Source organism: Rosa rugosa, chromosome 3, assembly GCF_958449725.1.
Source record: "Rosa rugosa chromosome 3, drRosRugo1.1, whole genome shotgun sequence".
NCBI classification, from domain to species: domain Eukaryota; kingdom Viridiplantae; phylum Streptophyta; class Magnoliopsida; order Rosales; family Rosaceae; genus Rosa; species Rosa rugosa.
Window position 1 is genome coordinate 1,158,537 of NC_084822.1, and position 69,724 is coordinate 1,228,260.

Consider the following 69,724-nt stretch of genomic DNA (forward strand, 5'->3'; position numbering starts at 1 on the left):
TCTCGGCTTTCCTACGAATTTGCTCCAAAATTGGGTATGTTCTCCAATTTTTCTCCCGACCCATTCCTCTCAGATCAGTAATAATTTCTTTTGCATCTGATTCCACCTGAACCATCTTTAGATTGTAGGATACAGCAAGAGAAACTCCAAGGAGGACTGCAGATGCTTCGGCCTCGGCTGCAGAACCACACGTGGCAGAGGAGGCAGAGCCACATTGGAAATCACCAGCTGAATTCTGGATTATAGCCCCCAATCGAGCTGAAGTAGGAGGATTCCATGCTGCATCGCAGTTTATCTTGGAATAGCCTGGCGGGGGAGCAACCCAATGTGGGCGAGGTTGTGGAACTTGCTGGTTGTTGGGGGAGTGAGGTGTATCCTCTAACTCAGGTCGTGGATTTGATGTGGCAGCTCGGAATTCCGAAAGCAAAATTGCAGCTGAGGAGATGGTGAAGTGGGGGGATACCATTCTATGCTGGTACACAAACTGGCATCGGGCTTTCCATATCGGCCAACATATGAAACTCCTAAACCCTAAACCCTAAATTTTTGCTCTAATATCCCCTTATCACGCTCTTCCTTGCTTCCACACCAAAATCTCAATCTCGTACACTTACATACACACAACCTTTCTATCTTTCTATTATGGTCACTTGTGAGACTCACTTTGTGATTCTATTTTCATAAGTTTATCTTTCTTGTAATGCAAAATGTGGATCAATTAAATATTTGGATAAACAAATAAATGAGGAAAATGATGATTATTTGAAGTTAATTGAGGTACTAACTCTTCTCAAAAAAAAAAAAAAAATTTGAGGTACTAACTACTTCATCTCATCCATAGAGCTGATGGACTCCATCCCGCCAACCCAATTTAGGTAATCAAGATTTTGCCGTGGGCATAGAGATTGATGCAAATTTAGTTGCGGTGGTGCTAAATTATGATAAGGTTCTCTTTGAGAGTGATTGTCTACAGCTTGTTGATGCTATTAATGAGACAGAGGAGGATGATTCTATGTTGAGTTTCTTGATGGAAGAGGCCAGGTTTACTTCTATCTCATTATCCAAAGGAAATGAAATTTACACTCCCAGATTTGTAATCCACACTCCATTCCTTTTCTAGTTAAAGTTCTCATAACAAAACAAAATTTAAGCTACTTGTATATACATGACATCTACCGACCATAATAAGCACTTATACTTAACCATGTCACTTTGTCTGAACGACTTCAACGGTGTGACCCCTGAAAACACAGCAAGACAACCTTCACCGGCAAGCCATCTCTAGGCAGAAATATGCCTCAACGCGCCGACATGCACCACCCAAAGTCGTCTCTGCAGAAAGGACCAAAACTCAGCAAAGTTTAATGAGTCATTTTTTTGTTCCAACCCGATCTTTATGTGCTTAAAAGGTAGACATATTTACGCCAGTTAACGTAAGTGCCATATAGTATCAAATTCTTTTTTCATATTATCAAATGTGTTAAAATCATCGACCAGCACCACCACAAGTCCACAACCGCCACCAAAAATAGACAAACCTGACACAACTCATTTATCTTGACACGACACAAACGCAACACGATATATTTAACTGATCAACTTGATTGATTGGATTGTTAAATAAGTTTATATTTGACACAATAAATTTAAAAATATATATATGCCAAGACCTATTTGAGCCACACAATTTTTTTCTTTTTTGTTAGTAAATAAAAATAAGAGGTTTGGGAAGCTAAGGCAGCTAATAACCTATTTTCCAAGCTTCATTATTGTGCCGTGAGGTTACAGGATTGGAACAAGACGGTGGTAGGACACGTCCCAAGAAAGATTGAAGAATTAAAGTCTGCCTTGCTACAGTTCCCTATTGACATAACTACGGAAGCTGATTAATGTCAACGTGCAGCGATTAAGAAGGAGATTGAGAAGTATGCTGATTATGAAGAGTCTATTTGGCACCAGCGGTCCCCGGTTCAATGGCTACAGGAAGGAGATAAAAATACAAAAAAATTTCATGTTGTTGCTAAGGGTCGTGGGCAGCAGAATAAAATACTTGGGGTCTTTGATGAGAATGGAGCTTGGTGTAAGGAGTTGGCTGCGGTGCAGGGCGCTTTTATGTCTTACTTTTCTACTCTGTATACGTCAGAAGGATGCAATAATATGGAGTTAGTACTTGACACCATTCCGAGGAAAGTTTCAGATGAAGTGAATGGCAAGCTGCTTCAAAAATTCAAGAGGTGGGAAGTGGAAGTAGCTCTGAAACATATGGGAGCTACAAAATTTACAGGAGTGGATGGAATGTCGGTTTTATTCTTTACAACCTACTGGTCAGTTGTTGGAGATGCAGTTTATGATTATTGCTTAGGTGTTTTAAATGATGGAAAATAGTTGGATGATTTTAACCATACCCTAATATCTCTTATCCCAAAAGTTACAAATCTGAAACATGTTACTGATTTCCGACCCATCAGCTTGTGTACCATTGTGTATAAACTGATCTCAAAGACTATGGCCAACAGGTTGAAGACGTTCCTGCCTGAGATTATTTCCAGCACTAAGAGTGCTTTTTTTCATGGTAGGAATATACAAGACAATGTCATCGCTACCTTTGAAACAGTGTATACAATTCAAGTTCAGAAATCTACTCCGGATCCGAAACTGGTACTCAAACTGGATATTAGCAAAGCCTATGATCGGGTGGAGTGGACTTTTTTGGAGGAAGTTATGAAGAAGCTGGGGTTTGTGGATGTGTGGATTAACTTGGTAATGAGATGTGTTAAGTCAGTGTCTTCCTCCATCTTTTGGAAAGGCCAACCAGTTGGGATGTTTCGGCCAACTAGAGGAATTCACCAAGGTGACCCATTATCTTCATATCTTTTCCTTCTTGTGTCTGAAGGTGTATCTGGTTTACTCCACAGGGCTGATGAGGTTGGTATGGTTCACGGAGTACAAGTAGCTTCTTCTGCTCCATTTATTTCCCATCTCTTATTTGCAGATGACAGCCTTCTATTTGTGCATGCTACGATTCCGGATTGCCTCCATTTAAAGCAATGTCTTTTATTATATGAGTGCAACAGGGCAGCGGATTAATTTCCAGAAATCGGTGTTGTCTTTTGGCCCCAACGTTTCTAATAAGAGGAAGGCTGAGATACAGGAGATCTTTAATTTGCCAATGGTGGATTTCCATGAAAAATATTTGGGGCTCCCAACAACTATTGGCAAGAATAAGAAGGATGTGTCTAGGAAGATGAATGAGAGATTGGATTTTCATTTACAAGGTAGCAAGGGAAGTTCCTCTCAAAAGCGGGTCAGCTTGTTTTGATAAAGGTCGTGGCTCAAGCTATTCCCACTTATTCTATGAGTGTGTTCCAATTGTCAATCGGGGTGTGCAAAAAATTCCAGTCCAAGGTTAGTCAATTTTGGTGGGGAAAGGGTGGTGGCGCTAGGGGTATTCATTGGTGTAGTTGGGAGATGCTTTGTGGACGTAAGGAAGATGGAGGTTTAGGATTTCGGGACTTGAGACCTTTCAACCGAGCCATGCTTGCAAAAACAGTATGGAGAATTTTTTGGAGCAAAGGATCGTTAGTCAATGATATCTTGCAAGCCAAGTATTTTCCGAACACTTGTTTCTTGAATGCTTCTTTGGGAACCACTCCATCAACAATATGGAGAGGTTTGTTATGGGGAAAACAAGTAATTGACAGTGGTAGTAGGTGGCGAATTGGTGATGGCCAGAGAGTTAGCATTAAAGAAGATCGATGGTTACCATGTCCAACCACCTTTAAGGTGGTATCGCCTATTCCCATATCGACGGAGTGGAAGGTGGAGAGCCTGCTTACTGAGATCGAAGTGTGGAACGTACCCCTGATTCACTCTCTTTTTCTTACTCATGAGGCTGAGATGATTTTAAGTCTTCCAATGGGTCTGCGTACAATCCCAGACAGACTTATTTAGCACTATACAAGGAATGGTAGTTTCACTGTGAAGACCGGGTATTGGGTAGCCCGAGAGTTGTCAGCCAAAAAGGGAGGAGTTGTGGCTGGGAGTAGTTCATCCAATGTCTCAACTATCTGGAAGAAGGTCTGGGGCCTTAAGGTACCACACAAGATAAAGCTTCTCTTATGGAGGGCCATGCATAATTATCTTCCTTGTGGTCAAATATTCCAGAAAAGAAATATTGTGAATGAGGCAAGCTGTAGGCAATGTGGTGCACATGTAGAATCAGCCATTCATGTTTTCTGGGAGTGTCCTAAAGCTAAGAGAGTGTGGAAGCTGTCGTTCTTGAGTGAAGTTTGCAAGACATGGAAGGAGCCCTCCGTGATGGATCTATTCTCATATGTTTGCAGTATAGCAGTAGGGAGTGACCTAGAAAATTCCGGGTATGTTGTTTGGTGGCTTTGGAGAAACAGGAACTTACACCGACATGAGGAGAAATTCTTAAAGCCTGAAGAGTTGATAGCTGCGATTGGGGAGTGGCAGACACAATATGAGGCGACCAATGCCAAAATTATGCATTCGAATTTGACAGGCTCAGAAACGGTAAGATCTACAACCATTCCACATTTGAACTCCCTAGTCTGGTCTCCCCTAGCCCGGACTGCTTAAAGTTGAATTTTGATGGTGCTACTGACATTAAAAGAGGAGTATGCGGTGTGCGAGCAGTGTTGCGTGATCAGCCGGGTAGTTTGATGTAACGTCCCGAACCCAAATTTACCAGTTTACTAGTCTTTCGGACGGTAAACGAGAGTTATTTTTATTTTCGGCTCCGTTTCGACCTTTTAGGGGGCCCTAAAAGTTGACTTTTTGTTCGGATCAAAATTTGAGAAAATTTTCTTCATCAAAGTCGTAGAGGACGTTAAACCAAACGTGTGCATATGTTATACGTAAAAATCGGAGTTCGTATGCGAAAGTTATAAGCGAAAAGGTAAAGACTGTTCATAGTAAGTCAGTATATATTTGAAAAATGAGAAAAATTCAGTCACCGTCCCCAAACTATGCTGCCAAGGCCAATTTGATACCCGAACTCTCAAAAGTATCAATGTGATACCCAAAGACGTATTTTGATATCAACGTGATACTTCCGTCAAAAATCTCTTACGGCGCCGTCTGTTTGCTGACGTGGCAAGCATCTGGGTCCCATGTGATATTTTTATCAAGGGTAAAATTGTCTTTCTCTACTAATTAATTAAAATAAAAAAAATCAAAATCAAAATAAAAAAACAGATCGAGCTCTGTCTCTCTCTCTCTCCCTTTCCCAATCTGATCCTCTCTCCTTTCTATCACAAAATTGGGAATGGATTTGTGGATTGTGAGCTCTCTCTAAACCATGGCCACTTCCTCCTACCCGGAAACCCCCCAGACGTCAAGAAAGTCCAAGAACACGTACACGTGGAAGGGTTTCGACGCTGTCCCTAACGCCCTGAAGGAGCTCAGAGAAGAAGGCCTGGATCTGACTCCGATCCCGGCGGCCTGCAATAACAACAACAACAATCCCCTGGATGAGACCAAGAGGGAAAAGTCTCTAGCGCTTCTGGCGCAGAATTTCGTGAAGCTGTTCGTGTGTACCGGATCGGAATCGGAATCGATTTCTCTTGATGAAACTGCGAAATTACTGCTTGGGGTAGGGGATGCACAGAATGTATCGGTGATGAGGACGAAGTTGAGGAGGATCTATGACATTGCAAATGTGTTGTCGTCGGTGAATTTGATTGAGAAGACTCATACGGCGGATACAGGGAAGCCGGCGTATAGGTGGTTGGGGCTGAATGGGAGAAGAGATGGTTTGAATTTGAATTCGGAGCCGAATTTGCAGCAGGCTAAGAAGAGGAGCTTTGGGACAGATCTGACGAATGCGAGTAGTAAGAGGAGCAAGGTTATGGAGAAGAGAGTTCAAGATCAGGGTGAGGTTGAGAACTGCAATTCGGATGGCTGTGGGGCGAAGGAGAGTTCGAAGAGCTACCAGTTTGGTCCTTTCGCTCCGGTGGCAGTTCCAAGAGCTAGGAAGGGTGTTGACATCAACAAGGTTTGCTGGGAGAGTCTTGGGGCTTATTATCTGCCTCAGTATCAGAACCAAGCGATTTGGCTAGAACAAAATCCCAGAAGAACAAGAAGAAAAAAAGAAGAAAAAGAAATGAAAAGAAAAAAAAAATGAATTAACAAAAAAAAAGGGTAAATTGGTCATTTCACTTTTTTTTAGGGCCCACATGCTTGCCACGTCAGCAAACAGACGGCGCCGTAAGAGATTTTTGACGGAAGTATCACGTTGATATCAAAATACGTCTTTGGGTATCACATTGATACTTTTGAGAGTTCGGGTATCAAATTGGCCTTGGCAGCATAGTTTGGGGACGGTGACTGAATTTTTCTCTTGAAAAATTTACTGTGGTAGATCAGATTCTACCATTCTCTCTCTCTCTCCTCTCCGTTTCTCTCTCCCCGACCCCGTCAACTTTGGCCGGCAGTTTCTCCCTCGTCCGGCAACGGATTTGGACAAGGGCGGCTGCTATGGAACCATCTCTTCCTCCTCTTCACGTCTGTGGTATTTTGGTGGCGCGATTTGGGCCGTAAGAGGTGCAGCAAGGCGGTGACCGCGGTGGCATTTCGGGTCTCCGGCGATTTCGCGTTTTCCGGTAATTTCCGACCGTTCCACCACCCATAGCATGGAGTCCTCGTCTTCGTGGTTCGACCCATGACAGTGGGTAACCTCAATTTTGCAGGATTACGGCTAATCGACGACGAGAACCTCCATATGGATTTGAGGTAAATTAAAGTATCTAGACTTGAAATTGAGCTTGGCCACAGTTATGAAAGATGCTTAGAATGTTGAGTTGATGATGCTGGTAAAATTTGGTAGCCAGATATGGTGGTTGACCGGCGGCTCGTGGGGCCCAACCGCAGCCGCCTGTGGCGGCACGTGAAGGTGCGTCCGGCCGTTCCTGGTGAGTTGTTTTGGTCTGTTGGATAGTACTTGTTGTTACGAATATATAGATATGAGTTTTGTAACATCCCGTATCTTAATTCACCGGTTTACTAGTCATTTGGACAGTAAACGACAATTTGATTTACTTTTACTCTTTTTCGGTAACTTTAGTGGCCCTAAAAGTTGAGTTTTTGATCAGGTCAAAATTTGAGAAAACTTCCTTCGTGAAGGTTGTAGAGGACGTTAAACCGAGTTCGTAAACATGTGGCACGCTAAAATCGAAGTTACTACGAAGAAGTTATAAGGGTTTCAAGTCAGTGGCAGTTTTGTAATTTCGCTGAAAACGTATTCTATAAATAGCAAGTCTGACTTGCCATTTCGGGAAATACCCAGAAAATTCCAGATTTGCTTCTCCCGCCGACCTAACTTCCCGACGTCACTACCGCTTCGTCCGACCACCTATGGCCATAAAATTAGTACCTATCTCTTCGTCTTGAAACAAGCTTTCCATCAATATATCCCTTGCATCCTATCATGCACTATAGACGACGAATCGAAGCCAAGAAGTTTACTGTAGCAAATTGGGTTTTTTGGCTATTTCTTCAAATCCCGGCCAAATCTGGCCAAATCGGATGTTGAGGCTAACTGGGCTTTGTTCCTCTTGCGATGTTCTACCAACCTACCAAGTTTCATCATCAAATTTGAGCTGTGGAAGGAGAATCGGAGATTTGAGCAAAATTGAGGGTTTTGTTCCGATTTTCAGGTAAAAATCGACCCTGTACACTCAAAATTGATCAATATTGTAGTTATGAAAGATGCTTAGAATGTCGAGATGATGCTGTGGTGGTCGGAGGAGGAGTTGGCCGTCGCATGAACAGTGGCAGCGCGTGAACAGTGGCGGTGCTTGAACAGTAACTTAAATTCTATTTTTAGCTAATTAAATCACATAATTGATGTAGAGTTTGTATATGTGATTTTGATAAAGATTGGAGAAGTTCTGAATCGATTATGAAATTCTGAAATTTAGAATTTCGATTATCGATTTACGTGAATCCGACCGTCGGATTTCTTTCAAATTTGCTTTAGAAATTGTAAATCGATGAATATAAGTTATTGGTGAAGTTTGGATGAATATCAAGGAGAATTGAGGGAGTTAAGATTAAAGGAGATGTTTAGGAATTCGATTTAATTATCGTAAATTTTAATTTCCGTCCTGTATTTATTTATTTATGAGCGTTATATTATACAGGACGTGAGGAGGAACCACACAGGGAGAAACTTCGAATAAACAGCAAGCTTAGCTGTGTACTGTGAGTGGACTTTTATTTTTAAAGAATGATGCATGCATTTATTTTTTTCCCGAAATAATAATTCATTTATCATTTTATTATCGAGCATAATATTTTGCCTTGGATTATAATTTTGGCATTGTTTTTCCATGTGAATTTCAGATACGAATCTATTATGCTCAGATTTGGATTTTATGATTTGTTTTCGGAATATGATTAAATTTTCGGAGATTAATTATAATTTATTTTCAATTATGATTCGGGAATGGATTTTGAGCCTTTGATAAGTATCTCCGATATATGGCTTTTATTTGAAATCATGATTTAAGTGATTTTCGACGAATTACTTTCCGAGGTGATTTCCGGAATTTATTAATATATTTTATTCGTCGATATTAAGATTTTTTGGAATATTTTTCGAAAATGGGATTTTCGATTGAATTATTTTATTGATTATTTCTTGCCTAATGGTTTATGAATTCTAAATATTTTGGCGTGCGGGGCCACGTCATTGGAGTATATATTTTCTTGAGATTTTCCGAGTATGGATGGGATTCATACTCGTGTTTTGTTGCGAGGTTGGGGAAGCCTTACTGATTTACTGGTTTTCGATTGTTTTTCCTCACCATACTCGGGTCATTCGATTAGGTCTCCTCCTCACTTACTTTGTGTTTGTGAGTGGCAGTTGAGGTAGTTTATTCTCCTCCTCACGTGAGTGGTAGTCGAGGTTATTAGTTCTCCTCCTCACACAATCTATGTGTGGGTGGCAGTCGAGGGTAGGTAGAGCCTAAGGGGCTCTTTTACCCGTATGGTGATCTCTTCCCCATATCCTATTATTACTTGACTAGCGGGGCCTAGTTCGATTTCTCTTAACCAGCGGGGCTGGTATGTTTTCACGAGATTTTGAGTTTAAAGCAATATGTTTTATAAACGTTGCATGCATCGAGGTTTTATAAATTTAAATAAGTGGGAGAGTATTCAAGTTTGCTTCATTTAAATCTTCTTAATTATTTATTTTTGTCCACTCACACTAACGTGTTTTTTTTCAATACTTTCCCCTGGGCCATTCGGTTTCAAATGCCCAGTTGCAGGCGAAATTAGTTGAGGTCGGGCGTACATGGAATTGAGGCATAGTCAACAGCATGGCTTCCGCGTTTGCCTTTGAATTAGGTTTTCCTTGTTTACCTTTCTATTAGAATTGCTCTGATTACCTGTGGAATTAATGTTATTCAAGTTGCGTTTTGGTTTTATGTGAATTGGACAATGTTGTGATTTGGGGAGCAGATGGCTCCAGGAGAATAAGGATTGATGATTTAGAAGTGTAAATGTTTCCTACAGGTTTTGGGTAGCCTACTTTTAGGGGAAGTTCCGCCAAATTTTCGGTAGAATTTCTTCTAAAGTGGGCCCCGCAGGGCCACTTCGGATTTCGGGGTGAAATCCGGGGCAGGTCCTGTCAAGTTTGGTGGGAATCGGAAGAGATTTGGTATCGATCGGAATTTCCGAGGTTCAATAGTTTGGTTATTGATTTACGAGAATTCCACCGTCCGATTTCTCTCAATTCTGCCCTAGAAACTTTGAATTAAAGAATTGGTGTTAATGATGAAGTTTTGGTTTAATCGGAGAAGAAATAGAAATGTTAATTTATAAGGATTTGATGTGGGAATCGTATTTAATTTCCGGATTGTTATTCACGAATTATAATTGTGTACAGGGCGACGTGTTGAACTACTGCTCGACGTAGGAAACCGGTTGCGTGGTCGCCTAAATAGTACTATGAGTGGACATTTATTTTACATAAATTGTGCATGCAGTATTATTATTATTTTCCGATTGAGATTTAATTTATGATTTGAATTATTGAGTTTTATGGTTTATTGAGTTTTGATTTATTGAGATTTATTTATGAATTACGAGATTAGTACTGAAATTCCTTCCCGAGGGCTTTTAGTAGATTTTCGAGATAGTTATTTATGAGTTATTGAATTGGGAAATGATTTCCAGGAAGTGATTGATTAAGAAAATATTGTGAGAATTATTGATTTCGAATATCGATTTATATGGTGATATACGAGTACGAATGATTTAGCAAATATTTGAGCTTGATCGAATTATCGAGATTTCTTAAGTTTTGAGCTCCGCACTTATCAGCTTTGAAGTTATATTGAGATTTCTTTCCGAAAGCATTTATTGATTTACCGAGGATTTATGCTTTCGAGGATTTATTGAGATATTGAGCCTTGAGTTATCGAGATATTCTTAAGTTATGCTTTCGGTGAATTATTGGATTAATATCGGGTTTCTTTCCGAAAGCAATTATTTTTAAAGAGATCGATTCCAGTTCATTGAGGAGGTAAATAAGTCAGTGCATGCATGCATTACCTGGTCGGCAGTCCCCTCTAGGTAATAGTCTGGGCGGCAGTCCCCTCCAGAATATTCCGGTCGGCAGTCCCCTCCGATGAGTCATCTGGTCGGCAGTCCCCTCCAGATGACATGAGGTAGTTAGTCGGCAGTCCCCTCTAACTACCTATGGTTAGTCGGCAGTCCCCTCTAACCATCACCTCCTCGTCCGGTCGGCAGTCCCCTCCGATGTGTCACTGGTCGGCAGTCCCCTCCAGGTGGTATGAGATGATTAATCGGCAGTCCCCTTTAGTCATCGTCTATTTTGAGATATGATTCAAGATATGAGTAATTTAACGAGATATTTGAAATATCATTATGTATTTGAGGGATTTGAGATTTTAAAGAGATTTCGAGATGATCGACATTACATAATTGAGATTTCAATAGAGATGATGATTAAGAGTGTTTCTAAGACTGCATGCGAGGTTTTAGAGAATAACTTGGGAAAGCATTAAGTTTCACTTGTTCATTTGAAATTACTTATTTTTCGTCCACTCACTCTAACTATTTTCAAATGTTTTTCCCCTGGGCCCTTCAGTTTCAAATGCCCAGTTTGCAGGCCAGTTTAGCTTGAGGTCGAGCGTACATGGGGTTGAGGCATAGCTGTCATAGCTTCCGCATTATAAAAGTATCGGTCCTTTATCTTGTATTCTATCTTCTTGTACGCCTGTGCATTAGATTGCTCTGATAACCCATGAGATTAATATTCTTAAGTTCAGAATTGTTTTGTGAAATGGGAGATGTTATGATTTAGGTAGCAGGGTGGCTTCAGAAGATTAAGGGTGGGTTATTTTAGAAGTGTAAATGTCTTTCTACAGGTTTTGGGTAGTCCGCTTTTAGAGGGAGTTCCGCCAAATTTTTGGAAGAATTTCTTCTAAGGTGGGCCCCGCAGGGCCACTTTGGATTTCAAGGTGAAATCCGGGGCGGGTCCTGTCAGTTGAAGGGGGCGTTGGCTGTATCCCAAGTCAACAATCTATCCCCAAGAGCAATGGAATCTCTGGCATTATTGCATGGTCTCAGATTTGCACTTCACCTTGGTTTTACAAAGTTGGAAGTTGAAGGTGATGCTCTGACAATTTTAAATGCTTTGCATGATGAGAGTGAGGACCTAAGTTCGGAAGGCCATATCTTAGAGGAAGTCAAGCTTGTAGTTAAGTCTTTAGCTAGTTGTAGTTGGCGGTTTGTGAAGCGCGATTGCAACAAGGTTGCACATCGTTTTGCAAATGAAGCCTTGAGTTTAAGTCAACCTTTTTTGTGTTTGGAGTCAGGGCCTAGTTGGTTCCATCAGTGTGTTAGTATGGACTTCACTAGTGAAGTCTAAAGTATGCAGAGTTTCGGGTTGAAGCTCTTTGCTACTAATCTCATTGTAATCTTCATTCATTAATGAATTTCTTCTTTGATAAAAAAAATAAAAAATTATGACATCTTTCACCAAAACAAGAGAAATATCACAACTTTTCTACGTTACATTTGATTCGGAATTGCAACAAATATCTCAACTTTGTAAAACAATATTGACCAAAAAAAAAAACTTTGTAAAACAATAATGAATTGCCCAAAAATTCCAGACTTCTCATCTCTTTGCCATATACTAGTAGGGCCCACACCCTATGTGTGTGGGAGATATGAAATAGTGGGAAGTTTTTTTTCAATGGGAAAGTAGTGGGAAGTTTCTTTCACTATGCCAAAAACTGCATCACACTACACTTTTTAGACAACGAAAAAAAAATTTCTGTTGTGTGATCACTGAAACTGCTTCACACAACAGGTTTAATGAGATTGGCGTTGTATAAGGAGGTCGTACATCAATTTTTTTGGGTCCAAGATTATTGTACAACAGTTTTAAGGATTTGTCTGTTGTCTGAATGTAAAAAAAATTTCCCCCTCACCTTGCTCAAATTTGGGTCGAAATTTTGACTCACCTTGCACAACAGTACTGTTGTATATGTTGTATGAGAGTAAGTTGCAAAATAACATACAACGCATTTTTTTGTTTCCGTTGTGCAAGTTTGGAAGAAAATCACATGTACCCCAAAATGTGAGTGAGTAGCCCCAAAAAGGCCAATATTTGAGTGAAATGCTGGTACACGATAGTAAGCTCCTACAATGGAATGACTTATTTTTGTTGTGTGAATGTGCGATGGTAATCCTAGGTGGGAAAAATGAGTTTGTCCCTTTGCACTAGGCAGGAGATTTGCTAGTTGGATCTATAAGCTGAAGTTTCATTGTATATTATCAGACAACCAAAATTATTTTGTGTGTTGTCTGAATTGGTTATACAAATAAAAAACTAAACTTAAATGCACTTTGTCTACCACACTCTGACAAGAATTAATAGCTAGGGCATACATATTGTCTCCCATCTTCGACAAAACAGCAAAACTTAAATGTACTTGGCCGTTTTCAACACTGGGGTAGCTAGTCTTCGACAAAAACCTGAAAACTCATATCTCAAAGCAAAACCCCCGCCGTGTTCTTCTCTTTACGGATCGAACCCATCTTCATCTCCAAACCCATCTTCTTCTCATAACCTATCTTCTTAGAACACCATCTTCTGGTTGTAATTTAGATATTCTTGTTGTCTGTTGGTACTTAGTAAATCTTCTTGAGTGGAAACCTATGTATGTGTGTGCATTGAATGAAACAAGTTTAGATTTTTTTGTTGTTCTGAAGTTGGTTTTGGTTTTCGAGTTGCAGGGAGGAATCGAAGTTCTAAGAACAACAAATCTGGGTCGAAATTTGCTTCTGATTCTAAAAGTGGATCTCGAAAGAAAATCAAATGTCAATGCTGTAGGATACCATTCCCATTTTGTTGAACTTCAGGTGTGTTTTTTTGGCTTAAGGATTATTCATATTATGAGCTCAAATTGCAGTTCGTTTTGTAATGTATACTACACAGTGTTTGAGAGCAAAAGAACTTAACTTTTTTAGAGGTAGACTTATGAGAGTGAAACTGGTTTTCCTGTTTTTTTTTTTTTACATATAGTAATTAAGTTAAAAGTATAAATAAACCGCCTTGTGTTCTGTTCTTGTAATCAAGATACCTAATTGAAGTACATAGTAATGTGAACTGGTCAATGAGGGTGGCTTATATGTTGAGTTCTTTTCCCACTTTTGACAATGTGAATAACTTTGATAATGCATTGAGTTTTGGTGAAGTATTGATGTAGGGATTTCAGTTCTCTATTAATTTAGTCTGGATATGCTTTTGGTTTATACAAAACAGGAGTATTTAATTTTGAAGGTCCGCCTTAAATTCTCGGCTCCATGTTTTGGTTTTGGTTTTGCTTTTAACCACTGCTTTTGTTGTATAGGGTTTTATCCATTAGAGTTGGGAGATTGAAGCTAGCTAGAGTTAAGCAAGAGTATTGCTGGGAGCTTAACTAAAACTACCATCAGTATGTGTTACCTTTTCTTACTATTTCAACTCAAGTTGGCAAGTCTCAGGCCGCTGTGTTCCATGTCACTTTAATTTACTTATGCTCGCCTTCCTATCAAATTGAGGTCCATTTAGTTTCAAGTTATATGGGTAGTCAGTTTCTACATCAAACACAATGGCAGTGCTAACTTCAGCTCGTCCAATCCATTCAAATCCGAAAATTAGTCTAGTATTGTTCAGGCCAATGATGCCATGCAAATCTTCCTTTCAGGATATGAAATATGACCTGGGAGACAACAGGGTGGCTACCCTGTGGGATTCATTTTTCTATTTTTAATCTAACCCTTCAGTAAAATATTAAAAGAATCTATCTTTTGACTCTTGGATAGAGCCTTGCAATATCGACGTGTCATCTCCTTTGATGGCAGTGTGCTGTGCACATAGAAATTTGATAAAATAATGGAACATTTTGGTAGCAACCATCTTAGAGCAAGTGCACCTGTAGTCAAGAAAAGGCAAAGTCGAGAAGTCAAGAATTCGACCAGTCAAGTTACTATTCACTGCCACTGGACATGGGTTTACACCCGTTGTTTTTCTTGCCCGGTCAACACTGTTCATTATTATATAATTTTAGGGGGGTCTCGAAAATCGACTTTTTACACATACATAATTTGGGAAAACTTCCTTCATGAAAGTTATAGAGATCGTCGATACGATCTCGTGCATACATGGAACGCAATATTCGGAGTTCCTATGAATTTATTATGAATTTTTGAAATCTGAAAATTTTCTATAAATAGCAAAAAAAAAAAAAAATTTCTATTTTGTTTCAAAGGACGAAAATTTTTCTTTTTTGCATTTTTCCCCCCTCCGGTTCTCTCTCTCGCAGCTGCACCAGACCTGGCGGGTTTTGTCCGACCCGACCCGGATTTTTCTCCGTCCTCCGGCCAAGGACCCGCCCCCCCCCCCCCCCCCCCGAGGTCGCCTCACCTCGTCCGGCCGCTCCGTGGCGTCAGCCCGCCCAGACGCTGCCCCAGGCCGAGATCGAAGCAACCCAGGCGGGTCTGCTTGCTGTTACCGCTTCAGTTCCACGATGTTGCTGCCCCGAGGTCGCCTCACCTCTTCTCTCTCCGCAGACGTCACCCACGTTTGGGTGTGGGCCGAGCTGGCACAGGCCTTGGCTGGGCAAGGAAAATGTCATCCTCTTGCCTTTTTTCTTGACTGAAGTCAAGAAAGTTCTGACTTTGCCCGGTCAAGGTTCTGTTGGTGGAAGATGGTTTTTTTTCTTGCCCGGTCACCACCTCAGCAAATCCTGACTTTGCCTGGTTAAAGAGTAACCGGTGGACTTGCTCTTAGGGGTTGAGGGTTGTTTTCTCTAAAATAATGCTCTTTGTTCTTAATTTGCTGATTATATGCTTTCAAATAACAGAGTCAAGGCAGCCATTAATTACCAGACTCTCTCTCCAAAGGATTTAGCAAAGTCTGCTTTCAGAAGGGGGCTGGTCGAACTTGCTGGTATTTTTTTCTTCTGTTTGCAGAGGTAGTTTTTGCAGTTCTTGTGATGTCTTAGACTTTATAACGTCTCGTTTCAATATTTATAATTCCTCTTGTACTCTTAATTTTATCTTATATATATCTTTCTTCATTTCCGTAGTGCCCTAGCAATGAAGTTCATCAGCCTTTGGACCTTGCTCTTGTCTTCGTTGGTACAGAGGTAAGAACACTGGATATCCTCCTATTATCATGTAACTTTCTTTATGTGTTCCAAATTCCAAAGAAATCCTTTTTATATTTGCTACCTGTTACTATAGCTGGAGAAATATGCAAAACTAAGTCAATAGTTTCATATGATTCATGACTTCCTATGCTAACTTAAATTATTCTGGATTGTTTGTAAGCTCGAACTTAATTTGGCCATTCATGTTTGTTTATTTTTCAAAGTACTTTATGTTTTCATATTTGGCCAATTAATGCATAGATGATTTGCTAGAATCAGCAGTCTGCTTGTTTTGCATTAAGTATGAGACCTTAATCAGCAATCTACAATTTACAATGAGTATAACCATTACACTCTGTCACTGTCTAAGAACCATACAAGGCCTTAATGGTTATGATTGAGACAGCTTCACTTTTTGGATGTGGCTTTGTTATTGACATTGTGATACAGTGAAAACCTTTTTGCTGTTGTTTATTTTTGGGGATACTGAAATAATTCCTTTGTTTCTTAGTTGCAATCTTCGGATATTTCTGCAAGCAAACATGCTGATCTAGCTCTTGTGGACTTACTCAAAGTAAGTAGAATTTGCTAAATTGCATTTAGTCTTTGGTTGGAGTTTATGATTCAGGAGTCAGATCACAAACTACTTTATTTTTCAAAATTTCTGCTTTATTAGCTAAAATTCTATGGTCTCGAACAGGTCTCTTTTACACAATCAAATTTCTCCATGGCATTTCCCGATATTGCTGCATCAGAGAAGGATGCTATGGAAAGTTCTTTAGTGTCAAGGATGTCAGAGATCTGTGGGCAGAATTTTGGATTCAATAATGTTCGTTTCTCGGAGTCATGCTCTATGGACAGTGATAATGTTCAAAAGCTTTCAGACATGCATTCGGTCCATGTAAGTCCACTTGATAATTGTGTATTACATTATAACTTTTCAGAAACATCACAAAGATTTGGTATATTTTTTTTCCTCAAAAAATTGGACAGTATTATCTTCTTTTGAGGATGGAGAAAAGATCAAGTGGGGAAGCAGATTTGGTGGTGTTCTGCCACAAAGGATCTGATTCTTCAAAGGAACTAGAACACCCACATTCAGAGAGTAGGTTAACTTGAACTCTACTAGTTGTTTATGTGATTAATTTACTCAAATCACAGTGGTCTAGGATATTTATTATAAGATTGGTCTAGGACAAAGCCATAACACATATTAAAGAACAATGTTGTAGTTATGTGTTGCATTTGCCTTATGTGATTAATGCTCGCCCTTGAGATAAAACATAAAAAGCAAAGCTTTGCAACTTAATGGCCGTTCAAAGCAGTTAATAGTGAAGGTGTCAAGGTGGTCCTTTGGTTTTGAACACTTCGAAGCAATGATTATCTTGTTACATTTGTTCAACCTTATATATACTATATGTGTGTGTTTCAAAATCTGTTTATTAATAAGTTGATAGTCTGTTATATATGCAGTCTTCCCTTACAAAGATCATGTCTTTACCAGCTGATACAGAAGTATACTTTGGTCATGAATATACATTGGTTACTTGGGTTTGCAATACCAGATGTAAAAATAAGTCTTTGTATTTTGTCTTTCTCTGCAGCTTCTTACTTCTGTCATTTTGTCATGTTGCTCATGGGTAGTGTGGCTTTTGATGTGGGAGTATTGTATGCAGCTTCTTGAAACAAGTTGATGTGGTGGCAGAAGCAGAAGAAAAAAAGAGGAGCAGCAGGAGCAAGCATTAGTCGTGGCCGAAGTGGGCAAGCAATCATAAATAGTCCAATAAACAATGATCCATTTCTAGCACACTAATGTCTTTGTCCCGGATGCAATGTTAAACAATAAATTGTCACCAATTCATGATTTTGTGGAACAATGACTAATACGAATTGTATCTTGGTGGATCCAATGTACTTTGAAGTTTAAAATATGGGTTAGAGTAGTATTACTTCATTTGATTGTTTGCATAAAATTTTATTTCCATTTGATCACTACTGTTCATTAGGTAAAATGAATGTTTAAATGATCATACAACAGATTTCCCATTTATCAGACAATGGTTTTTTTTTTTAAAATAAGTCTTCTAATTTACTCTCACACAACAAAAAAACACTAGGACCCCGTTGTCTGACAAGGCTTAACAAACAACGGACTTAAACAAATTCTGTTGTCTGAAAGCAACGGCTCAATTGCTGCACCTGGCATCTGCCGAGCCATCTGTCGAGCTATCAGACAACAGATTTAACACATACCCGTCGTTTGTGTGTTTCTCAGACAACTGTGTTCCACCGTTGTCTGAATTTTCAACAGACAACGGCTCGCTCTACAACGGTGGCACTCCAAATCAGACAACAGTTTCTGGCTGTTGTCTGATACATTTTTTGGCATAGTGTTTCTACCATATTTATAGCTATGTGATTTCTTTTTATTTTATATTTTTATTTATCTACTATTTTATGTATTGACGCTATCATCCTTAATAATTAATTTAGAGTTAAAGTTTATTAATATTTCAGGGCTATAATAGTAAAAAAAATCTGTTATGGTGAGTAAGCTCTTTTCTCTTAATAATATTTTTTTTTGAAAGGGGTTTGGAACCCAGCCTAGCTGGGAGGCTCAGCCCCACGCCCGGTTCCATTTATTATATTAATAGTAGAATTTTGCAACGGGGGGACATAAAACCTGAACCCCGTGCTACAGAAGAACAATTACAATAATCCTCGTAGAGTACATCCTGAATAATAGCAGGAGTTTCATCTAACCAAACATCATCTAAGCCAGAAACACTAGCAAGGTGTGCAAGCCTATGTGCAACACCATTTGCTTCACGAAAAATATGTCGGATTCTAACTTATTGAAAAGCAGAAAAATAGTCTTTGCAATCATCTAAAACCCGACTTTAACACTAATAATTTTGAAACAAAGTTAAACACGGAAAACGCGCCTACACTCGCCTGAAAACCTTAATTCCCCCTTTCTTCCGTCCGGCGGCGCGTCCCTTGGATGTCGTCGTCGGACGGGCTGTCGTCGATTCGCTGCTCTCTTAGCCTGGTGTGGTGTTCGAGATCTGATTGATAGGTTCATGGATCTAAACTGGATGTTGTGGGTTTCTGGGGCGGCATGGCGTAGCTGTATCAGATCGGTTCGAGGTGGGCGTGCTTTGGTGGTTGCATCAGATCGGTTCGAGGTGGGGGGTGGAGTCTGGGATCAGACCTGGTGTCCTCGATGGGGTGTAGGCATGACGGCGGCAGGGCAGCGCGACCGCTTTGCACTCGCGTCAGTTTTGCTTAGGCAGCTGGAATCGGATCTGGTTTCCGACTTGATCTGGTATGGAGATTGTAATGTTGTGGCTATGGTTCTGGTTTCTGATTCGCCAGTGGCTATGTTTGGAGTGGGACGCTGCATATCTGATTGGGTGGGCGGTGCTGGTGCTGGTGTGCCGGAGATGGTTGTCCGACAACGGTGTGGGTGGTTTGCGGTGGTGACTGCAGCAATATGGGCTGGGCCAAAGGGATGTTCCCTCCTCACTCTTTCGGTTAGACTGTGGACCTGGACTCAGAGTTTGGGCCCAAATTGGGGGTGATTTTACTATTTTTTATGTATTCTGGTTTTTACTTTTTGTTGAAAGTGGCTTTATGCCGGCAATAAGTCCCTACCCTATTATGGTAGGGCGACTTGGGTTTTGTCCCGGACTTCGCACCTTGTGTGCCTTGTCTGCTCTGGTTAGGCGGCGAGTTCCTTGCTTTGTCAAATGGTCGCAGCCTCCCAGTGGCAGGATGAAACTTAGTGCTACCGAAATTGTTTTTCTGTGGCAACATAGTGGGAAAGCTGTTAGTAATAGTAAATTATGGCTCCGCGTGAGCAAAATCTTTCCGGTATGTCACCACCTTTGTAAAGCGAATAGAGTAGCCAATGATGCACTCTTCGCTACTTGGTGCTTGTTAGAATACATAGATTTTGTGGAGAATCCCAGTTTTAATCTAGGATGTTCTCCCCATGCTTCTTGTTATTTGGGGTTTCGGTATCATGTCCCCCCCCCCATGTATTCTGAGGTTTCATTAATGGTCAAGGCTTGAGGGCAGCCGTACTGGCCATTTTTCAAAAAAAAAAAAAAACCCGACTTACCTTCGAGAAATTATCCTCCTCAGAATTGAGTGCAGCAATCAGCAAGGCAGAATCGCTCTCAATGTCAATTTCCGTCCAACCTTAGTGAATACCAAGAAGAAGACCAGCTCTGCACGCCTCAGCTTCCATATTAATGGCTGAGTGTGCATGCAGAAAAAGCCTTGCAATGACTTAATAATATTAAAGTTAGTGAGGTTGTAAATCTCATATCTTATTTACAAGGTCTGAAAATGAATATGGAAATTATTTTACACTTTTAACTCTAATTTTTACCCCCCTCATCATTTTCTTCAACAAGAAGGCGCCACCTATTCATCTTCAAGACCTTAACTTGAGCCCACGTCCGTCCTCTCCGATAGAAAACCCACATTGGCATCTGTGTCCCACTCAATCCCCTCCGTGATTTCTCTGTCCCTTTAACTAAATGAAAATCACAGAACCAAATTAAAGTCTTCAACTCCCTCCTCTCTCACCCTCTTCACTCCCCCAATGAAGACCACCACCACCACAATCACCACCGCCAACTCCAACACCAAGCTCATCCTCCTCCACCCTTCCTCCAACTTCCACAAACCCACCACCAATGCCGCCGCTTCCGTCTCCCACCGCCTATGGCTCCTCTTCTTCTTCACCTTCTTCACTCTCGCTTTCGCCCTCGCCCTCATCAACACCACCCTCCCCAACCCCACCTCTCTCTCCCCCACCTCCACTATCCCCCTCCCGCCCTCCGTCGCCGACGCGCTTCTCCACTACGCCATTTCCTCCAACGCCTCATCCGCATCGTCCCACATGTCCCTCTCCGAAATCACAGCCATCTCCACGGCCCTGACTGCCAGCTGCTCGCACCGGTGTAATTTCCTCGTCTTCGGCCTCACCCACGAGTCCCTCCTCTGGCACGCGCTCAATCTCAACGGCCGTACCGTCTTCCTCGACGACAGCGAGTTCCTCATCTCCAAGTTCGAACAGTCACACCCCTACCACGGAATCGAAGCGTACGACGTGTCGTTCACCACCACGGTCAAGGACTTCTGGTCCCTACTCTCCGCCACCAAGTCTCAAGTCCAAAACGACTGTCGTCCGGTGCAGAACTTGCTGTTTTCCGACTGCAAGCTCGGGATCAACGACTTGCCGAATCACATATACCAAGTCCCTTGGGATGTGATTTTGGTCGACGGGCCAAGTGGGTATTCTCAGTCGTCGCCGGGTCGGATGGCGCCGATTTTCACCGCCGGAGTTTTGGCCCGGAGCAAGAAGGGCGGCGGGGACAAGACCCATGTTTTTGTTCACGATTTTTCTAGAGAGGTTGAGAAGATTAGTAGCGACGAGTTTCTTTGCCGGGAAAACCTGGTGCAGGCTGTGGATTTGTTGGGCCATTTTGTTTTGGAGAAAATGGAAGATAACAGATTTGAGTTTTGTAGAAACTCGACATCATCATCACCATCACGATCTTCGTCTAAATCATCAGGGAATGAAGACGGTGATGATGATGAAGATGAAGATGATTAATTTTTGATGGGGTTTTTTTAATCTTTTGGGTTTTGTAAATTATATACAGTACTTTGTAATAATATTACATAGTTCTTTTTTTTTCTTTCTTGTTTTTGTTTTTTAAAGTTTTGGTTCTGTAGGTGGGAGTTGTTATTATATGCAATTTACAAAGTAATGATGAACGATCATGCTTTTGCTTTAGGTATCTGGAAACAACAACCTTTGAAACAAGGTAGGAAAAGTGAAATTCAAATTTCAATTTGTGTTGCATTTCTCTTTGTTCTTTATATTTTATGGCTAATGTGTATAATTTCTCAAAAACAAAACAAAAAACCAATATGTGAAGAGAGGGAGAGAGTAAACATTTAAACTCACGAAAATGGTGTCGGTGACCACTATGACACGAGTGGTGGTTATAGCAGTTGACCACACGTGTATTTCAAGGTTGTTATTTCTTTTGGCTAGGGGTGGTGCGTATCTTAATATTATGGAATTGGAATTTTAACTAGCCCACACGCGCCGCGACCCCGCATGATAGGGAACACGTGCAATGATTGGGTTAGGTGAGCGATTGTAAATGGGAAGCTTCAGAGCAGTGAGTGGGAATTAGAAAAAGGCCAAGGGAAGTGGGCCCCAGATTAAACTGTGCATTTGTAATCTGTCACAAGACGATGGCGGACGTTAAGGCGGAAGAGACATGATTTTAGCGGGAGAGTGTCGGTGCAACCGCGCCAGCACAAAATTTGGAGATATCAGGAGGAAAATTTCTCTATGCATGGGCGATGTAAGTGAATAATTTGATCCAGCAAATCTTAATCGTTGATATTTATAAGTAATTTTTTAATAATAAAAATATATACTTAGAGTTATCCAGCCGTCTCTTTTAAAAAAAAAAAAAAGGGTTATCCAGCTGTCTAATCTTGTTGGTGCAAGTGCACGTCGATGCACTGAATACTCTCTCATACCCGAACGTGCCTCATAGAAGATAGAAGATTGATTTACCATTTAACCTTAAACTCATTGATTCTTATTGTTTTAATCGAACTGTATCTGAAAATTTAAATAAGGCTTTAGTGAGGACTTTCAAATTAATGATTGGATGAGTGGTCCAAATTTTAGTTGAAATATTAATTCTACAACTCACATGTCATCCAACCATTAATGTAAAAGTCCTCATTTTAAGGTTCGCATTAGAGCCTCACACATGTAAATAATATGATAAGGACAGAAAGAAAAGGAAACATAACAAAATTTTATAACATTCTCTTTGAAACTCATAAAGGACAAAAAAACACACATCCATTATCTTTTTAGTAGTGGGAGTAGTGGTGGAAGTAGTAGTAGTAGTAGTAGTAGCACCAATTCAAAGTCTTCATTACAATATGACCTAGGATTTGCGTTTGCCACCTAGGGCTTGCCTCTAGATTTCTAGATCGTTGGTTATAATATATCTGCCATGAATATGAATATTCTCAGTTGGAATTGTAGTGGAATATGCAATGATACAACCAAGAGGGCTTTGGTAGGATCTTATATCTCAGAATCATCCTCAAATTGTCTTTTTTTTTTTAGATAAAATTCAGCTGTATGTCAAACTTTCTTGACTTGCATACAGTGTTAGGGTTTCAACACTATAAGGAGGTCTGAGTGATGGGAGTTCGCTGCCGCGGGCCCCAGGGGGGGTGGGGGTTAAGGTATGTTTTGGAATGATGATATGGTGGTTCAGCCGCGCATCTCGTCTGCATATCACATCAACCTGGTTATTGAAGGCGATCCAGGAGATCCTAATTGGCGACTGATCAAATTTTATGGCTATGCAAGGACAGCAGATAGGGACCGATCGTGGACGTTGTTAAGGGAACTCAATGACTTTGATTCACTTCCTTGGGTTGTAATCGATGACTTCAATGAGATTCTGAATAGCAGTGAGACGATTAACATATGTTAAGCGCTGAACGACAGATGAGAGGCTTTCGTGAAGCCTTAGGGCATGGTGGCTTTCTTGATTTAGGGTATCTTTGCCCTATGTGCAGTTGGTGGAACTCAATGACATAGCTGTGTCTTGATAGGGCTGTTTGTACCCCTTTGTGGTGTGACATTTTTGGTCACTCATGGTTACGTCACTGACCCTCCAATGATTTAGAACATGCTCCAATCTTGTTGAGGCTAGTTCATGTTACACCCTGTACCTCAATTTACCTATTTACTAGTAATTCGGACGGTATACAACAATTATCTTCACTTTTTAACTCTGTTTTGACTTTTAGGCGCTCCCAAAAGTCAACCTTTCATAGATTAGTTATTTAGAAATTTTCTTCTTGAAAGTTATAGAGGACATTAAATCGAGTCCGTAGACATGTGGCACGCTCAAATCGGAATTCGTATGAGAAAGTTATGGTCTAAAAACCTCGAGTTACCATTTTCGAACGAGAGTACATGCAAATAGGAAATTTAACATTTCGGGTAAGTGGAAGTCAGAATTCACCCAAACCCTAGTCAACTTTTCTCTCTACGTTGACCCGGTCGCCAACTCGACCCTCGCCGCTACCTAAATGGTGACCCGACAATATCTTCGCCATCCGGCTACCAAAATGCATGCCACCAGTCCCATCTGGATTGCTTCTTCCTCGCCTTGAAGCTGTAGTGGTGGTTTAGATTGAATCACGCCTACGAAGCAATTTCAACATTATTTGTGCAGCGGACGACCCATTTTCAAGACCCGATTAGAAATCCATTTTTCGGCCACCATTTCCGATTATAGCAGTTCGTTTTTGAAGCTCTTTGCACGTACAACCATCCCTCCAAGCGCATATCACGAATTCCAACGAGGAAGGAGAATCAAGCTTGGGAAGATTTCGGCCCCTTTTCCTTTTCGAGGTAAATTCCTGCCAAACCCGTTGTTATTTTGATTTGTCGTAGTTGAAGAAGTTGTTGGGGCTGTTGAGAGGAAGGTTTTGATGTAGGCCTTGAGCCGAGATTGGGTGGTCTGAGGAGCGGCTGGCTGCCGTTACTAGTGGCGCGTGGTAGCGCGTGCCGCTGCTTCTATTGAGTTTCTTTAGCTTGTTAGATAGAGCTCGACAATACGAACATGTTGAACATGTTGATGTAATTTTGTGGATTTTTGTGAAGGTTTGATATCGATCAGAAAATTCCGGAGTTTGGAGTTTTGGGTGTAATTTACAGAAATATGACTGTTGAATTTTCTTTGTTTCCATTCTAGAACGCTAGAATTGATGAAACAACAATGTTTGTGAAGTTTAGTTTGATTCTAAGGAGTTTTGGAAATTTTAGATTTCGGAGGGTGACCGCCTAGTTTTGCAGCTGCTCAACTAGGAAATCCTTACCCGTGACGACCTAAGTTGTACTGTGAGTGGACATTTTGTTTTTACTATATATAAGCATATAATGATTTTCGTAATAATAGTTTTATTTATTTGAGCATATCATTTGGTTTCGGAAATGGATTGAGAATTGTTAACTAGACTCAATTTCCATTATGATTTTCGAAAATGGATTTGCTTCAAGTATGAAATGATATGGAGCTTTCTGAAGAATTTTTCGAAACATGTTTACTAATTGAATTATGAATTTCATTAATCTAGCATATTTGATTATCGATTTGAGAATCTCTAGGTTTATTAATCACATTGATTTACTATATGTTTTCTCGAGCATGAAATTGTTATGAGATTTTTTTTTGTGCGGTTAGAAACTGTACTCGTGCTTTAGATTGCGATAATTTATTTATTCGAGATTTTTGGGGGATTGAAATTGATTTTCATTGTTTTATGAACTTTCAGAAAATGAGATTTTCGGTTTATGATTTTCTTTATGAATAGCTAAATCGCATTGGTTAATTGTGATTATTTGATTTTGATATCTTTTGATAATTTTTAGAGTATGATTGGGAATCGTACTTGTGCTTATCCTTCTTTTGCGATTTTAGTTTCATGCGAGATTTCTAGGGAATGTTGATTATCGATTTCGGATTTTCTTATCACCATACTTGGGTTGTATTTTATTGCTAGCTAGCTCATTTCTCCCCTTCATAATATCTAATGGGTTGTAGTCGAGCTTTTAGCCTGGGAGGCTATTATAAGAGCTTGTGAAGCTCCAACCTGAGCGTGGGAGGCTCTTTATTGTATGGCGATCCTTCCTTCCCCATATTCTACCTTTCTATTTAACCAGCGGGGTTGATTTGATTATACGAGATTTTCTTTAATCAATAAAGCTCTTGATGATTACTCAAAAAAAAAAAAAATTATACGAGATTTTCTTGAAGAAAAGTTTTATAAATGTTTGCATGCATGGTTGATTTGAAAAGATTAAAAGGGGAAAATATTAAAGTTCCTTTTAATTTCAGTTAATGCGAATATTTCTTTTTGTCCACTCATGCTAACATGTTTTTCGAATACTTTCCCCTGGACCCTTCAGTTTCAAATGCCCAGTTTATAGATTAGAATAGTTGTGGTCGAGCGTACCTAGAGTCGAGGCATAGTTGTCACTGCTTTAGCATTGTAGAGTTTATCTATCCTACCCTTATATCTTGTATATCCTATGAAACTATTAGATTGCTCCGATTACCAACCATTTGTGTACTTGTAAATTTGAGAAGTTTCAGTGTTATATATTAATATTATCTAGTTGTGACGTTGGTTGTGAATTGTGGGGAGTATGTTGGCTCCAGGAGCTGAGGATGATTTGGAATAGTACGAAGTTTTCGAATGTCGTTATAGGTTTTGGGCAGTCCATATTTAAGAGTGACTCTGTCGAAATTTCAATAGAGTTTCTTCTAAGGTAAGCCCCGCTTGCCCACTTCAAATTTCAGGGTGAAATCTAGGGCTAGTCTTGTCAGTTCGGTGCCTTTGGTACATCATCCGCGTCATCATTGGTTCAAGTTTGAAGCTTATTGGTTGCAACATACTGAATGTGATGAGTGGTGAAGGAAGCATGGAACACTGATGTTATTGGGACGCCTACGTACTGTGTGATGAAAAAGATTTTGTATACATGTATGTGCTTAGATAAATGGAAAAGGTAGGCTTTTAGGGCGAGGCAGTTGAATATGCTTTGTATTAGAGCTTGTATGGAAGAGCTGGACGTTTCTATATCGGAGGCAGTGCAGTCTGAGAAGAAGAATTTGAAGAACCGTCTCCAAGTCCTTTTATCACAGGAAGAGACCTTCTGGCGCCAACGCACTAAGATTACATACTTGGCTTAAATATATATGTATATTTATATAATTATATGTTATCAAAATAAAAATCCGCCTAGGCCCCTAGGCGCTAGGCTCCTGGTTACCACCCGACTAGCGCCTAGCGTTTTTTAGAACCTTGGAAATAGTACTAGAGTGCATTTCTTGCATTCTTCTAGCTGCACCTTTACCAAATGGCCTAGCACTCCTTGAAGATATGACATTTTTCAATATGAACCAAAGAACTAGTCATAACCATCAACGAGACAGTAGGAAATCAATGCAAATTAGGCTTCCCGATAAGACATAAACTGTTAGCTTTTTATGAAGTTTTTTTTGGGAGAATTATTGATCATTCTTGAAGATATAATGTCATAGATCATGGATGGTCAAGAACCATCCAGAATCATGGCAATATCAAGACAATTCTTGTGCAAGAAGGAAGCTTCAGAGAAAGAAAACGTATCCTGGTCAAAACAGGGCAGTTGGCCGAAAATCTTCTTTGGGCGGATTTCTTGTGCATTTTTGGAAGGTCTATGATGCTGAAATTATCAAGGGAGAGTCCTAGAAGAATCCTACAAGATTATGGTAAGATTAATCCATCATATTATCTTTTGGATAATAGATTAGTAGGCATCTCTTGCACACTTTCTCTCCAATGCTTGTCACCTCAACTTTGGTGACCCAAAACCATTCCAACACTTTTCATTTTTATGCTTTCCATGCACAATAAAGAGAGCTAGTTGCTCCTCTCTTCTCGCTTAGCCATATTTTTCTACTCTATACTTTAATAGTTCAATATTACTTCCCTCTTTTTACTCCATCTGTTCCATACCATTTTTCCTTGTTTTTTAAGATCTATTACCACTCTCATATTCCACCTCCATGCTTCTTACAAGGCTATTGTTGTTTTCTTTGACTTCTAATCACCATTTCACACCTCTCTCTCCATCTATTTAAGGACCTCTTCTCACAAGGAAGAGGGCATCACCCATACCACCCCATTACATCTTCTTTCTATCTCCATCTCCACCTCCCAAAATCCAAACTCATAGTACCCATACTATCCATACTACTCTATCTCTTCCATTACCACCATCATTTCTTATACTCTACCTCTATTAACACCACCGCTACTACATCATTTCTCTACTCTCTTTTCTATCATCATTTTCTCTATCTACTCCACCTATTCACGCAATACATAATACAAGCTTCACTATCTTTTATCATCAAATCTTGAAGAGTAAGAATGAGAGGGAATCACCACCACCACCATCACCACCAAGACGTGAGCTTGGGGACCATCCAACACACCACTAACCAACTCTATCCCTTTTACTCTAGATTATATTTTGGTAATTTTTTTGATTATGAAGTTAGTATATATAATTATGAGTAAGTAGTACTTTGTTGGGGTTAGGGTTGAAAGCCCTAGCCAATCTTGTATGAATTGATGTTATAATATGATATGATGCAATTTTCTTTAATATGCTTACATGCTAGTTCAAGAGTTGAATGCCTATGCTTAGACTTTATCACTTTGAGTATCTGTGTTTGTTATGTCATGATATAATGTTTAGAGATTGGTAACCTTTGAATGTTAAAGCATGAAAGCACACTAGGTGTGCATGTAGGGGTTGTGAATTACAATCACTTAGAGATAAGGTTGGTTGGTTTGCATGATTTCTTTATCTCCAAACTTTATGCACTTTGGGTAATGCACTAGATACCTAACCTGATTGAAATGCATGACTTAAATAGTTAAGTACTATACCTGAGAGGGGTTGCTTGATATCACAAAAAGACAATGTCCCTTTTTATACCCGAAAGGGGTGCAAGGAGAGAAATTGGTTAATTAATTTAGCATCATTTATATTGAAATGCATCAGTACTTGCAAGGGAGGTTAGTGGTAGACAATCTAAATCCTAACTTTCATCCATTTGATCACTAGTTTATTTTAGAGTAATTTAGTTTACATTTGAGTATCTAGTTGCTTTCAATTCAAAACTATCTTAAAAAAAAATCAAAATCAAATCACTACTCCATGTTGCACGTACTCACCATGAGCCTAGATAATTTAGGTTTGTGATTGTACATTTGCATATTCTAACTCTCCTTAGGTTCACACCCTAGCTAGTTAAAGGAATCCAATCCTCGTGGGTTCGACAATCTTTCTTAAATCCCTATACTATTGCTAGTACCCCTTATACTTGAGGGTGGCTATTTAGCTAACATTTCCTCGTATGATTGTTCTTCCAAATAAGTAAACACATTACCTTATCCTATAAAAGGTAAGACAAATATAATCTTGAATAGTATCCGTTTATAATCAGCTGTCTTTTTAGAATGTCTTCTTTCTTCCATTTCTTTCTCTCATAAAAAATCAACAAATTCCTTTCAAAAATGAAAAATGAAATCAACGAATTAAGAAAAGAATATATATTCACATCGGTTTTGTAGTTGTTTTGGTAGAGAAGAATTTACATCCAACAATTACAAAACTGATGTGAATGCATATTATTTTCTTAACATGGTACAAAAACGATGTGAATGCCATAGAGTTATATTTCAAGGAATGGCAATGGAGTTGTATGTAGCTCGGAAACAAGGGCATTTCTCAGAGTTAGAGGTTAGGCCTCCTTATTAGCTCATGTATGTTATCGTTCACGATATGATTGTAACCATTATTCATTTCAGGAATATGAGTAGACCTCATTCATCTATGACTAGACCCCATATATGGAGAATCTCAGAATCATTCCAATGCTTGTAATCTCTTCTACCAAGGAATAAAAAACAAAAAATAAAAAATTCTCTAAAAAAAAAAAATAGAGAAGCATTTACATCCCACATCTAGTATGGGGAGAGCTCCATTCTGGTCCTTTCATTATAGAGTTATATATGTTCGCGATAGATCTCGTCCTAAACCATACGTACATAAGGTGGACTAAAACGTAAAACTTGGATTATTATTCAATTTCAAAGAACAACTAATTGTCATTTTAAACCGCCAATCTACTTCCAGACTTTTGAATATCAAATCACACTCTAACTTCTTTATATTAAGCAATCAAGAAATAAAAAAATCATAAAGTCCCCCCTTCGCTCTAGAAAACCCATCGAATCAGTTTTCTTCTTCCTCCTCTCCCTTCTCTTGCCAGATTTCGGTCAATTTTTGACATGGATCATCGGCTTGATAGTTGGGGGAGTCCCTACCCAACACTTTTTCTTTTGTTTGTGGCTTTTTGTATCTTTTTTGGTTTCCTCTTTTTCGTTTTCTCCATGAGAGTTGTCAAGGGCAGTTTTGCCCGGAGCTCATCTCCGTTCTGGCCATGTTTGATTCCCATTATTCCCGATTTCCATTTTTTCAGATCCATTTGTCTTCATCCTCTTCACCTCGTTATTCTTTCATTTTGCCATGGTCGGTATTTTTACTCCTCAAAGCTTTGTTCAAAATGGTGTCTACCCACTTGAAAACACCAGATGGAACAATAACTCAATGACTTGAATAAATAACAATACTTGATAATTAAACAACTCAAGTAAAAAGAACACAAGCTTTTGCTGACGCAGTGTAAACCTCTCCACTGAGGAAACTTCACTGCGTGGCTTTTAACGTAGCCAACACGAGAAATCAATCTAATATGAATCAAATGAGTTTACAGTATACAAGTAGTGTTGTTCATAACAAACACATTCACTTAGCAACAAATGCTAACTTGATTTATAACTGATCTAACTTTTTACTTAATCATCACTCTATCAACAAGAGCCAATCGACCAATCTTCCTTGATCTCAACGTCTCACTGATCTTGAGAGTGAATTATGAACGTGAGAGATTATGCAATAGAATACATGAAACAAGTAGAGAGTTTTCTGAAACTGATTTGAACAAAATACTAGTAGTTCAAGAGAGGACAATTTTATGCATGAAAACCCCTACATCGAATTTCAATTTCGAAACCTTTTATAAGGGAGGAAAACTCCCCCTCAATCAAATCTTTTCTTAATTAGCAAATAAGATAAATATGGAAAGATGTTAAAACTGAAATCTACACTTCCTATTTATCAGCCATGCATGTCAAAAATCTTTAATGCAAATGTGTATACCAAATCAATTTAATCGACATGCATATCAATTTAAATCATCTAGCATGATATGAAATGAATACCACTTATACTCAAGATCAGTGAGAGTGATCCTCCTTGATTTTCTCTTGATGATCCGATCTTGCAGACTTCTTTGATTTTCTTTAAGCCTTCGAACAAGTAGAAGAGATACTCTCCTAGGCTTTGCATTTTCTGATTTCCTTGTGGCTTTGGGAAAGTCATGTGTTGAATAGGGATAGTCCAATGTACTTACACCACTAGTGCACTCGGTGATGCAACAAGAGATTATGTACCTTTTTGGTGTCTGTCTCTTTGCTCCTTCCCAGGATCCCACTTGTTTTTTCATCTAGTTTTTCTGGCCGTTGTTCCTCTGGTTCTTTCTTGGTAGATATTGCTCATCCAGGTGTAGGTGATGTCTACACTGATTTTTGGACATTTAAAAGTTGGATACATTGAAATCGTCATGGATCTTGTCCTCAATCTTTCACTTTGGAAGGATTTTGTTGTTGCATGTTTTGCGGTGGAGCGGTGGCTCCGCTCTTCTCGATGATGTGGTTGCTCATTGCGGTGTGGATGCCCAAGTTTGGGCCAATCTATTTTTCTCTTTTGTTTGTTCGGGTCTCTTGAGCCTTTTATGTTTGTTGTAGCCCTTCTGGACATGTCTTATTGGGCCTCTATGCCGTTATTTTCCCTATCACCAATAACAGTCTTCAATAGTTGATGAAGGCTAAAGAGAAAAAGAAAATTAATCTCTGAAAATTGTACTCTATATTTGACTATTATGTCTTTAATGTAGCGCTATCACTTGGTTGGTTCGAATCGGTTATAAGTATTATCGATTTCAAATTCGGTTTCAAAATTGAGCTACCCATTACCAACCAAAATTTTTGGTTTTTACATATATACCAATGCAGTTTTTGGGTTTTCAGTATTACCAACTTTAGAACAACTAACTCTTTGTAATATAAATTAGAATGAATAACACTAGGTTTTTCAATTTTATAGTCGTAAACTTTATATTCATCTACTTATTATAGTTTTCTTTTGCTACATATGACATCAAGTTTTAGCCATTTTAAATAAAACTAGGTTATTTAACCATCTCTGACCTGCAAGTTACTTAAAATACATGTACTATTAATGTAGTATATGTAGTAATATTCATACTATTATGAAAATATTTATGTTTATTTCTTAATATACATGTATGTGTATTGAAAACTATAGTATATAAATCTAATATTTAGATAATCAGTAGATTCGGTATTTACCAAACCAAATCAACTTTTTCAGTAATTTTCGATTTCTATTTTATCGGTCTTGGTTACTAAAAGTCGGTTTACCAAACTTTAAACATCGGTCGGTATTCGGTTGGTTTGGTAATTACCAAACCAAGTGACAACCCTACTTTAATGTAATTGTAATAGTTCATTCCAATCGGACATGATAAAATTAGGGCTCGCACAGAGCCGATCTCGAACTAGAACCAAACCTATGGCCTCCAAAATTTAATGGGTCTTGCACTATTTGATTTTGTGTGTGTGTGTGTGTATGTGTACTACCCCTTAACATGTGCTTCGCACATGTCAATTGGTTTTTACTTACAAATTTTTTAATTTAAAAAAGTTACAGTAGTTTGTCTCCTTATTTTGGGAAAGCTTCTTCTCCTTTTTTCATGAGAGGTATTGCATTTTTTTTCAAATATGATATAATCTATTGACTAACTTATTCTCATATAAAAATAATTTTCTTATTAATATCTATGTTATGTGAGAGCGTATATGGTAGTTCAAAATTTTAATCATTTTCCCAAGAAATGGCTTAATTATATAAGTAAGATATATATATATATATATATATATATATCTTACTTATATCTAGAGCGGAGCTCCGCTTTGAAAATTAACGTGTGAAGTTCGAGTTTTGGGTCACTTTTCGGTCGCATATCCACATCTCGACCGTTCAGTTTTTAGGTACTAGTGTATAGATCGTCTCTGCAAATTTTCAGCCAAAATGATGATCGTTAAGGCATTGATAACTGCCTTAAAGCTAGTACGGTTCAGGTTGACAGATTCAGTCCGTCCATTGGTTTAAGCAAGTTAGATACCTTAACGATCATCAATTTGGCTGAAAATTTGCAGAGACGATCTATACAGTAGTATCTAAAAACTGAACGGTCGAGATGTGGATATGCGACCGAAAAGTGACCCAAAACTCGAACTTCACACGTTAATTTTCAAAGCGGAGCTCCGCTTTGGATAGAATCTGTATATATATATATATATATATATATATATATATATATATATATATATTGCGCTATTTACGTAACTCTTTCATAGTCCAGCGATACCGCTGCTATTGCGTTTCCACTTCAAACAAATTCGGACATCGTGACCCTCTCTTTATATCCTACTTTTTAACACTGAGCGTCAAAAAATATATATTTATCTTTAGTTATTTTTGTATTTTAGAAATTTCTGATTAAACAAAAATCTTATCTACTTTCTTTTGTTATTGATACAATAGTTACTTTTATTCAAAACACATAATTTGTAGTTACTTGAAAAAAATATATATATATAATTTTCTTGATATTTCCTAAAATATTCAAAATTTTTGCGAAATTTCAATATTATCGCCACCTCTCGCGATATGTGGCTCGTGAAAACTAGCTCTTGTCCTTATCCAATCTGACTAAACTGATAACATCTAAAGAGGAAAGCTTTAAAAATTTATAGGGTACGGTCATGTATTACTCTGTGTCTTTTCCCTCCATACTTATAAATCTTCTAATTATTTAATTTGCTAACTAGTAAACATTTGGCTCTATTAAAAAAAAAAAAAACTTTTCTATGTATTTCAATGGACCATTTTCTACTTCTTTTTCTGTTTATTTGAAGACCGATTTTTTTTAACATTGTATTTAACTGTGAAATATTATTATAATTAATAATTAACTCTCATAATCTTCTATTTAAATCATTTTTGAGAATTCTCATGTAGAATTTCATATCTTTGTCATGTTAATGTATCTTATTATACTCCAAATTACTACAATCATTATACAATTAAGTTCATCAAACACTTTTTTTGAAATATTATAGGTAACTGATCATGTAAACATTTCATAAAAATTCATTAATGATTTCCATGTTACTTTTTAAATTTCCATCATTTTTTTTTTCAAAAATTTACTTAGATCGAAATTTCCTCGATATTTCCATAAAAATTTCCATTTTTTGGACTATCGATATTTCCTCGATATTCGATATTTTAGTCCTTGCAGCAAACTGAAGCATATCAGTCCCACATCGAAAACAAGAGTGAGGCAACTCACTATTTCACCTATAAAAGGTCCACTCCTCTCTCTTCATTCATTACGCATTTAGTAGCTATCTACCGCTACGTTTGTCAATACAAGTACATCGTCTAATTTTAGCATCGGAGGAGCGAAGACCGCCAACCGCGGTCTCCCCTCTTAACACCGTTGTATTTCTCTTGACAGATTAGCGGGATTTCACGAACTCTCTACATATCGGAAGATTGGACTCTCGTCCTCGTTATCGGAAGCCGACATCATATAGCGGTATTCTGAACATTAACACTACTAAAGATAAAATTTAAGTTACCGAAAAAAAAAAAAATTTGAGTGTGGATTGTAAAATGGAGAATGAATTTCTTACTCTTAATTTCACTCTCCTTGTCCAAATTTTAGTGTTTTTCATGTAAACCGTAGAGCTAATAGCGTAGGCCCTAGTTTAGCACATGCTGCGGTGGACGATCATTTTAGCTATTTTTGGCATTTGTATATGCTCCCAAATTCGTAAGAGATGTCATGTCCTCTTGGACGATCTTAATGCTGGTTCCACCTTTGACCAATGCCAAAGCCGCCCGCCCTGTCTGACCAAACCCTGCAGCTGCCATTAATCCCAGCTCTCACTAGTCACTCCCATACACCGCACTGACACCACTTCATTCCAACTTGTCATTATTCAACTTTCCGGGATTTGCTACTTAATTTTTCGGTCAATTCATATGCTTAGCTGCTTCGACCCTCCTCTTCTTTCACTATATAAACCCCCTCTCACCTCTTCTCCTTCTTCACACTCCACAATCTCACAAAACCAAACACCATGAAGCACCACCACCTCTCCCTCCTCCTCCTCCTCTTCCTCACCCTCACCCTCCGCTCCCTCACCCCCACCTCCGCCGCCTGCCACGTCGACGACCAAACCGGCCTCCTCGCCTTCAAGTCAGGCATCACAGCCGACCCCTCCAACATGCTCACCTCATGGAAAAAGGGCACAGACTGCTGCACGTGGTCCGGCGTAAACTGCAACAGCAACAACCGGGTCACAATGCTGTCCCTCACGGGCCAACCCAACAAGCCCAACTCATTCTTATCCGGTACAATCTCTCCCTCCCTCTCAAAGCTCACATTCCTAGACGGCATCTATCTCCAGAACCTCAGAAACCTCACGGGTCCTTTCCCGGTTTTCCTCTTCCACCTCCCCAATCTCAAATACGTCTACATCGAAAACAGCAAGCTCTCGGGTCGGATACCCGATTCCGTCGGTAACTTGACCCAGCTCCAGGCCCTCAGTTTTTACTACAACCAGTTCACCGGTCCAATCCCGAGTTCAATATCCAGGTTGACTCAGTTGGGTCAGCTCAAACTCGGCGGCAACCTTCTAACCGGGTCCATACCCACCGGCATCAAAAACCTCAACAAGCTCACCTATCTGACTCTCGAGCGAAACGGGTTGTCGGGTTCCATACCCGGCATCTTCGCCTCTTTTCCAGAGCTCCGAATTCTCAATCTTACCCGCAATAAATTTACCGGGAAAATCCCAGCTTCAATCTCCGCTTTGGCGCCAAAATTGCTCTACCTTGAGCTTGGTCACAATGCCTTGACCGGTCAAATCCCAGCATTTCTAGGAAACTTCAAGGCCCTTGATACCCTTGATCTTGGTTACAATAAATTAACCGGCACTGTGCCTCAGACACTTGCCAATTTGACCAAGATCTTCAATCTTGATCTTTCTCATAATCAACTTGTGGATCCATTCCCACAATTGAATGTGAAGGGCATTGAGTCACTTGATCTATCTTACAACAAGTTCCATCTGAATGAGATTCCTAAATGGGTTACTTCTTCGCCGATCATTTACTCTCTGAAGCTTGCAAATTGCGGGATTAAGTTGAAGCTGGAGGACTGGAAGCCTGCGCAGACCTATTACTATGACTACATTGATTTGTCTGGGAATCAGATTACCGGTAGTCCGGTTGGGTTGTTGAACAAGACTGATTTCTTGGTCGGTTTTTGGGCTTCCGGAAACAAGTTGAAGTTTAATCTGGAGAGTTTGAAGATTGTGCAGACATTGAAGCACTTGGACGTGTCTAGGAATTTGGTTTTCGGGAAGGTGCCTAAGACAGTGTCTGGGCTTGATAGCTTGAACGTGAGCTATAATCATCTGTGTGGACAGCTTCCGGCCACCAAGTTTCCTGCTTCAGCATTTTTGGGGAACGATTGTCTCTGCGGTTTTCCACTTGCTGCATGTAAATAAGCCTAGCTAGCTAGCATGTCAGAACAGCGTCATTCGTCATGCGTTAGTAGTATTTGTAGCTTGCTGTTGGTGACTAAAAGCACTAGAAGCTTGAAGGAAATAAAAGAGCATGGAGTGATAAGTTGGGATCATTTTACTTGATCTTAGGAGAAGGAAAAAAGCAATGCATCTTTCTTTATCTTCTATGTTCTGTAGAGTTTATGTTTGTAGAAATGATAAAAGGCAATGAAAAACTTTCCTGTTATGGTAACATGATTATTTTCCGTGAGAGATCTATATTTGGCAATTAGCACATGACGTCTTCTAGGATAAGTGAAACAATGCATGAGTTACCAGCAAATGAAATCCATTCTTACCATTTGTCATTTCCCTGGTCAGCTGCCAGTCGAATATTGGCTTCGACGTGCCATGGGAAACTAATAACTGCACCACCATGCTATAAGAAAACAGAAGACCTGGTAAAGGAGCAGCACATCCAGCAAGTAGGCCGAGAGATCAAGAACAAGGCTTGTGCCAAACAACTGCTATCATGGTGCACAGGATTACCAATAATCTCCACAAGTACATATACCATTAGTAAAATGATGGAACCGCTTAGAATCTCGAATTATAATAGTTCGCTTCTCAATCAATGAAATGAACTTTGCAGCGCCGTGACAGTCACCACAAATTCGAAGGTTCTTGGTAATAATTATTGGCATGCCAGCATTAATCACCAAAAGCCCAAATGCAATGGCTAATTTCTCACTGTGCTTACTGATCAGATCTACTTTCACTGCCTCTTCAACATCATGTAGAATAAATTCAGTTTGAGACACAAATCCAGCCTTCCGGATCTTTTCAATCACTTCTTCCAACTTGGCATATATCCTCTCTGACTCAGGGTGAGACTGATCACCCACAACAAAGCGATGAATTTTATTTCCAAATTCAATAAAACTGCATCCGGGTGTTCTCGCAAGACCTTTCTCCTTCATCAAAGCCCTCTCACCTTTGAAGCATTCCTCCACAAACCAGCTGCGGAGTACATATTTGATAGCATGATATAGTTTCTGGAATCGGACGGCTCTAAAGCAAATAACATTTCTGCAACTTCCTTCCCAAGCTCAATGTTACCATACACCCTACAAGCACCAAAAAGAGCCCCCCATACGCCAGAGTTTGGCTCCATTGGCATTCGTTTAATCAGCTTGTAAGCATCATGCAGCAGCCCAGAGCGACCCAGAAGATCAACCATGCATGAATAGTGATCCAACCTAGGCTCAACTCCATAAACTTCTAATTTCTCCCTTCCTTGATAAGTCCAGAATGACTACAAGCACTTAACAAATAGGTGAACGTGACGTGATCAGGCTGCACACCTTTCCTAACCATGCTTTCAAAGATCTCCATAGCTTCTCGTCCATACCCATGCGTAGCATAACCTGCAAGCATTGCAGTCCAAGCTACTTTATCCGGATCGATTAACTCCTTGAAAACCGTAAGTGAATAATCTAATCGCCCCAACTTCGTATACAAATCTACAACTCCTGTTGCAACTCTGACGCTTGCACTAAGACCACAATTGATGATTACACCATGGACACCCTCTGCTAGTTTCCCTAAACCTAAATTCTCGCAAACTTGAAGCAAGGACACCACAGTGCCATCATCAGGATAAACTCCAGCCCTTCTCATGAGATTAAAACAATTCAACCCCTCCGCCGCAGATCCATTTTGAGCGTAAATTGCAATCATTAAATTCCATGACACTACATTCTGTATCGGCATAGTCTCAACTAATCGACAAACTGCATCCCAATAGCCTGACTTTCCATACAGATTAATCAGAGAATTAACAAGCTTTGGTTCCCACAGCACACCCAATTTCAGTGTAAGTCCATGAATGTACATGCCTTCACCAACAGCTCCACTGCTAGCACAAGCTGAAACTACAGATATAAGTGTAACCTCATTGGGTTCTATTCCCATTTCAAACTTCATCCCAAGAAACGCAGTCAAGCATTTATCCACATACCCTCTTCGCGAAAACCCGGAAATCAAAGAATTCCAGGAGACCAAGTCCTTGTTGGGCATTTCATCAAACAGCTTCAGTGCATCTTCAGCAAAACCCATCTTGGCATAACACGAAACCAGCTGATCGCCAATGAACCCATCACTGTAATCGTAAGACTTGATTACACATGCGTGAATGGCACGGCCATAGGAGACAGAAGGGCACGAGCTTATAGCAGAAATCAGAGCGGAAAGAAGAATGTCTGGGTTTGAATGTGTGCGAAATTGGAAAGATGAGTGAGGAAGAAGTGCATTGTGAAATGTTTTCTGGGTGAAGAGCTTGTAGATACATTGTGGGTTTTGAATTTGATGGGAGAAGAATAAACATCTGGTTCTGAAATTTAAGTGAAAGTAGAGCAGAGACGACGATGAACAAGAACGTAGTCTTATCATCTCCCATTGTTCAAATCTTTTCTCGCGTGCTTCAAATTTTGAGCCCAAGGCGGCAATGACAACAGTTAGTTATACTGCACGAAACGGTGTCGTTCGCTATATTTGCGTTCCGCTTTTATAAATTATAACAATACAAAAAAAAAATTCTTTTATGCACCGAGGAGGGTACGCAATGCAAGCTCACCACCAGAATTAGGAGCCGTTGATATATATAAACAATTATTTTTTTTAATAATAAAAAAATGTATTTGATATGATTCAATCATACATTCTTGTCGGTGTAAATACACGTCGGTGCACTAGTTTTCCTTATTGGATCATAAACTGTAACAAACAAATAGCTGAAGCTCAAATTAACAAGTTGGATCACTTCAAACCCTTTTCGTCAGGGTCTGTAGCATATGCTAAGAATACAGAAGCTGCAAATCCTTGTTAAATGAGACCAACGACTACGCCTAGTTATACAAAACAAGGGCGACATATAATGCACTCTAGTTCAATAGAAATAGGTTCTGAATTCACCCGGAGGAAGACTGCGAGCGTAATGTTCGGCATTGATGCCAACTGAAAATCCGGTAAAGCTGTGGGCGTCTGATCCAACATGAAGTTGGTGACGATGTATCAAATTCTGCAATAAACTGTGGTTTTGGCTCTCCGTGCGATCACGGGCCAGCTTGGCCAGCTTTGCAATTTCACATTTCATCTTCTTGGTTCCTCCTTCAGTCATAGATGCTGGGAAACATATATTTTTGATTTCTGAATCCAAGGATGCATACCTTACCATTTGCAAATTCCTGTCCGACAAATTATGCAAGTTCACTGGCTTCCCCACATCCATTGTCCATCGCTTCAGAACCAAGGAATCAGGTAACTTCAATATCAGCTCAGCTTTCATTACTGAAAATATATGGGCACAAGGGATTCCGTCTGACTGAAATAGTTTGCATGAGCACAAGAACCACACTTTGCTTATATTATGGTGGTAATTAACAGTCCAATGCCTGTGTGGCAAGTCATATTGGGTCAGGTGAAACACTTTACCGTCCCCTTGTGCATATGGCTCAGACTTGGTGATTATGTATTTTCTCTCCCAATCTATCTGGTGCATTATCAGCAAGTAGATGTCATGAGTGAAGATCTCAGCTATCTGCTGCTCCAAAGACCGCATGTGAGTAATAATGACTGGCTTTGAGTTCTCGCATTTAAGGTCATCCACACTAATATTATTTCTCATTTTCCTCAGGGTCTTGTCCATTCGGGGAATATATTCACAAAACCTGTCATACTTACCTAGCGCGCTCTCCAGATTCCTATGGATCCCCTGGCAACGTTGCATGCTACTCATTCCACCAAAAAAATGACCTTTAAAAAATGCCTCTGCCCATCTCTTGCGCCTGTGGTACATCATATTAATCCATGGATTGTCTTGAAGCCCATAGGTCTCTACCATAGACTTCCAGCCCAGTTCCCACTCATCCGGTGGTATAGCATTGTATAAAAATTGAGTGAAAGCTTTCACCACGTCCGGGTCCTTAATGATTGTAGCCAAGTTCTTCTCGATGTGCCACGAACATAGACGATGTCTGGCCTTGGGAAAAACTTCAACAACGGCATTTTGTATTTTGTCATCCCCGTCAGTCAAAACAGAAATCGGTTTTTTGTCCTTCATCGCACCCAAAAATGTTAGCAAAGCCCACTTGTAGGTATCAATGGTATCATCAACCAGTATTGCAGATCCAAACAATACAGTGCCCCGATGGTTATTTGCACCAACAAACACAGCTAGGGGCCTCTGGTAAATGTTTGTCTTGAATGTACAGTCGAATATCAATACATCCCCGAACCTATCGTAGTCCAACAATGAACAAGAGTCTCTCCAAAACAAATTTCCAAGCCTGCCTCGCTCATCCACGCTGAACTTGCAAAAAAATTCAGGATCCTCTGCAGCCCTTGCATTCATGAAGGCAATTGCCGCTTGTGCGTCACCATTCAACAAAGCTTCTCGGCGTTCTATGTCCATGCTATTATACAACTCCCTCTTCATTAAATCCACAAACTCATATCCACCCGCAGGATGAACTATATACTCATATGCACTAGAGGTTGTGATTGACTCTTTGTGCATTGCCACTGTCTGCACCAAATCCGATCTATTAGTTAAACTCACGAACACATGTCCACCTGCTGGTTCAACCATATGCTGAGATGCGGCAGCAGAGTTGATTGAACCTTTGCGCATTGCAACTTCCTTCTCCAAATCCGATCTATTAGTTAAACTAACAAACGCATGTCCACCTGCTGGTTCAACCATGTGCTGAGATGCAGCAGCGGAGTTGATTGAACCTTTACGCATTGCAACTCCCTGCTCCAAATCCGATTCTTTAGTTAAACCCACAAACTCATTTCCACCTGACGGGTGATACACATATGCAGTAGAGGTGTTGATTGACTCTTTGGCTTTGCGTACTGCAACTGCGTGTGCCAAATCCAATTCTTTAGTAGAAGCAACACACTCATTTCCACCTGATGGGTGATGCTCATGTGCAGCAGAGGTTTTGATTGACTCTTTGGCTTTGGGCATTGCAACTGCCTCTGCCAAATCCACTTTCTTGCCAACACAATGAGAAAGAAGCGATTGCACCTTGTTAGGCTTTGGTAAGTCGTGGGTGTGCTCAGTAGTAAAACTTTTCACATAATAAGCATCAAGTTCCTTGGAATACCGCACAACAAATGCAGCCATACATTTCTCTCTCGTGCTGTGCCTGGGCGGACGACTATTGCTCGAAAGCCCCCTTACTTGATTATTTCTAGGTTTGTTCTTTTGACCTTGTTTGGAACACACCCACACTCTTCTTAAGACAGTGCCAGACAGGCCCCGATCACACTTTTGTCTCCTTAAACGGAACCCAAGTGCAGCAGAATAAATTTCATAGAACTTTTCAGCATCATCAATAGTTTTGAAATAAGTCCCATCAAAGTCCTTGACAGTCAGCTCACGAAAATTTTTCCCATTGTACTCAAAAGGGCCATCTGCTCCATATGTTTCTTCGGTGGTTTCAACCTCTTCTGTCTCCATGTTGCAATCTTGCGTTGAAGAATCATCTTCTTCCCCCGACTCAACATCAATGATATTCCCATCATTACTCATCGCTACACCAACCTATAACATACTAACAATATCAATACAACCAAATAAGTCATCACAAAACCATTCTACAATAACAACACTGTTCATCATCCTTTCAAAACAACAACACTGTTCATCATAGAAACAACATTCTTTATACCAAATTATAAACCTATCCACTTCTCCAATCAGACTATATACCTAAGAATTGCAAGTGAAAGATAAATCAAACACCAAGAACAAAATTACTATTCACCAAGATTAATTAAGCACAGTTAAAACTCAAAGCTCATCACTTTATGAACATGGTGATTGCAAAATGAAGTGAATTATAAGCTCATCATACTTATGGTCCCACTAATCATGAAAATTCAATAGCACCCAAATCAATCTAGAACCCTAAACCCCCAAATCTCAGTACCAATCAATGAAAATAGGAGACTCACCGATCAGTGATGAAGAATGCTTGCTCACATAACCGCCTATACGCCCAATGAGGAAAACCCAAGTGCCTCTCTCTCTCTCTCTATCAACTTCTAGCGAGCTTGATCTCCATTGAAGACTGGGACAAAGCTTCTCTCTTTGAGCATTTGGGTGCGAAATGCGTTCAGTAAAGTGAAGCGTGCCGAATATCTGGTGCTCCGTTAATCTTGACCGTTGCACTAATCCAACGGCGTTGTTTTAAAGACGAAACAGGATTAGTTCACCGGCGTTAAAAATCTGGTGCATTGATGCCCAGGGACACACGGTGCACTTAAGAATCCAATCTTAACCAAAAACCTCACAGCACCCAAGACTCTCTCTTTCCTCTCTCTGTAATCTCTGAAGCTTCTGGATTATTGAGGTGAAGGTAAAGCTTCTATTTTTTCTCCCCAAAAATGAGATATCTACTCTCTTATTTACGGATAAGTCCTCTCAGTTTCTTAGGACGTTGGCGCTTCTTTCTCTTTGTTTTCTTTCTTGACTTTCATTCTTCAAATGTGGTTTTGATAGATTTGACTTTGTACCGCCGTTGACTATATTGATCATATAGTGAGTGCTTTTGTTGTTGTGATACTTCATCAGTAGCGTAGATCATATGAATCATATGCAAAGAATTTTGATTCGTTGGAGTTTGACATGTATGATTTGCCAATAGCAAATTTATGAGTGTTGGTAAAGAAAATTTGAAGTCTTGTTTAAGTTTTTGGTGATTTGCAAACTCTGTTATGATAACGTTTTTGTATACTCGGCTCTATAGATGAGTTTCGATATATGTTGCTACTTGGCATGAGAATACAGTTTAGAGTATATACCAGCATCAGTTCAGAATAGGTTTAGGGAGGTTAGGCAAGCTGGAAATTAGTTCCCTCGGGATTCATGGTCTGATTTGGGGTTTGTGTAATGCACGAAAATTGCTAGAACAAGACTCTTTAAAAGGGAAAACGCATGATAGTGCCTCCTTTTTGTTGTAATTGGAAGTAAAAGATGAGCTTTATGATGTAGGAATCGTATAGAAGCTTGCTAGTTTGTAGTTCTTGCATAGTGGTATGGATTAGTTTGGAATTGTATGTATAGAAAATCCTGAGGTTATTTAACTAGGATGGTAACTTGCTGTTGAGTTTTTAGTTGTAGGAAAATTCTAACTACGTTTCTATTGATGTTTGATGCATATACATGACACATGCATAGTGATCTATCAAGCCTTCTCACCCATTGTCAGTTGTAGTCAGCATATAATTGGTTCATGATGGCATTTTCAACTATGCATTCTGGATGAAACAAGTTCAATTCAATGGAAAAAAAAAAAAAAAAGTACATGCTCATTGTGATATACATAAACATAGCTTGAGAGAGACCGATCCTTGCACGCTAGGGTTAGGGTTCGATCATCTGGAACTCTAGTTTAAATGTTTTAAAAGTAATAGGTTCTCCAAATGCTGGGCATGATTTTCTTGGTCCAGACTTCAAAAAAATCGTTATCTTGTTGATGACTTGAGTTCCAGAGGCTTAACATATTTATTAGATATAACCTCCAACTGCTTGACTTATTTGTTGGGTCAAATCTGAAAAGTTCAAAACTGGTATTGGCATTGGCTCATGGTTTAATTTACAATTGAAGTAAGTAATAAGCACTTGCCACTTATAAAACAAGTTGTGGTTTGCTTTGCTTTCCTATATTATTTCTCTAGGGAGAAATCTTATAATTGCAGATGTTATCATTGCAGGGTACATGTTTCAGAACTATTAATTCATGAGGCAGGGTGTTCTGCAATGGATTTCAAGCAAGAAGAGATTAAGTCTGTAACTATGGACCCTACAACTAAGGGGATCAAGGATTCATCTGTTAAGATGAAGGTGTTGTTCTTTGCCAGGGCTCGGGACCTCACTGGCCTCACAGAGATGCCATTGGAGGTATCATCTGGCAGTACAGCTAATGATTGTTTAAATAAGCTCATTTCCATTTTTCCGAGCTTGGAAGAGATCCGTGGGTGCATGGTTCTTGCTCTTAACGAAGAGTACACAACTGAGTCGGCACTTGTTAAAGACAAGGATGAGTTGGCCATTATACCTCCAATCAGTGGGGGCTAAATGCATCTGATGTAACCAGGCACACAATCCAAGGTTATTAGGACATTGTATGATCTTGTGCTTATTTGTACAAAACAATGAATAAAAAGGAATACCAAATAAATTATCCGCTGTTGGTTTTAATTCTGAGCAACGCGGAGAATATAGTGCCGATGCGTTTGCTAAAGCTGCAGTTGTGCAGAATCATTGTGCTATTTTCTGTTCACAACCATCTGTTTACTATTTCAAAGCTGCCCCTTGTAGCTACGTTTTCAGTTCCATCTATATAAGCTAATCCAGATTGTATCATATCAGAGATGATGATGGTATTGCTCCTATAGAAATAAATTAAGCTTTGATGATATGATAAATTGTTTAAAGAGAAGGCAGAACACATTGCAGGATATTGCAAATGCATTTTACTTGATATGTGGTCAGTATAGATACTTTTAACAGCACTATGATCAGGGACTTACTAAATGTCGATCAATGAGACGGTATAAACTTGTTTGTCTCTTTAAAAGGACTACAGTTAACAATCCTTTTCATGTTCTAACGCTTATGTTTTCTAGACTTATCACTAACCATCTTACTATCTCATAAAAGCCTATTTCTATGAAAGATTAAGAGCACCACCATTATGATTTTTAATGTGGGTCTCTGGATTAGGTTATAGCCTTCTGTAAAACTGAAACAGAAATAAGTTGTGAGGACCATTATTAGACTAAATAAATGTACCACACCTATACTTGGGAATTTATCCATTACTCCACTTGATATATATGCCGAATTAGATTCTCTCTATTTGGTGAAATGGTAATTCAATAGTCATGTAATCAAGATATTTATTTGCAAGATTGTAACCACAAAAGTTATTTGCTAGGAAACTGTTTCTATATATCTTCACATGCATATGCCCTGCAGTCTTTATATATATCTCCCTCCCCCCACCCCCAATACTAACCCGACTCCACAACATGGCAGAGAAGAATTGTGATTCCAGCAAAGAAATTGTGTTGAAAGTTTTAATGCATTGTGAAGGATGCAAAAGTAAGGTTTCCAGTTGCTTGAGATGTTTTGAAGGTAATAGTTCTTATAAACAACCAACTCTCTGATGTGATTATGTGAACTGCATGCATATATAACTTTTTTCTTTTCCATTTAATTGATTCATTAGGTGTTGAAGAGGTTGTGGTTGATTATCCAAACAACAGAGTGGTTGTGAAAGGAAAAAGGGCTGATCCATTGAAGGTTTTGGAGAGAGTTCAAAAGAAGTATAGCAGAAATGCTGAACTTATATCTCCCAAACTAAAACCAGAAAACAAAGAGAAAAGGCAGCCAGAAAAGAAAGAAGTGGTATCTAATTAGAATTAAACATTGACTAGAAACTCCTAGTTTTGTATATCTTTCTACTCTATTGTATCCCTTTTCTCATGTCTTGTCTTTCTTGATCTTACTACTGTGAATTTTAGGCTCTGCCTCCTGTGAAAGTTGTGGTGCTCAAAATATTGATGCATTGTCAAGGTTGTGAAACTGATATTAAGAACTGCTTGGAGGGATTGAAAGGTATATCTGTATTTTTGTTCTGTTTCTACAATTCACTTGGATCTGTAGTGCAATAAAATGAAGTAATGTTCTATTAAAGATTCAAGTTGAGGACTTAAGATACATGATTGATCTTGTAGTTTCACAATCCGAACTGTGTTTTTTCGAACTACTCAGTTCTCTGTTTGGTATTGATGATTAATTAAAAATCTTGGCACACTGTTAGGTGTTCTAAATGTAGAAGCAAACATGGAGACTTCAATGGTGACTGTGAGGGGCATAGTTGATCCACCAAAGCTCATAGAATACATCAAGAAACAATTGGGAAAACATGCTGAGTTTGTCAAGCAAGAAGAGGAAATAGGACGAGGCAAGGTCAAGGAAAAAGAGAAGGGCAAGGATGCTAATAGTAAAAGTAATGATAATAGTAAAAGTAATACCAATAATAAGATCTGCCCAGAAGTAGTGGAAATTAGGTTCCAATATCCTCCTCAATATTCAGTTGAACATATTTACCCCTGTCAAACTTTTAGTGACGAAAATCCTTTGGCATGTTCGTTAATGTAAACCATGTTAAAGCTTGTAATTTTGATGGTGGTAGTGCAGAACTCCGGACTATCACTGCTTCATCAACATTAAAAGGGAAGATTCTGTTTCCACCTCCAAGTTTCATACATACATTGTTTACAATGACGGAACTTCACCGAATCATGCAACAAATTCACTAGATTTTCTAAGTCAATCATAAGCAAAAATGGTATAATAACTCAATAGCTTTCCAAGAAAAGGGACAAAATTGGAAGTTCAAAACATATCATTTATTCTCAGATAGAAGTATATCAAACTCTTCCATTTGCAATTTGGCATTTGAATATGTTGTATGAAAAGTACATCACCCATTCAGATTGAGATAGATAGCATACATACAAGAAGAATCAAATTCTAGTTGAAACTTTTGTCTGTATTTTACACAAACAGATGCAAAAGGTTCTTAACTTAAAGTTCATACACAAAGCAGCCACATTTGTTATAATACAAAGCAACTAAGAACATAGTCTTTTAGCACAGATCATGGACAGAATCCTTTCTTTTTCTATATATTTCACAAGAAGAATTTTTTATCTGAAACTCATCACAGGCCATGGATTGACTCCAGTTGCCGGCAGTGAAGGTCGTATAATAGGAACCCGCCTCACAACTGAAAATGCTTCATTGAGACGCACAGCACGACTCATGAATTGAGATACCTTCTGCAAAACAATTTCAGTAAGACATGCCGCTACCTCAAGATAGTTACCATAAAAATAAAAATAAAAGCGAAATTTACATTATTATAAAGGCACTCATATAATAAAATATAAGCAAATGAAAATCCACCACCATAGAATCTGTTTGCTTCCAACAAAACATGAAACTACGTTCTATCATCTTTGCCCAGACCACCTACGGCTCATGGTGCAACCCAAAAGAAATTAAGTTTTTTTTAATTTTTTTTTTATTGAAGCTATCCCTATACTTATTCATATAAATTCAACAACTCCAGGGAATAAATTAATCTACCATTCCAAGGCCAAAAAGAGGAGAATCTCCAGTAGAGACTTTAAAAAATAAGGATGGACTACCTTAATCACCCAAAAGGAGTTTATTTCATCTTAAAGTTGACTAATATAACTAGCAAACTTGTGAATATTGCCGAAAAATTATGGATTGAAGAAGAATTCCAAGAACTCTGGCAAAAGCTATGCAAAAATGAGTATGCACTTTCTGCCAAAGATACATAGATCTGTCAATTAAGGTTTATGCCTATGACAACTATCTCTTGGATCCATGATTATTAAAACTCTGTAAACAAGAAGAAAAATAACCATATCGGTGCATCATGCTGCAAAAAAACAGTAATTCCTTCTTTTTGTGCTACGTAAAATAAAACTAAATTTCTATCATGCTGAATTAGGCAACTCCCTCTTCATGACTTCTTTGTTCATTGGCGAATCATTGTGCATTGGTGGGGAATCTGGAGATAAAAATAAAAGTCATAGGGATTTGCACTGTGATGGCAGTGTTTGGATAGTTCGGAACAAAGTCTGGAGTCCTTGTGGAAATCAGTTTCATTTGAAGAAAAAGGTAATCTGTATTTGTTTCTGTCAAGATACGGTGGCTGCTGTTTCTTGAGATTTGTGTTCCTTCAGTTGTTTGTAAATGTGTAAGCTAGGGTAACTTTGAATACTTGTTCATCTCTATTGTAAGGTCTATCTATTCTATATCTATCATGAAAGAAAATAGCATAGACATAAGCATTTAGAAAGCCAATAGAATAGCATAAGCAAAACCAAATTATGATAATACTGGAACTAGAATACAGTGAAATCAATGGAAGAAGCTGAATAGGATGGAGTCGATGCATTTCTTTGCATTAGGATATGTTAAAAACAACAACACAGGGTCAGTAAGAAGTACTCCCAAATAATTCTATCAAGATTGAAACTGCAAAAGAAAGATATGAAAAGATAGTATACAAAATTGCTTATCAGAAAGTGGGCAAACCATTCAACTGATTCAAGTCCCATAAATTGGCCAACAGAAAAATGGATTTTATAAATATTGTGCACTGTTTCATTTTACTTGAAGATGAAAACTAGATTAAACTAGCCATGAAAATAAGAGTAGTACAATTTACAATTGGCAAACAGAAGCCTAGACTAACAAAACCACCTGTGTTGCAACAAATTGGCAATGTTCCCTTTAGTGAATCTATACCAAATACCAACACATCCTACCAAAATATTACTAGGAATATGAAGAAACACATCCTGCCAAAGAATGGCTAGGAATGTGAAGAACTTGATATAAGTTGATTTCACAAAACTTCATAAACTTATAAGAACAGAAATGGAAACAATTGACTGAACAAATTCAAAATTTTCGCTCAACTATTCACACCCGCTGGAAAAAAATAGAAGCTTGGGATGGTAACTTCAGACATTTCAACAAGTAAGAAACACAATAAAATAAACAAATGCAAAAGATTAGTTCAATTGAGATTTGGAAACAAAAGTATATCCTACATAGAGTACTTGAATACTCTGAGTGCAGACATATTGTAGCCATCGAATAACATGAAGTAATAACAACTATAAACACATTAGCTAATAATGAATTGCAACAACTAACCTTATCATCCATAGCAACTCTGAAGTGCACGCTCTGGCTCTTTCGCTTCATCCTATACAATCTCCTTCCCAAGATAACTAAACCCATTATTGCTGCGGCCACAGAGAGAGACCAAACAGGGCTCACCTTGAAAACACAATACTTCAAGACCTCCAATGGAACCTTCCACCACAAGACCACCTTCTTCTCACCCGATTTCGCCACCGTTTTCACTTCTTCCACTGCAGTCTCAGCCGATTCTTCATCTGCTGATTCCTTGTTCGAGTCACTTGAACCACCCTCCTTGTCAAATTTCACAGAAACCAAGCCTTCTCCGCCAGAATCAGACCAGAACTTGTCCGCATCCTTATCAGCGCTTCCAACTTCCCCAATTTCTTGGAAACTCACTTTCCCTTCCGCCTCATCCGACCCGAATTTCCCCAAACTCTCCTCCACAGGCTCCGCAAGCACGCGACTTTGCTCATTTCCGGCGATACCCAACTCGCCTCTCACCTCAAAATCATGACTTTTCCGGTCATCGGACCGATCACTGGCGGAATCGGACCAGAACCCACCCGATTCCTTATACGTAGTCACCTGAACCGGGTCAATCCAGCTCGGGTTATCGGACTCAACCGAACCCTCTTCACTCTTAGCATAGGCATACCTCCCCTGATTCTCCAACGAGAAATAATCAGACCTGATCATCCCCTCGGCGTCAGCCTCAATCGACGAGAAGCTTCCATGGCTTTCTACCGGGGCGGCCGGGTCCTCCTCCGCGCTGTGGAGGACCTCCCAGTCCTGCAACTCCCCAATTTCTCCTCCTTCCATTGAAACGAGACAGAGAATGGCAAAAAGTACCAAATCAGAAAACCCTAAATTTCTAACTCTAACCCTACCTGCCAAAAGCAAAAAGAAATGAGCTTTCCTTTCCTCTCCTCTCTTTAAAGCAGACCCAAAATTTAAAGAGAGAAAAAAAAAAGAGAAAGAGACCGTTTTTATTGGTGAGCCACAAAAACAGAGGGAGGAGGTAGTTGTTTATGATCTGAAAAGACCACACTGGTCCTATCTAGTATCTATTCTTCTAAAATCCCCAAAATTCAAAACCCACTAAAAATTCTATGTACTTGTTATTATTCTCTTCTTCTCTTACTGCTGCAGGCAGGGTGTTCATCATCCCCCAAGGATGAGGACTAGAATGGAGATAACATCAGCAAGGTCAAGGTAGGATTTTGCATACCTTATTGGGATGCAGCCAGTGGAGATGCGACACGTAATTGGGGTAGAGTGAGGTGAGGAGTGGGGTATCTGTGCTCTTTGAGATATATCCTTTTCGTGACACGAAGAATTGGACTTGGAAAAAGCAGATAAACTAGTAATGGAGGTTTCATTAGAATCACACGGTAGGTTGAGAAGCTTCAGAAACACACCAATTATGATTTTTTTTTTTTTTTGTAGGAAGGTCTTTGCTATTTGGGGTAACTTCTGAGGTAGTCAGTCACTCATCACCTAATAAATATAAATATATATATATATATATATATATATATATATATTTTTTTTTTTTTTTTTTTTTTTTTTTTTTTTTTTTTGCAATCGTAATATGTCATTAATAAAATTATGCTTTGTGTGTGTTTTATTATGTCTATTAGTACGGCAACGCGGTGTGTGGGTTGAGAGGTTGGGACTTGGGAATTGGTCGGCAAGAAACTGGGGTAACCAACCCCACAGAAAGTTTTTCCTCTTGGGGCCACAGAAACAAATATCTCAATAGATTCACGGTCATACTTCAATTAACTCGCATGACTAACAACTTTTTCTGATAAATTACTGTTACATAATTATATGGAGAAATTTTAATAATATGTTTTTAAGCATGAGAAACAAAGTGTCAAAATAGTTATATCAGTTGTGATCGATGGATCAGACGCAGAGACAGAACAATGGCTTCCTATTTTGACTTCGATGAGTATGTAGGATTTAGGGTCTAGGGTTCGACTTTGATGAGTATGTATGTATGAGTTTAATGGCTTCCTACCGCATAAACAATTCCCTTGTCTTCTACATCTACTCCATACTCATGGCATCGGTGTCGATACCATCAAGATTTGTCTGAAATTTCAATTGGATTGATTTTTCGTTAGCAGTTAAGGCTTTAGTTTCCTTTGATTTTGTCTGTAATTGGGTTAGAGTCCTTCAAAATATACGTTCTGACATTTGAGAGGATACCTGAGTTTTGCTCATACCAATATGTTAATGTTTTTGCTCATACCAATATGCATTTACTCATACATAGTTGCTTCTGTCCTGCTTTTCTCTAATCTTCATTCTTTCTTTATGCATTTAATTGCTTATGTACGTCTTATATATATTTCAGATACTTTTTTCTTTAAAAAAAATGGGGGCTGCTCAGTGCTGCAGCATATCCTAGCAACCCCTTAGTTTCGTGCCACTCGGACGAGCCAGTAACTCCACCCACAAAGTATTCTCCTACATGAGTTTTTATTGCAACTCAATGTTGGATATTATGTTAGTAAAATACAGGATATGTATAATATAAGAAAAATATGTACATGTATTATTCGAATATTTTATGTAATAGTTTGTTGAAAAATTAGGTAAAATATATTTTAATTAATTGATTGGATTTTTTAATTTTTAAATATTAGTTTATATTGTTTTTTGTTTCATAATTTGTAAAATACAGAAAGAAAAAAAAAAAAAAAAAAAAGGCAAAAACTTTAAATAATATTTGTTTTTTATGTTTGATAGTATAGCGTATACCCACTATACAAATAACACAAAGTAGACAGTATTCCATTTTAACTATAGAATTATTATTCAATTTATTTTTCTCTTTTGAATCAAAACTTCTCAAATTATCATATTCTCTAGGAGAAATTCTTTGATTCTTTAACTTCAATGAAATCAGAACAGTTTCCTTCATTTTTATATTACTACATTTGAATGAAATCTAATCAGATTCAAATATTTTTATTGAATCCGATTAGATTTCACAAGTCTTTAATTTAATATTTTTTGTTCAAAAGTAGGACAAATTTAACAAGTCCTCTTGAATAGTATGAAGTACACAGATTTTTTTTTTTAATATGTAAATACATGTATTATTCGTGTTTTATACAAAAAACTACTAATAGAGATTATATATTCACATATCTTCCTAAAATCAGTAAAATGTATCTCTTTCAATGTTCTAAAAATCGGCCTAGGCGCTAGGCGGTAAGGAACCGATCGGATTTTGGCCTAGGCGTTGCCCTTAGGCGCTGGGCTACTAGGCGGGCTAGGCGGGGACTAGGCGGCCCTAAACCCTAATCTATTCTATAGTTTGACTATTTTTATATTTATAATTAATTTTTAGACTTTAAATATTTTTATTTATATTATTATAGGTCATAAAAATAATTTAAAAATTAAAAAAATAAAAACCGCCTAGGCGCCCGACTAGCGCCTAGCGTTTTTTAGAACCTTGATCTCTTTGAGGTTCCACTGCAACCTTGGCATTCGTAACCTCAGCATCCTCCACCCCCTCTGAACCTCTCTAGTTTCTATGCGCCTCTATCTTTCCTTTCATCTCTCGATTTGGATTCTCCTTTCGGCGAATCAGCTCTCTCTTCTCTTTCTTGATTTGGAATGCATCGGTTTCATAAAACGTCCAATGTGCAGCATTTGGAATATGGTCCATGTTTGGCAACTTTTTATTTGGCTATTGTAGTTGGTTAATTGAACCCTGCAAGTAAATTAGTATAACTATGCAACAAAATGTAAAATTAATTCTGTTTATTAATTTACAATTTTCATTTCCCAACAGTGTTTGGAAGCGCTCATCTTGGATCCAAGGATCCAATCAATTCATTTTTGGTTTTTTACATACGTTATGCTGTCATTTTCGGCACCTAGTCGTTCTCACTTTTCAATTTGCAATAACATGTTTGGCAGCTCAAGTCTGGGGGAGGATTCAGTGCACCGACTTGCACTTGCACCGACATAAATGAATGGTTAGATTATATTAAATACATTTTTAGATTATTAATAAAAATATTAATTATAAATATCAAGGGTTGAGATCATCTCATAAGTGTTGGATCATTTGCACCGTCGGTGCATAGAATAATTTCCACTCAAGTCTTATCAATGCCCCATTCATCACGTTACCTTCTGCACCTAACCTATCGACTTTAAAGACCATTGATCATGGGTGGGGTGGGGTGGCTATTGATGACTGGCAGTACCACTAACAATAGTGAAATCCATCTTTTGGGTTATGTACGTCCACTGCCGAGCAGATCTTAAGGGGGTCGGCTTCATGCCCTGCTCGGATTATCCGATCCGTTTGCCACCTCCAGGCATGACTTTGACCTGAACCTACGTCTCAATCTATTGAAAATGGTAGGCCTCCTGTTGTTAATTTTTTAGGCCTTTTAATTCTGGTGGGGGTTGATCCAACTCCAATCTCTTTCACAAGTTGGAACGAAAATATATTTCTCTTTAATTAACGTGAACTTAACACTCTTGGAAAAGTAATTCAGGCATCGATCATTAATTTGCATGTGAATGAAGCATTTTGGTTGAAGGGAGAGGGCAAAAAAAAAAATCTCATGAACAAAACATTAATGAAGTGCTTTAGGGTGCCTAGACAAGGAGGAAATCATTCACTCATTTGGCAAAAATGATAGGAATAGCAAATTCTTTCCCTCAACAAATTAAGCTAAAGTACTAACCTCTGACTAGTAACTATCTCATGTAACCACTGCAAGTGGCCTAGTGGTTCTTGTCTAGTTGGGTGTGCTCCCCAACTTAGGTTCGAACCCCGAAGTTGTCAAAGTGGCGAGGCACTGTGCTGCAATGCACAGTTGGAGCATTTCACATGCGTCGAAAGAGTTTATCTTGGGCCTAGGAAGCCTTTGGGTTCCCCTTGACAAAGTCAAAAAAAAAAAAAAAATCTCACGTACGTGTGCAAGCATATGATGCTCTCGAAGGTTCTGTTACTTCCACCTGTTGGCTTCACCCTATCGGCTCCTGCATGGCGTCGAAATTGGCTTCTGTTTAACGATCGACCAACGGATTTGGATTCTGTAGGAGCTGATCTATTCTTCCATTTCTCTTTTGATGGATCAATCCTTTTCAAAGAAAAAATATTTGAAAAGAAAAATAAATACACAACTGAAACGGGATTCGATCCTAAGCTAAGAGTAACATAAAGTAAGGAATGCAACTTGCCAACTAAACCAATCTTATTGTTTGGTGAAAAACATACATTTAATTAATTTACTTAATAATTTTTTTTAAATACTCTCAGCAAAAAAATTAGGCCCGACGAGACACTGGACCTGTGACGGCCGACTCACGATCCTCATGTCAGGTCCGACTCTTCTGTGGAGGTATACCCCTCTCTTATGCGCAACCTTAAAGAATAAATTCCAAGCTTTTAAAGAAATTATATCAGTATCTGCTACGGTTTGATTTCCTTGCCCTTTTCTTTATCTGGTTTCCTTCAAGGCATGAATTCTTACATGGCCTCTTTGATTATTTCCTGGGTTATTATAATTCATTCAGAAGTTCAAATGCCCTTAATCTTAGATTCGGATATTTATGGTTTGTTGTCTATTATGTTTCAGACTTTGAATGCCCGGTACATGATCGTGTTACTTATATATTCGTAATTGTTATTGTTTTTGGCCTTCTATTAGTTCACTCTACTCTTGTTATAATGAATCAGCCTTTGTCATCTAATGGTTAATTATAAGATATATTTGAAGAATGTCGAGTCTTTTCTCATGAACATGTTAATGAATCGGATTCTTCAACGAATACGTTCATCATGAAGATAGCCACATGGAACTGAAAGGGCTGCTCTAAGGATGGCCTCATCCTTAGTCAGGCTCTTCATTTTGTCAAGCTACTGTGTCTAGATGTCTTTTGTTTAATTGATACAAAACTCAATGAGGCTGCTGCTTCTAAATTTATATCTAATTTTTCTTTTGCTGAGTATGATATTATGCCTGCCTCTGGGCAATGTGGTGGTTTAATCTTATTTTGGAATTATAGTAGCTTTAATCTTAATGTGTTGTTCAAACATGATCGTTTCTTTCACTGTTCTTATTTTGATATTACAAAGCAGCTTACTGGGTTCATTACTTTTCTGTATCAGATTCATCAAAAAGAACATTAGTTGTATGTGGGTCATGAATTCGACTCACAATAGACTAGTTGTATGTGAGTTGTTTATTTGATAAAAAAATCAGTTATTTGTTTGTAATGACCTTTTTTTTTTTTTTGGCTGAAGTCAAAGGTTAAGAGAGGCAAGGAGCCACCTTAACCTTTGAGATTTTATTGAAGAAGAAAGAAAAAATACAAAGGGAGGGGGAACAAAAACCAAAACCTCCCATACCAAAAAGAAAACAGCTATATACAAAGGAATTTTTTTCTCTCTGACCTCGAAGCGCCGCTTGCGTTTGGTCGAGTGTTGGGAAGAGCGATGCCCTGTCCGACTGCTCGCCCCCGCGGCGTTGTCGTCGAACGGGCTAGAGGGGGCCGAGTGTCCTACGGTGCGCGGTCTAGTCGAAGTCTACGTTGTGGGGAGATGTTGTCGTTGTTCTGTTCGTCTGGAGGTTCTGTCGGGGTTGGGCAACGGTGGCTGGCGAGTAGGAGGGACGTCTTGCGTTCGCTTGGTAGGCAGGACTGGTGCAGTTATATCCTAGAGCGGTGCACGGCCAGCTTGATGGGTGGATTGAGTTGGTGTCGTCGGATCGGAATTCACTTGGTGGTGATGCCAGTCCGGTGGCTTTGCTGGGTTCTTCTTGGCTCGGATCGGAGTGGTTGGATTCGATCTTGGTTAGGTGGCTCCGACCCAATCTGGGGATGGGTGGATCTAGTTGCCGGCATGATGGGGAAGCGTCAGGTGGGTGGTGCCGTTGCTGCCGGTGATGGGACAGTGCAAGCAGGAGCACAACGTCGTGATCTCTGCAGTGATTAATCTGGGCTAGGGTTTGGCGATAGTTGGGCTTGGGCTTTAGCCCTTGACCCATGTTATTTTGTTATTTTAATTTATTGTTATTTATTCTTAGTTCAATATGGCTCTATGCCATTAATAAATCCCTACCATTATTTGGCAGGGCGAAGTGGGCTATATCCCGGTATGCACACTCAGTGTGCCTTGTCTGGCCTAGCGAGGCGGCGAGCTATTTGCTTGATCAAATGGACGCAACCTCCTAGTGGCAGAATGAGATTGAGTGTCGCCGGATTTATTTCCGTGCGGCAACATAGTGGGAAAGCTGTGTCTTTTGTAATGATGCTTCTTCATGATAGAGTTATCTTTCCAGTATGTCACCGTTATGTCAAAGCAAATGGAGTAGCCATTCGTGCACTCTTTGCTAATTGGTGCTTGTTAGAATACATAGATTTTATGGAGAATCTTGGTATTATTTCAGGATGTTCTCTTTATGCTTATTGTAATATGGGGTTCAGGCTCTATGTCCCCCCTTGTATTCTGCAATTTCATTAATCAAAGCTTGAGGGCAGCCGCATCAGCCCCCTTTCAAAAAAAAAAAAAAAACAGCTATAAGAAAAAAACAACTAACAAAAACGAAAATTCAGCATTCCCAAACGGTCACTCTGACAATGTCTGTCAATGAAAGGAGGAGCTAGGTCCCACCAAGTCAGATCACTAGAAGTCGCCCCGTAATTCGCTAATGCATCTGCAACGCGATTCCCTTCCCGAAAGATATGTGAAGATCGGAATTGCATTTGAGAAATACGATATAAGCAATTACCCCACTCAATACGAAGCTGCCAAGGCACTAAATCCGGGGACTGCAGAAAGTTTAGAACTAGGGAAGAGTCAACTTCTAGCCATACATGTTTCCAGTCCCTTACCCAAGCTAGCTCAATAGCCTTAATGATAGCCATTACCTCTGCCGCAATCCATTTGAGCAACTGAAATGGTTCTGTAGCTGATGGAGCTGTGGCCCAGCTACAATTTCTGATCAGAAGAGATAAGCAATCCGTCTCATGAAGGGAAGCATAATCGTTATGCTTTCTTTGAATGATGACTCGCATGCATTAGAAACTACGTTCAACATGACGATATTGAACTGAGTTCACACCCTTTGGCTTGCATAAGTAATGTTATGGTTTTATAGGACTACATTACTATATCTCAGGTTTTCGCTATGTTGCTTCAACTTAGTTCTGAGTTCTATTTCTTGTGTGACTTTATAATTGGTTTCAGTCTTATAAGATTATAGAATTATCTGGAAAATTGGTTTCACTATGTTAGGTACAGAGTTTTGGTTAGAAGTATAGAATTATCTGGAGATATATACATACAGGGGGCGGAGCCACATATAGGCCAGCTTGGGCACTTGCCTAGACTGAGTTTTTCTTGTCTACCTTGATTTATATATGTTGGCTAAATGAAGCTACCTAAAACATAGCAGAAAATGGCAAAACCAGATGAATCTTGCCTTACCTAGGTTGAATTTTTCTTGTTTGCCTTGAATCTTGCCTTACCTAAGAAACTTTTCTGGATCCGCCACTGTATACATATATTTTGTAATGAATTCATATCTTATGTTTCAGTTGTATTTTGAATCACATGGAATCCCACTGTATACATGTGTGAAGTTGCAGAGGGTAATCGGATATATTCATTTATTACCCTTCCAGGAATTAAAGAGTGCGCTATTTGGCGCAAGTGACTATACCTCATCTCCCATTGGTTACAAATGCATCAGACTTCCAACTACCCTACAGATTGAACAGGTCTCCATTCGAGAGGTGATCAATGTCATGTGCACAGACATTGATGATCATGGCGACAAGGCCTAATCAAAGAGATTGACAATGCACCTAAGTTTACTGTGAACAATGAGTCTTACTTAACCCCAGATACACCGCTAAAGTTGGTTGATCATAGGATGACTTTATCAGAGACAATCATACTCAATACCTTAGTAGCATTTTTTTTTGTTTTTTTAACGAAAGTAACGTTACAACAAAGAAAGAAAAGAAAAACTAAACTAGAAAGCAGAACTCATGGAGGAGCTGAAACAGCATCAGCTTGTAAGGTGTGGACTGGAGGGATGGAGGTGGATTTTGAAACCAGTTCAAAGAACTCTCCAACGATGGAGCAAGGTGAGCTACAGCATCAGCTGCCTCATTTGCTTTCCTACTGGTCCAACACCAGTTAACAGAAGAAAAAGAATCAGCCTCAAACTTAATCTGACGAACCGGCGGTGAGATTGTAGATCAAGAAACCGATCCTTTAGGAGTTTTCAAAGCTGATATTTGATGTACACAATCAGCTTCCAAAGAGAAAGAGAAATCATTATCCCATTTTGCCAATTTGAGCCCCAGAAGAATTGCTTGAGCTTCTGCAGAGGTAGCCTTTCCAACCATTGCAAGTCTGTTTCTGAGGAAACCTGTAGAGTCTCGGAAAATTGCTGCAAGACCAGAACTTAGAGACTCAGAATTCCATGTTGCATCTGTGTTTATTTTCAGCATTCCCACATCAGGAGGAGACCATGATTCCAAAAGAGGCTGATCATTAAGAGTAAAAGTGACCGAAATGATAGAGGTTAGCACTTGTCTTGGTCTCGGCTTTTTGTTTCTTGACGACGTGGTTGTTTGTTTTTGTGCCGCTATATTACCTGCCAATGCAATGCAGTGTTACTATCGACTTGCTGATTATGGCATTTGAATTTAGTGCAAATCAAGAATCTGTTTATTTACAAATCTGATTGACAAATTGTTATTCAGCAATTCGGGCGGCTGCTCAATGGTATCAAACTCATCTGGCTGGTTGTGTACCTATTTTTCTATTAACTAATAATAATGAGAATAAGAGGAAGGCTCTTGATGAGGGGATTTCTGCAGAGACAGGTGTGTAGGATTGGTTGCTTGGGAAAATTCTACAATGTGTTAACGTATGACATGCATATAATTGCCTTAAAAGTGGTAAAATGAGTCCTTAAAATAGTAATATTAGTCCTCAAAGTGGTAACATGAGTCCTTAAAGTGGTAAATTTTCTTAGTTACCACATGAGTCCTCAAAATAGTAATATTAGTCCTCAAAGTGGTAACATGAATCCTTAAAGTGGTAAATTTTTCTTAGTTTACCATATGAGTCCTCAAAATAGTAATATTAGTCCTCAAAGTGGTAACATGAGTCCTTAAAGTGGTAAAAATAGTTGATGTATGAGAAATGTTAACATACCATAGCTTTACCCTGGTTGCTTGATTGTGTGCGTCACTTCCACTATTTCATTTCTCATGATGGAGTTACTAACATTTCTCATGATGGAGTTACTAACATGGGAAAAATTTCAGTGGAGCGCTATGTGATATCATTGAGTCAACCAGATTTGCTTGATCTGCTTGTGCATCCTGCACCGTCAGATGATGTAAGCATGGAGAAAGTTGAAGATTTGAATGAAATCAATTATGCAGAGGTATTGCAATACTGAGTTTCATGTATTGATTTTATAAGTAACATGAAAAAACAAGGTGGCCGGTTCTAACCAGTTTCTTGCTTTATTTTTTTTTTCCAGAATAAAACCTTGTAGGAGATTAGTACTGGTATCCGGCCGGTGCGGCATCTACCATCGAGGAAAACTTAGGGTGAACCAATACAGTCCCCCTTTTGAAGCTTATGTTGAAGTATATATTGGAAGCTGGAACCTCGGTGATGAAATACGAATTTATGGACGTGCAAACCTGAATAGGGCCTTTGATGGTGATATAGTGGCAGTCCAGCTTCTGCCTGGGGAGCAATGGCATGCATGAGGATAAATCTATGGCTATAGCAGACGAAGGTAGTTAGTACATGAAATGTTCTGCATGCATTTAATTGATTTTATCGGGGGTGAGCTTGATGCCTAAAACCTCTGGGTGTGATGCCTAGAAACCCTACTGGTGTGATGCTAGTAGCTCCATCCCTTTTTTAATTTCCTTACTCTAAATCCCTTTTCTTTCTAACAATCGTGACTGCTGCAAATAAACCCTACTTCTAGAGTTCTGTTCATGATCTATTAGTCCTGCATCAATAAGTTTACTACTGGGTCTAATTTCTAGTTACTTTTCCGGGTTGAATAAAAAAGAAGAAGAAGACATATCTTCCCATAGTGGAAATGTCAAAGAAGAGGACTCGTAATAAGTTAACTACTGCTAGAGTTTTCGTATCTCAAGCCTACATGTGAATAAGTGCGTAGCTGACTTTCTGGAGTCTTTATAGGACTGTTTTGCATTTTGAAATATGTTTCTTTCTTTCTATTTTTTGTTTTCTTATTGAATTCTTCTAATGAGTATATTCTGTACACTGTACTCTCTTACAGAGGATGAAGAAGGTGTTCATCGATCTGGTTCCTGGCAGTGCTGATGATGTTCCTAGAAAAACAGTTCAACCACAAGATTCTGCTGGAGAAACATGTTCTATTTCAAGTTGTCCATTTGGCCGTATTGTTGGTATAATAAAGCAGAATCGGCAATTGTAAGTTGACTTAAAGTTGTTACCTGAACCCTTTTTGTCTTGCATACGGAAGTGGTATCTGTTTTAATTATCATTTTCAGCTGAAATACATGTTTCTTCTTTTACTTAGAGGGCAAAGCAATGTAAAAAAGACAGTGTTTTGGTGTAGTGATTTGTTGGCTGGTCAAAAAAGAGCATAGGGATTGATGTGCCATAGTTGGTGACAATATACAACTATTATGTGAAAATGAAAACTAGGGAAACTTGTCGACGTAAATTGGGCTTTTCATTGGCTTTTTCTCAAAAAAAAAAAAAAAAAAAAAAAAGCAGATTTTTCTGAATTTCTGGTACTATGAATGTTTGTTTCATGGGTGATTGAATAGTAGAAAAGAATACTTTGATTTAGAGTTTTCAATAATAATTCTATTCATCCCACAAAGGGGTATATATACAAGGACAAGAGGAGTAGTCTAACCCTAATAGGAAACAATCATTCCTATAATTACATGATAACCTAAATAAATAAGAATCATAATTACATAAGATTTACAGCTATTCTACACTCCCCCTCAAGTTGGTGCATAGATATCTATCATGCCCAACTTGTCAACTGAGCTGTCGAATATCTTCCTGGACACTCCTTTAGTAAGAACATCAGCTAACTGCTCTTCTGAGTTTACAAATGGAAAACGAATAACCTTTCTGTCAAGATTTTCTTTAATAAAATGACGGTCAACCTCCACATGCTTTGTCCTATCATGCTGAACTGGATTATGTGCAATCTCAATTGCAGCTTTATTATCACAATGCAAATCCATAGGTTGTTTAAGCTTGTAACCTAGATCTTTCAGGACATTACGAATCCATAACATTTCACAGACTCCATGTGCCATACCTCGAAATTCTGCTTCTGCACTTGATCTGGCCACAACTTTCTGTTTCTTGCTACGCCAAGTGACAAGGTTCCCTCCTACAAAAGTGAAGTACCCAGATGTAGAACGCCTGTCAGTTTTATCACCAGCCCAATCTGCATCTGTGTATCCCACAACTTCCAATTCATCCTTTTTCTCAAACAGTAATCCTTTACCTGGCGCCATCTTCAAATACCTCAAAATCCGAAAAACTGCATCCATATGCTCTTCACTAGGACAATGCATAAACTGACTGACAACACTCACAGCATAAGCAATATCAAGTCTAGTATGTGAAAGATAAATCAACCTTCCTACAAGACGTTGATACCTTCCTTTATCAGTTGGAACTTGATCAGGATAAATGGCAAGTCTGTGATTCATCTCAATGGGTGTCTCAATTGGACTGCAGTCCAGCATCCCCGTTTCAGCAAGTAAGTCAAGAACATACTTCCTCTGTGACAGTGAAATTCCCTTCTTAGACCTCGCAACTTCAATACCCAGAAAATACTTCAGTTGCCCCAGATCCTTCATTTCAAACTCCTTTGACAGATACTTTTGCAACTCATTCATCTCTTTTGGATCATCCCCTGTAACAATCATGTCATCAACATACACAATAAGAGCTGTAATCTTACCATTCTTGCGCTTGATAAACAAGGTATGGTCAGAATTGCTCTGTTTGTATCCAAAGGCTCTCATGGACTTTGAAAATCTCCCAAACCAGGCTCTTGGAGATTGCTTTAGGCCATACAACGATTTCCTCAACTTACACACCTTGCCAACTTCACTTGGGTAATTCTTAACACCAGGAGGCACATCCATGTACACTTCTTCCTCTAAATTCCCATTAAGGAACGCATTCTTCACATCAAACTGGTGTAAGGGCCAATCTTTGTTTGCTGCAAGTGAGATTAGAATCCGGACAGTATTAATCTTTGCCACAGGTGCAAAAGTCTCCTCATAATCAATCCCATAGCGTTGTGTATATCCTTTGGCAACCAACCTCGCCTTGTATCTATTAATAGTTCCATCTGCATTAAGCTTCACAGTAAATACCCAACGACATCCTACAGTCTTCTTTCCAGCCGGCATAGATACTAGCTCCCATGTTGCATTCTTTTGAAGAGCTTCCAATTCTTCATTCATCGCCTTTGTCCATTTTGGATCCATCAATGCATCCTGCACGTTACTAGGAATAGATACAGTAGATAATTGATCAACAACAAGTGCATGTGACCCAGAAATCCTATGGTTAGACATAAAATTAGCTATAGGGTATTTAGCTTTGGCTTTGATATCTGGTTCATATTGTTTCTTAGGAATTCCCTTGGTAACCCTTTGTGATTTCCTAGGTTCGACACTTTCTAACCCAGAAGACTCATTAAAGTTTAGGGGTACCTGAGGTGGATCATTCTGAGTGGAATCTTCGGTTGGTGATGTAGAAGGGGGAATATCTTGTGTGTGAGCTTCAGATACATCTTGATTTTGATTCAAACTATCCAGAAAAGTCGTCTCTTCTATCTCGGAATTCACAACGCTCTGTTCGGCAGTTGCATTCTCTGTTTCGGAAGTCACAACACTCTGTTCGGCAGTTGCATTCTCTATTCCAGAATTTCTACCTTCAAATTGTTCCTCCAAATTTTCCAAGTCTTCAAAGACATCAAAGTCAATAATAGAACAAGGATTCCCTTCACAACCTTTCTCCCCCTGAAGGGAAGACTGAGAAGCTCCCCCTGAGTAATATGGCTCAGATTCACGTAATGAGACATCAAGAGATATATGTATTGTATTAGTGAGTGGATCATAACATCTGTAGCCCTTCTGAAACTCGGCATAACCTACAAACATACACTTCGTTGCACGGGGATCAAGTTTGCTCCGGTGTGGCTTTGGTATATGAACATAAGCAGTGCACCCAAACACTCGGGGTTCCAAATTAGGCATAGAGGGGATGGTCAAGAGTGTATGAAGCTGTTGATGAGGATTCTGAAACTCAATTACCCGGGAAGGAGTACGATTGATGAGGTATGCGATTGACTTCACTGCTTCTCCCCAATAAGACCGAGGTACATTCATGCCAAACAATGAAGCCCGAACAACTTCCATCAACTGCCTGTTCTTCCGTTCTGCCAAACCATTCTGTTGAGGAGTATAAGAGTTGGAGGTTTGATGACGAATCCCCTGTGACCGGCAAAATTCAATCATATGGCCATTCACAAACTCTCCACCATTGTCAGATTGAAACACTCGGATGGATTGTTGATACTGAGTGGTCACCATTTTGTGAAATTCGGTAAACAACCCAAATACTTCACTCTTATTCTTCAGTAATGACACCCACGTCATGCGAGTACAATCATCAATAAATGTGACATAATATCGAGCTCCAGAAAGAGAAGGAATCTTTGCAGGACCCCAGACATCAGAGTGAATTTTCATAAAAGGAACAGGACTTTTATTAAGACTTGGTGAATATGAAATACGGTGGCTCTTGGCCAGTTCACAAATGTCACAATGGAAATCCAAATCACTGACAACTGAAAACAAATGAGGTTGCAGCTTCTTAAGATAACTAAAAGATAGATGACCTAAACGGCGATGCCATAACCATACTGCTTCCTTTGCATTCTCTACCCCATTAATCTGATTAGCTTGCCCCAAAAGATGCTTCTGGTTTTCTCCAGTCTCTGTCAGATCCAGGTAGTATAATTTTCCCCTTCTAACACCATAACCAAGAATCCGCCGAGTCAGAATGTCCTGAAACACACAGAAAGATGGATAGAAGGTCACAATACATGCAAGTGCTAAAATAATCTGACCAACAGATAGGAGATTATAAGCTAGTGAGGGAACAACAAGGACAGATTCAAGGGTTAAGGTATCAGATACAACAATAGAACCTTCTCCGGTGACCGGAGTTGGAGTACCATCAGCAGTAGAGACAATATTTTGAGAGGAACGTCTAAGGTTTTTCACAAGACTAGGGTCATTGGTCATATGATCAGATGCACCTGTATCAATTATCCATGTATTATTCAAAGTAGCCTTACCCTTCATACCTGACTGCGCTACATTAGCGGAGGCATTGTCGAGATGCTCTTCCTCTGTAGTAGCAATAGCCACCTTGCCCGTATTCTTTCGCGGTTTCCTGGTGAAGTCCCACCAATCAGGGTAGCCAATCACTTCATAACACCGCTCCTTGGTATGACCTACTTCCCCACAGACAACACATTTTTTGTTTGCGTATGGGTTTGGTTTGTCATGAGGACGACGTGGAGAAGGACCTAAGAAGCCTGGAGGAGGACCTAGTCGGCGTTGAACGGCCATAACAGAAGATTCGGTAGGTACCGAACGCCCCATAGCTTGTTTCTCTGATTGCACCTTGCGAATGTAAGCATAGCTCTGCTCCAAGGAGAATTTAGGCTCCTTGCGTAGGATTTCTCCATGCACCTGATCATACTCTGGGTCAAGTCCACTCAAAAACAAGTGAACACGCATCCGGGACATTGCTGAAGTTTCTTGAACGACAGCTGCAACATTATCATGTTGAGAGGCCACCCTTTGATCAATCTCCTGGAACATTGCCACTAACTCATTGTAGTAGGTCGGAATGGGCCTTCCATTCTGCTTTGCTTCAAAACACTTTTTATTCAACTCAAAGATTCGGGTTTCATCAGAATCATCATAAAATGTTTTCTCTACAGCTTCCCAAATATCTTTCGCAGTAGGAAGACGAATATACCGGTTCATGAGAGAGGATTCCATGGAGTCAATTAGCCAACTTTTCACCTTTTCATTGTCTGTGGCCCAAGCTTCATACTCTGCAGAATTCATGGCGGGTTCAGCCTTTACTCCGGTCAGATAACCAACCTTCCCTCGTGCTCCAATGCGCATTCGCATAAGAGGAGCCCATATGGTGTAGTTGGATTCATTCAAGACAACACTTGTGGGGAAAGCAGAATTGTCTTGTTGGGTGGTGTAGTGGTGATGGATGATTGGTGAGGCTGACACCATTGTCTTCTCGGGATTTGATTGTTCGCCTTCAATTGCAGGTCCGGCCATGGAGGAATTTGGGTTTTTTTTTTTTTTCAGGTTTGGTTTTTCTAGGGTTTCAAAAAATTCAGGGATGACTTGATTTTAATGGTGGTGGTACGCAGCGGTTTGTGGTGTGCTTTAGGATTCAGGATTCAAAGGATGTAGGCAAGTTCAAAGGATTGAACCTGCTCTGATACCAAGTAGAAAAGAATACTTTGATTTAGGGTTTTCAATAATAATTCTATTCATCCCACAAAGGGGTATATATACAAGGACAAGAGGAGTAGTCTAACCCTAATAGGAAACAATCATTCCTATAATTACATGATAACCTAAATAAATAAGAATCATAATTACATAAGATTTACAGCTATTCTACATGAATTTTCAATTCTTCATTTGTTAGTTGTTACATAAAAGCTCAATGAATGTGTTATCGTATTTTAAACATGTCAAGGTAACATGCTGGCGTTTCTGAACTTCAATTTGTGTTTTCTACTGCCCCTTGAATGCGTGGTTTATTTTCAATGAGGAAATTGCAATACATATTCATCTTACTTGTATGCTCATTTTGCGTGATGTTCACCTATTTTCTCATGCATATGCATGTGTACCTTGTGTCATATGCAAGTGAAAGTTAATGGTTAATTACTTCTGTTTTGCTTTGTTGCTAGAGTTGGTTATGATGAGCTTTACTGTTTATTGCTTGAGTTATCTGATATATATACTAATTAATCACCCATGCAGTTATCATGGATCTTTGAAGCTGATGGCTAAGCCGGCTGGCAGTGGTGGTCTTGCTCAATCACTAAAATATCGAATATCGAATAAATATCGATAGTCCAAAAAATGGAAATTTTGATGGAAATATCGAGGAAATTTCGATTTAAGTAAATTTTCAAAAAAAAAAATTATGGAAATTTAGAAAATAACATGGAAATCATTAATAAATTTTCATGAAATGTTTACATAATCAGTTACCTATAATATTTCAAAAAAAGTGTTTGATGAACTTAATTGTATAATGATTGTAGTAATTTGGAGTATAATAAGATACATTGACATGACAAAGATATGAAATTCTACATGAGAATTCTCAAAAATGATTTAAATAGGAGATTATGAGAGTTAATTAATTAAGGGGAAATGTTCATTTACCCAATTTTAGCTTAAAATTTGCCCACTTGCTCCACTAACAGTTTTTTAACCTCATTTACCCAAAACACTCTAAGGGATTATTTCCCCTTTACCCAATTAATTCTTTTTTTATTCTTTTTATTTATGTTTGGGACTTTTTTGCCCTCTCCTTCTTTCTCACTTAGAGGGAGAAGTCATCCTCCACCTTGCCCGACTTCGGTGTCCAGTGGCCGGTCGGCGACCGGTGACCGGAATCCGGCTACCGGACTGGTGTCGGGATTCCGGCGTATGAATTTATTGCCCCCCAATAATACTCAGTAACCATATTATTGCCCCCCAGTAATCATATTATTGCCCCCCAATAATCATATTATTGCCTCCTAAAAATTTTTCTGTTTATTAAATAGTAGTAGTGTGTGAATAGGGGTAAAATGGAGGGCTATTGGTTGGTATACTGGGGGGCAATAGACAGATTATTGGGGGGCAATAATCTGTTGACTCTATGTTATTATTTGTGGGAATTATGTTTTTGATAGCTGATACGTTTATTTGTGTTTATAGAGTGGAAATGTAGTGTACTATGTTGGTCTATTGGGGGGCAGTAGACATATTATTGCCCCCCAGTAATGTGATTTTTAGGAGTCAGTAATGGCGGCTTCATGACATCAGCCCAACACCAAGCCAATCAACAACTCCGGACGAGAGGGTCAACAACTCTGGTTCAACCAATCAACATCAGGCTCAAACGACGTGTCATCCACCCGTTCGCCCACATTGAGATTCCGGTTCATGCTTTCGGGTTCGGGCAGAATGCCGGCTACTGCCAGGAGCAGGCTGAGGACGCCATTTATTCCTGCAACGGACGACCCACGGTGGACGACCCACGGTGAACGGCTCGTCTTCGATTTGGCTCGGAGATTTGTACGCCGAGGAAGAGAGGGAGTTGCTCGTTGAGCTTCGTATTCCTACCTCGGTTGCTGGGAACCACCATGTTGGTCGTTGGACGGACCCATGGTTCTGCGTTGGGTCAAGGCGGCGGAGCCACCGCAGTCTTCCTCTCGGGTCTGGATTCACGATCTGGATCCAGGCTGCATGGATTTGGGATCGTGGAGTTGGATGGCATCATCCTCTGGTGGTCCGACGGTGGGACAGAGCGGCGGCGGTGGAGGCCGACATCGACGGTGGAGTGGTGGGCGTGGTGGCTTAGAGAGAGAGAGAGAGAGCCTGAGACGAGGTTAGAGAGAGAGAGAGAGACAGAGAGAGAGAGAGAGAGAGAGAGAGAGAGAGAGAGAGACAGAGAGAGAGAGAGAGAAATCGATGAGGGGGAGGAGAGAGAGATATGAGTGTAATTTGTTAATTAAAATGAGGGCAATACTGTCAAACACTGTAAAATTGGGTAAATGGGGTTAAAAAACTCTTGGTGGAGTAAGCGGACAATTTTTGGGCTAAAATTGGGTAAGTGGTCACAACCCCTTAATTATAATAATATTTTACAATTAAATACATATGTTAAAAAAAATCGTTCTTCAAATAAACAGAAAAAGAAGTAGAAAATGGTCCATTGAAATACATAGAAAAGTTTTTTTTTTTAATAGAGCCAAATTTTTACTAGTTAGCAAATTAGATAATTAGAAGATTTATAAGCATGGACGGAAAAGACAAAAAGCAATACATGACCTTATAAATTTTTAAAGTCTTCCTCTTTAGATGTTATCAGTGTAGTCGGATTGGATAAGGACGAGGGCTAGTTTTCACGAGCCACATATCGCGAGAGGTGGCGATAATCTCGCAATTTCGCGAAAATTTTGAATATTTCTTGAAATATGGTTAAAATTTTAATCCGGAAATATCGCGAAATTTCAAAAATTTCTCCCGATATTCTCTTGGTAAGTCAAAGATATATCGAGACCCTAAAAAAACGGAAATATCACGGAAATTTTGAGGATATTATCGATTTTTCAATCCTTGGTCTTGCTGATGCCATATTCGTCTAAGAAGATTGTAGGATTCCTGAGATCTGAATTCAAACTCCACAACTTGAAAATCTTCTGGACAAGATTATTGTTGTGGCAGTTGATTCTTGGGACTGTTTGTCTCGTTATCCTACTGGACATATTATACGAACCATAGGAGAAATCGGTGACAAAGATACTGAAAATGAGGTATGTTTGAAGGGGTCCAATTTGTTGCAGCAACAACGTTTTTTTTTTTTTTTTTGAATAAAGTGCAGCAACCATGTTTTATTTTCCTCAGTTTGTTGTATAGTTAAACCTTTGTTTTTTTGTCTTTTATTCTTTTTGTAGAGTATGATAAAATGCATAAATGATTTATTGGGGGGTAATAAAAATAAAAGTCTCTAGCGACCTCTTTGGGAGCCTCGGGCAGGTAATCGGAGTCTGCCGACCGGTGACCGGTGATCGAAGTCTGGCGAAGTCTCCAATGACTTTTTAATTATTTGAAGGCAACTTGTCTTTTTACATTTAAATTGGGTAAGTAGGCACACAAATCTTTTAGTGGAGTAAGTGGCCATTTGTTGGGCCCAAATTGGGTAAATGGTCAAGAACCCTCTGTTTAATGGGTGCTGCCATGGTCTCCCACCTTATCTCAACCGGCTACTCCCAAACCATCTAGGGTTTGTGGTTTAGGGTGAAACCTCAAACAACCACCAGAAAAAACATACTATCGCAAAACAAAACCAAGGATGATCGAATTGGTCATTCATGTGTTGTGGAATGGCGAATAAAAATGAATAAGATTTTTTGAGAGGTAAAATAGTTCATTATATTAATGAAACCAACCAAATCGATCAAAATAGTACATACATCAATACATAAATGCCCGAAGAACTTGTTTGTGAGGTTCTAAGGAGACTTCCCTCTTTTCAGAAGATTTTCAATGTGCAAATGTGTATGTCAAAGTTGGTGTTATATGATGTCTACATCTAGATTTGTGGGAAGTTTCTTGTGCATTCGAAACAATGCTATTTCACCAACTATGTTTGCTGGCATAGGGAGACAATTTTTGTTAAAATTGTCCGGCCTAACCTCATCCCCATTGGCTGCATTGTTAGTAAGGCGCCTTTGCTGGCTGGAGTACAGAGGAATTCTGACATTTTCACAACAACAACGAGTTCTTATTC

The 69,724-nt window shown here is 39.2% G+C and overlaps 9 protein-coding genes and 2 long non-coding RNA genes across 14 annotated transcripts; 8 read left to right on the forward strand and 3 right to left on the reverse strand.

Moving 5' to 3' along the window:
- The first annotated feature begins 2,505 nt into the window (after positions 1–2,505).
- On the forward strand, positions 2,506–4,602 carry LOC133735867 (uncharacterized). The gene is made up of 4 exons (XM_062163309.1): positions 2,506–2,929; positions 3,075–3,304; positions 3,400–3,919; positions 4,001–4,602. Exons 1-4 carry the CDS (start codon positions 2,506–2,508, stop codon positions 4,600–4,602), a joined length of 1,776 nt encoding a protein of 591 aa, XP_062019293.1.
- A 721-nt stretch (positions 4,603–5,323) lies between these two features.
- LOC133735869 (E2F transcription factor-like E2FE) lies at positions 5,324–6,725 on the forward strand. The gene is made up of 2 exons (XM_062163311.1): positions 5,324–6,019; positions 6,714–6,725. Exons 1-2 carry the CDS (start codon positions 5,324–5,326, stop codon positions 6,723–6,725), a joined length of 708 nt encoding a protein of 235 aa, XP_062019295.1.
- A 589-nt stretch (positions 6,726–7,314) lies between these two features.
- Positions 7,315–9,947, forward strand: LOC133735345 (uncharacterized). Of its 2 annotated transcripts, XR_009858951.1 has the most exons (4): positions 7,315–7,679; positions 8,166–8,226; positions 9,291–9,375; positions 9,544–9,947. It is a non-coding gene; the product is annotated as an uncharacterized LOC133735345 (long non-coding RNA). The 2 variants fall into 2 exon arrangements; XR_009858950.1 differs by having other exon boundaries at positions 9,291–9,947.
- Positions 9,948–13,305: 3,358 nt separating this feature from the next.
- LOC133740632 (uncharacterized) lies at positions 13,306–17,615 on the forward strand. Its single transcript, XR_009861345.1, has 7 exons — positions 13,306–13,428; positions 15,414–15,524; positions 15,639–15,698; positions 16,213–16,275; positions 16,402–16,602; positions 16,695–16,806; positions 17,306–17,615. It is a non-coding gene; the product is annotated as an uncharacterized LOC133740632 (long non-coding RNA).
- Positions 17,616–20,132: 2,517 nt separating this feature from the next.
- On the forward strand, positions 20,133–21,417 carry LOC133738852 (protein IRX15-LIKE-like). Its single transcript, XM_062166524.1, has one exon. The coding sequence runs from the start codon at positions 20,317–20,319 to the stop codon at positions 21,331–21,333; it is 1,017 nt and encodes a 338-aa protein (XP_062022508.1). The 5' UTR covers positions 20,133–20,316; the 3' UTR covers positions 21,334–21,417.
- A 13,289-nt stretch (positions 21,418–34,706) lies between these two features.
- LOC133740165 (DNA damage-repair/toleration protein DRT100-like) lies at positions 34,707–36,340 on the forward strand. The gene has a single exon (XM_062168083.1). The coding sequence runs from the start codon at positions 34,761–34,763 to the stop codon at positions 36,192–36,194; it is 1,434 nt and encodes a 477-aa protein (XP_062024067.1). The 5' UTR covers positions 34,707–34,760; the 3' UTR covers positions 36,195–36,340.
- Positions 36,341–36,608: 268 nt separating this feature from the next.
- On the reverse strand, positions 36,609–38,847 carry LOC133740164 (pentatricopeptide repeat-containing protein At5g40410, mitochondrial-like). The gene is given in 3 exon segments (XM_062168082.1): positions 36,609–37,174; positions 37,177–37,475; positions 37,478–38,847. Coding segments are annotated over 3 exon segments (1,902 nt in total). The 5' UTR covers positions 38,643–38,847; the 3' UTR covers positions 36,609–36,736.
- A 115-nt stretch (positions 38,848–38,962) lies between these two features.
- Positions 38,963–42,367, reverse strand: LOC133740163 (protein FAR1-RELATED SEQUENCE 5-like). Of its 2 annotated transcripts, none has more exons than XM_062168080.1 (2): positions 42,216–42,367; positions 38,963–41,802 (listed from the first exon to the last, which is right to left on the reverse strand). In XM_062168080.1, the coding sequence occupies exon 2, from the start codon at positions 41,788–41,790 to the stop codon at positions 39,139–39,141; it is 2,652 nt and encodes an 883-aa protein (XP_062024064.1). In that variant the 5' UTR covers positions 41,791–41,802; positions 42,216–42,367; the 3' UTR covers positions 38,963–39,138. The 2 variants fall into 2 exon arrangements, with proteins under 2 accessions (XP_062024064.1, XP_062024065.1); XM_062168081.1 differs by having other exon boundaries at positions 38,963–41,812; positions 42,216–42,355.
- A 104-nt stretch (positions 42,368–42,471) lies between these two features.
- LOC133740167 (molybdopterin synthase sulfur carrier subunit) lies at positions 42,472–44,628 on the forward strand. Its single transcript, XM_062168085.1, has 2 exons — positions 42,472–42,619; positions 43,977–44,628. The coding sequence occupies exon 2, from the start codon at positions 44,023–44,025 to the stop codon at positions 44,338–44,340; it is 318 nt and encodes a 105-aa protein (XP_062024069.1). The 5' UTR covers positions 42,472–42,619; positions 43,977–44,022; the 3' UTR covers positions 44,341–44,628.
- A 649-nt stretch (positions 44,629–45,277) lies between these two features.
- Positions 45,278–46,472, forward strand: LOC133740166 (heavy metal-associated isoprenylated plant protein 8). Its single transcript, XM_062168084.1, has 4 exons — positions 45,278–45,402; positions 45,497–45,675; positions 45,792–45,885; positions 46,091–46,472. The coding sequence occupies exons 1-4, from the start codon at positions 45,297–45,299 to the stop codon at positions 46,429–46,431; spliced, it is 720 nt and encodes a 239-aa protein (XP_062024068.1). The 5' UTR covers positions 45,278–45,296; the 3' UTR covers positions 46,432–46,472.
- Positions 46,473–46,660: 188 nt separating this feature from the next.
- Positions 46,661–50,286, reverse strand: LOC133736738 (uncharacterized). 2 transcript variants are annotated; one of them, XM_062164332.1, is made up of 2 exons: positions 49,036–50,286; positions 46,661–47,111 (listed from the first exon to the last, which is right to left on the reverse strand). In XM_062164332.1, the coding sequence occupies exons 1-2, from the start codon at positions 49,843–49,845 to the stop codon at positions 46,983–46,985; spliced, it is 939 nt and encodes a 312-aa protein (XP_062020316.1). In that variant the 5' UTR covers positions 49,846–50,286; the 3' UTR covers positions 46,661–46,982. The 2 variants fall into 2 exon arrangements, with proteins under 2 accessions (XP_062020316.1, XP_062020315.1); XM_062164331.1 differs by having other exon boundaries at positions 46,661–47,114; positions 49,036–50,267.
- Between the last annotated feature and the right edge of the window lie 19,438 nt (positions 50,287–69,724).

What these genes read in the sequence shown, in the direction of transcription:
- LOC133735867 (XM_062163309.1), top strand. Translation starts at nt 2,506, where the DNA reads ATGGCCAACAGGTTGAAGACGTTCCTGCCTGAGATTATTTCCAGCACT. An exon ending in CCACAGGGCTGATGAGGTTG is followed by an intron (nt 2,930 to 3,074) that starts GTATGGTTCACG and finishes TGAGTGCAACAG; the next exon opens with GGCAGCGGATTAATTTCCAG. An exon ending in GATTTTAAGTCTTCCAATGG is followed by an intron (nt 3,920 to 4,000) that starts GTCTGCGTACAA and finishes GGTATTGGGTAG; the next exon opens with CCCGAGAGTTGTCAGCCAAA.
- LOC133735869 (XM_062163311.1), top strand. Translation starts at nt 5,324, where the DNA reads ATGGCCACTTCCTCCTACCCGGAAACCCCCCAGACGTCAAGAAAGTCC.
- LOC133738852 (XM_062166524.1), top strand. Translation starts at nt 20,317, where the DNA reads ATGAAGACCACCACCACCACAATCACCACCGCCAACTCCAACACCAAG.
- LOC133740165 (XM_062168083.1), top strand. Translation starts at nt 34,761, where the DNA reads ATGAAGCACCACCACCTCTCCCTCCTCCTCCTCCTCTTCCTCACCCTC.
- LOC133740163 (XM_062168080.1), bottom strand. Translation starts at nt 41,790, where the DNA reads ATGAGTAATGATGGGAATATCATTGATGTTGAGTCGGGGGAAGAAGAT.
- LOC133740167 (XM_062168085.1), top strand. Translation starts at nt 44,023, where the DNA reads ATGGATTTCAAGCAAGAAGAGATTAAGTCTGTAACTATGGACCCTACA.
- LOC133740166 (XM_062168084.1), top strand. Translation starts at nt 45,297, where the DNA reads ATGGCAGAGAAGAATTGTGATTCCAGCAAAGAAATTGTGTTGAAAGTT. An exon ending in AGCCAGAAAAGAAAGAAGTG is followed by an intron (nt 45,676 to 45,791) that starts GTATCTAATTAG and finishes TGTGAATTTTAG; the next exon opens with GCTCTGCCTCCTGTGAAAGT. An exon ending in CTGCTTGGAGGGATTGAAAG is followed by an intron (nt 45,886 to 46,090) that starts GTATATCTGTAT and finishes GCACACTGTTAG; the next exon opens with GTGTTCTAAATGTAGAAGCA.
- LOC133736738 (XM_062164331.1), bottom strand. Translation starts at nt 49,845, where the DNA reads ATGGAAGGAGGAGAAATTGGGGAGTTGCAGGACTGGGAGGTCCTCCAC. An exon ending in GAGTTGCTATGGATGATAAG is followed by an intron (nt 47,115 to 49,035) that starts GTTAGTTGTTGC and finishes ATTGTTTTGCAG; the next exon opens with AAGGTATCTCAATTCATGAG.